Genomic DNA, 72,089 nt, shown 5'->3' with positions numbered 1-72,089 from the left:
AACAGGAACACTTCAATATACAAAATTATTTGTTTTTAAGCTCTTGAAATGGTCTAGAGAAAATTTGGAAATTTTTGTTTAAGTTTTGAGGGTCAAAAACGAGAAAACCTCATTTTTACCCAATAAATCCCACCATAAAACCCCGTTCCCATGGTCCGATCATGCTATGAATACTGTACATGAATTTGAACGGTTGGTGTTTTTGGCTTCTAGGGACATCAGAATAAAAAAGTAAATTGGTCTCGGGCCCAAGTCTTACCTTGAGACCTACGGTAATAGCTACTTCCCTATATGGGAAATTGGCTAAACGATTTGTTTGTATATTTGCACAATTGTTTAAGCAATATTACGAACATTTTTATAAAATTTTGATGTTAAAATATTATAAGATAAGGTCAAAATACATTTTGTAGCAAACATTTGTCATTTTTTAATTTTTTAACTTCGAAAACAATTACATGCAATTGAAAATACTAGATCCCTGGTACCCATATAACTGTAAACATTTTTTTGTAGGGCCTATCTAAAATGTTCACCTAAGTAAGTATTGACTTAAAATTGACGTAAACATAGAAAAGTTAGAAAGTTATATATGAAGCAGACACGTAGCAAACGTGATTGTGGATTTCAAATTGTAATTGCAGTTTCACTTAATGATTTAATTACCACTACAGAACTGGACTTAGTGTTTAGTATGACCGGCGAGCGGTGGTTAGAAAGTGGTAGAAGAAGGGGAACAAGGGAATGATCAGTGGAGGGGCAGTCACAGTAGGGGGGGGGGAGTGCAAACATACACAAAATCTTTTAACTGAAAATTATATTACTGGACTTTATAATATGACTGTGGATTTAGATTGTTCCATCCTTCTGTAAATTCCGAAGCCTCTAGTGCGAAGTTGTTGTCCTTTTATGTTTGAATGCGATACTACTTATATTTTTACTTTTGAACATTCTTTCAATCGAGACTGATAAAATGGGATGTATAAATACCCTCGCCGCATCAAACCTGCAGACTAAGATAATTTCCTTTTGCCTGATAGGATTTACACTAAAATGTCTCCTAAAAATATCTCATTTATTCCCAAATAGAATTAGTTTTATGACTTTAGGTTTGCTGCAACAGGGAGGGTAAAAAGGGGTTTATTTGTAAAATGTTAATAGTTTAAAGAAATAAATACATCTTCCAGATTTGATTAAAATATGTTCATAAAAAAGGAAACCACAACAGTTTACTTATTTTCTATCAAAATAACATAGGGATTTTTAATTTACCATTTTTTACCCCATAAAACCCCCCATAAACCCCCGTTTCCATAGTCCGATCATGCTGGTTCGCGAACTCGTTCAAATAAATGTAGGTTTACACGTTCATACCAAATTTCATTAGAATCGGATAATCTTTACTCGAGTTATCGTGCTAACGGACATATGTATATATATATGAACTTGAACGGATGGAACTCTAGGGACCTCAAAACGAAAAAGTAAATCGGCCCCGGGTCCAGGTCTAACCATGAGTACTACGGTAATAGCTTATTCCCTATATGGGAAATTCGCTAATATTCCCTATATGGGAAATTCGCTAAAAGGTAGCTGGTCCATTTTTAGCCATTTATATTATTTAGTAGATTCCTACAGTAGTCGAGTAACCCATTGTCGAGCGCGATATCAAATTGCGAGTTATATTCACACATATTCGTAAATAATGACACAACTCAAAAAATGAAATATCTTGTAAAAACCACATTGAAAAATGTATTTAAAATCAGAACAGACAGCATTATATTTTTAAAGAGGTAGTTTTATTTGGTTTAAATAGTTTTAAAGTATGTGAAGTAGCAAGACAGTAATAATATACGTCATAAAAGACCTCTTCAGCCTAAATAGTAAAGAACATACTGCACAATTTACTTTAACAAGAGGACGATTTAGTAACATCAGAGCTCTCTGAAGCGTTACTGAATACGATACATATATCAAAACTAAATTAACATCTCAAGATAGCTGCAAGTCTTCTTGTAGTATTTATCACGCCACTGATCTACTTATTTATTCAGTTGAAATTTTTATTTTTTTGTAATCATTAAACAGTCCAGTACACTTATCTCCATTATTTAGTAAGGAATAAAATTACAAAGCTGTATTATACAGTGTGCTTCATTAAAAAAACAGTGTAAAATTGGCAAAATTTTCTCCAGGAGGTTTACTTAGTCAATATTTGTAAAATTGTTAAAACCTCTTTCAGTCATAGCCGTTTCAAACGCATCGTTAAAAGCAATACATCAAATACAAAAACTGCTCTCCAACACCATATCGAAAAAGCCCTGACTTAGTAAGGTTTACCAAGTATAAAAATTAAATTTATTGATAAGGAGCTAACAGCCTTGACACAATCATTATTGGCCTAAAAATATACGGTTCATCCACAATTAAAGATATACGTGTAAAAGTAAGATAGCAAATGTAACTGGTTGGATCTGAGCTAAAAGTTAACGCAGACCGCTCCAAGTGATGTAACGGATGACTCACCGTCAGCAGCGGAGAGTCTGTCCGAGGTCCGTGGGGCGGAGGCTAGAACGTCAGGAACCCATGGTCTCTGGGAGCCCGCGGACACCCGACTGACGGTGACGGGGAGGGACGGAGAGAAGGGAGACGGGTGTCGGAGGGTCCGGTTGTACAGGAGGCCGCACTACTCGATGTGGCGCGGGAGGGGAACTGTTCAGCAGGAGTAGTTCGTAGGAACGGTTCAGTCGATTCATAAATCCGGCACGAAGGACCAAAAATTCACTTTTTGGTCCTTCGTGCCGGATTTATGAATCAACTTTTGAAAATATCAATTATAACATGATGATAATAGGTGATAAACATATAAAACGCTTTATAACCATTTATAAAATAAAATGGTTCATGCAATATACATAGAATTAAATACAGATTATTTTGATAAAAATTGAATTATTTACAAAATAAACTATGTTGCATTTTTTAAAGCTCTACGATGTCGTGAAATTTTTGCGATCGGTTTTGAAAATAATGTAATACGGTACAGTACGTTGTAACTGTTAAAATAAACCATTGCGTGATATTTATAAACATGAAGTTTTAAATGTATAAGAATAAACCGCAACTAAAATAATGTTTTATTAATAAATTCATAGTGAACCTAATTATTTATAATTTCACAAATATTCGTACACATGATAACCATAAAAATAACACGTCGCAATATACTAAATAAAAACCAATAACTTAACGAACAAGAAGCGTTCATTGAGTCGTATCTCTCTAAAGAGTCGTTCCCACAACCGTTCTCTAACAGGAGAAAGGAGAGTGTGGGAGTGGGAGGGGAACCAGTGTTGCCACTTACGGAAGCAGTGTTGCCAAGGTACGTCCTTCACACTGGTGACACACTGAGGGAATCAGATAAAAACAGCGGCCCCAGGATCGAGGCTTGGGGTTTACCACAGTAAAAATCAGCGGCTCCAGGATCGAGCCTTGGGGTTTACCACAGTAAAAATCAGCGGCCCCAGGATCGAGGCTTGGGGAATACCGCAGTAAAAAAAAAAACAATGGCTCCAGCATCGAACCTTGGGGTATGCCAAAGTAGAAAAATAGCGTTAAAATAGGGACTCACGATACTGCTTCACTCATATTATATTAAATCATCCTGGGGATCATCCACAATGGCATGTTAAATGCGGCAGAATAGAATAAAACCTTACATGTTATAGGAACAAATACCTCAAACATTCTAAATTAAACCTCCTTAAACATCTGCATTTATCAAAACTTACTGTTACTGTAATTTATAATTTTTTCTACATAGGAAGCATTATTGTCTCGTGTGTATGAGGCTAGGCTGCAGTATTTTAATTTATCTGTACTGTTGCTAATTTCCTTATGATAATAAAACAGTACAGTACCGGTAGCGGCCAAGTTTATATGTAAAAACACATTTTTTTTAAATCTAAACTATGTTTACGATATAATTGAATTTATGGAAAATAAAACTCTTTTTTAACTATTAAAATACTGTACATGTGTCCATATTTTTTACAGTTTTTATATTTGTAAACTGAAAATACTCTACCGGAGTACCATTTATAAAAAGCCATTATAGTACAGCCCGTACGACAAAGGTATTATATGACATTTTTTGCCTTTATAGTTGATAGTGTCAATTATACAGGGTGTTTTTTTAAAAACTTGCATCTTTATTTATGTAAAAACCGCAATAGATAGAAATATGCAGTTTGCGGGAATCATCTATTGACGTAGGGGGCCCAATTTTTTTTGAATTCAACGTTACATTCACATTCCCCCCCTTTCCCCCCTGCCCCCAACTTATTTTTTTTAAATAGCAAGGTAACCCTTGTGACATATCAAATGAAAGAGCATGAAAAAAGAAAATGTTTGATGAAAAAAAATTGAAAATCGGTTCATAAATTTGTAAAATATTCCCCCCCTCCCTCCCCGGAACTTAATTTTTTTTTCAATAGCAAGGTACCCCTTGTGACATATCAAATGAAAGAGCATGAAAAAAGAAAATGTTTGGTGAAATTTATTTTTCATTTGATATGTCATAAGGGGTACCTTGCTATTAAAAAAAAGTTATGGGTAGGGGAAAAGGGGCGGGGGAATTATCTCACAAATTCATGAGCCGATTTTCAATTTTTTTTTTCACCAAAAATTTTCTTTTCTCATGCTCTTTCATTTGATATGTCACAAGAGGTACCTTGCTATTAAAAAAATTAAGTTCCGGGGAGGGAGGGGGGGAATATCTCACAAATTTATGAACCGATTTTCAATTTTTTTTCATCAAAGATTTTCTTTTTTCATGCTCTTTCATTTGATATGTCACAAGGGGTACCTTGCTATTTAAAAAAAATTAAGTTCGGGGCAGGGGGGAAAGGGGGGGAATGTGAATGTAACGTTGAATTCAATAAAATTGGGCCCCCTACGTCAATAGATGATTCCCGCAAACTGCATATTTCTATCTATTGCGGTTTTTACATAAATAAAGATGCAAGTTTTAAAAAAAACACCCTGTATATTACTATACCAAACAATAAAAGAAACTTCGTCAAGCAAACGAATGTAACATAAAAAATAACGTCAACGATTTGTATAAAATATAGTATAAACGTAAAATTGCTTCCGCCGTCTGTTGAATTAGTAATGCAAATGGATTTGGAAACAGGTGTTAATATCTATTCAGACCTCGATTCGTCGTCTGTGAAGGAAACAGGAAATGTAAGGAATAACGTCGACCTTCTAAAAAGGTCGATTTTGATCAGGCCAGGGTTAAGGTCTAAGGTCTGAGGTCGACTTTACCTCTTGATCTTGAAGAGATAATCGCTTTTTCATCGTCCTACTGACTTGACGGAATTTTAAACTCAGGTGCAGTAACCTTACGAGTCGTTGAGAATAAATCATACACTTTGACTTCATACTGAAAGTTAATATCTAACAAAAAACCACTAAGTGGTAACACTTTCCCCGCCAAGTCAGCAATCCAAAAAAGTTAATAAATCATTACTTTAATAAATCATTACTTTTTCCGCCAAGAAAAACAATGTATGTAAGTTTGGCAACTTGGCGGCAGACTTTTGCTTGGTTTTTTTTATTTAAGTTACGTTCGTGGATAATTTCACCAATCAACTTATCTAATTAATTAGTCCAACTAAGTATAATAATTTCGAGGTAATCAGTAAATATAAAACCATCACTATTATGATTTTATGAAATGTGGCACAAATAAGGTCAAATTTTGTAAAATTAGCTCTCACCTAGCAATGTACTAATGGGAGAGATACTTGCTCAATGAAACTAGTTTTATGGTATTTTTTAAAGTGATCGAGCAAAAGTCTGCCACCAAGTTGCCAAACTTACATACATTACATTGTTTTTCTTGGCGGAAAAAGTAATGATTTATTAACTTTTTTGGATTGCTGACTTGGCGGGGAAAGTGTTACCACTTAGTGGTTTTTTGTTAGATTTTATTTATTTTTGTAGAAAATTAACAGTTAAAATAAAAATCCTCTTTTCTCTGATATATAGACCACGGCACAACTATATCTAATTTAATTTCAATAATATTGTTTGTGTAGAAGTAAATTCTACATTTTTGGTCTTATCTGCTTTAAACCGATTAAAACCTTTTTGACACACGTACCAAAATTACTATTTAACAAACCCACTGGGCTTAAACTCAGTTTCAAATTTCATCAATGGTCATCTTGAACAACATAAAATGCGTTGGTGTTACATAAGTGTTCTGATAATTAAACCCGTATATCTAAAGACTAGTGTAAATTGAGCCCTTATTAGAGATGTAAAAATGTAATCAAACTGATTAGGTTTGTTAGAAATAGCATAAGGCAAAACAAATATTGAAAAACTCATTTATCCTAAATTTACATATAACTTTTTAATTGCTTGTAGAGTGATTTTCCCGATTGTTTTATTTGTTTTAGTGTATCGAAACATCATATGTTTTGATAAGTAGTATTAAACTGTTAAAAATGACGAGCTGCTGTACCAGTCTACCATCGGTACACTGCATTTTTCAATGGAAAGTATCGGGGAATATCACTGCTCTAAGTAATTTTATATAGTAAGTAGTTCAAATCATTCGGTATACCTGAAAAAAATACTTTATAAAAGTTTTAAAATAATTTTTCAGCTGTTTCTATGAATTTCTCTAGCATTTAAATTAATTGAGATTTAGTCGCAGCTGGTCCTTCTTTTGTTTTGATTTTAATCCCATGTTATTTAAATGGGCCAAAATCGTACTTTGAGGGCTTGCCAAGGGTTTATGGGTCAACGCACCGACTTGAGACCCTCAAAAGGCACATCTACACGTTAAGGGCTTTCAAACAACATTAAAAACATTAAAATTGAGTCAGTGGTTTGGGCTGTAGGTCCGTCAACATTCAAGGAGAAGAAGGAGAACACGGAAAATTTTCGAATTTTCAAACTAGTTTTTCTTGGCTCAAACACAACCGTTTTTTAAATTCTTTTGTTTATTTTGTTGAGAATGAGTGCCCCTATCCAGTAGATGAATATTTATTTTAATAGCTTTTGTTTCTTCAGAGCTATAGACGAGTAAAAAAGCCACTTTGTCACGTCATGTATATATACGCTGCAGCAGCTGTGTACCGCTGGGGGACTTGGCGGGGCGGAACGCTGCCGCGTTCCTTAATTTATTTTCTGTTTTAGATTTGAAGCATTTAAGCCAATTTCACTATAGGGTAGGGGTATATTTTACCGTAGGTGGCACGGTAAGACCTAGACTCGATATCGATTTACTGTACTATTTTTTTATGTCCCCAGATGCCAAATATATACTATTCGTTTAAATGTATATATAGGTATACAAGATTTTTAGCAAGTTGTCGTGCTCTTTTTATTGTTTTTTTTTCCAACTGATTCATTCAAGTCTAATTTACAATGTTTTATATGGGTTCTACTGCAACCAACCATACTTTTTCAGGTAAAATATGTCATGTAAATAACAAAAAGCCATTGAAAATATTATTATGTTGGCTAAAAGATGAAAATATGCAATTATATTAGGCAATTCGATTCTGAGAAAAGTCCAGTATGTAGCTTTTAAATAGTTCGAAACTGGCCCAGCTGTCCCTTATCTTTGTTCTTTGGGCTTTAAATCTATCTTTAAATGATCCTGACTGTTGTTCACTCATATTTGGATTAAAATACACATGTAGATGGTTTCTCTATTTCAAATGATACTAGTAATAATAATAAGGTAAATAATTTTTGGAAAAATGTAAAATTGGCTGTTTTGGAAGGTGGAGGGAGATATAATCATCCGGATTGCGTATTTTTATCGCAATTCTCCTACATAATAAATCATCCCTTAAAATCATTGAAACTGACCTAATATCCTGTATGTATATTAACTATATTCTGTTAACTTTTCAAGGTTACTAATATTAGGTTGGTAATATTAATATATAAATGAAATATTTATACATTTAGCCATGATAACAGTTAAACAATGATTAAATAATGAATAAAAAGAATGTAAATAAATAATTGAACTATCGTATGATTTTAGAGTTTTGTCTTTTAACATGTAGATAAGTTTATAAGTGTCTTTTGATTTTTTATGGTACTGTACGACTTTTCATATTTGCATGGTTTTCTTTTCGAATTTGCATTGTGTCAACAATATTGTCCTGGCCCTTTTTATGGTTTATGCATGTGTGTGTCCGTAAACACGACGACTCGAGTAATTTGAAGCATTTCAGAGGTGGAACATTTAAATTAGTTTATCATTTCCATGGCTAAGTGTCTTGAGTATTTGTAACTCAACTAACAATCTGAAGAAGAAGAACAATGCCGGCGCTGAACGGACCATGAGAACAGTTAGGTTATTGGTTGGCAAAACTGGAAGCAACTATCTTTGATCATTGGGCTTTCAATGAGTAGTCTTGCCTAGAATTGGATCTTACTCAAAAACTACACATTATACAAAGCATAATACTCCATTCTACACTCATCCTTTACTCATATTTGGATTGAAGTACGTCTATTTGAGTAATATTCGTTGCTAATTTGGTAATTTCTTCAAAAGTTGCAAGCTCTCAAGCTCTGTCACAAGTTATCTTCCAAACGTCTCCGCACCACAACAAGACTAACAATGTTTTGTTATCGTGTGCAGTTTGTAGTAATATTCTCATGCATTCTTTCACTTTCCCTGTTCATGCTCTGGTTGAAGAAATAGTTTATGTTCTTCAGAGCGTTTGAACACATACACTCTCTCACGTTTAGCATCAGAAATTTCAGAGAGTTAATGCCAGAGAGATTTAATCTGTTCGTAAATCATACGGAATTATAAACTCATTTCGTAGGTTTGTAGTTAAAATGAAACTTGAGTACCTATTAGAAAAATGAAGAAGTGCTTGACCTTTTTTGTAACATATGTTCTCTTAGAGTCTTGGTGGATAAAAAAGTAACATTATGATTTTGAGATTCTGAAATTAAGTGGGTTTGCAACATAAAATTACTTTTTGGAACGAATCAACTAAGAGTAAATTTACATTTCAATTTTAGACTGAATAATCTTCTCAATATTAAGCTGCGTTTACGGGGCAGGTTACATGCCTCAGGTAACTTGAAATACATTAGAGGCAGGTAACCTGCCCTCTAACATGCCTGCTGTACTGGCTTCGTGTAAACGTGGCTTTATTGATATTAACTATCCAAAAATATTATAACCGCTCCATATAAATAATCGACAGACGTTTAATTTTGCGTAATCCCCTAAACTATTAAGAGGGGATATCCAAACATTTGCCTAACATAATTGTTTTAAATTTGGTATTATATCTATGTTATTTATTCCTTAATTTAATGAGCTAATCGGTAGAAGTGGACCATTGAGTAGTTAAACAGCTGTGACATTTCTTTTTCAACTGTCAAGGTCTTAAACTAATACAGGTATGACAAATACAGGGTGATTTGTACTCAGTGTGACAAAATTTTTTTGATGTAAGTACAAAGTAAATGAAGTGTGATGATGCATATCAAATGTTCCAACTCTCAAAATTAGCGTCCCAAAAAATTATTTTATGTTTTTCAAAAATAACCATGCTTTTAAACTTAATAAAGCGATTTCTCAATTACCTGTATATGGATTTGAGTAGATAATGTCATTTTCGTGTTCTACATTAAATTTTGAACAAGAATAATGGAAAATGACGGAGGATCAGTTGTATAAACTCCATTGTAAATAGATTCAAAGATAAAAATTAAGATGTTTGATAAAATTTAAAAAAAAATGGTCTATTGCATTTTTCACACCCTGTATACAAGAAAGTGTCGGAATATGTTAAAAACTGCGCCATTTTATAAGCTTTCCAACCATATGCTACACTATTGAGGTTTAGATATTTTTTTTGTTTTAGTGGTTTGAATACCAGAAAACAGGGAACTTTTTTAATGTTTTTACTGTTCAAGCTGAATCAAAAATACAACTTTTGCTTAATACATGCCGACTTTCTATGTTTTAAATGTTAAAGACACCATGCTTTGTAGTCTTCAAACCATTAAAGCGTACATAAGCAGACATAAACCTCAAAGGTGTAGCATATCGTTGGAAAGCTTATAAAATGGCGCAGTTTTTAAGATATTCCGACACTTTCTTGTATACAGGGTGTGAAAAATGCAATAGACCATTGTTTTTAAAACTTTTATCAAACATCTTAATTTTTATCTTTGAATCTATTTACAATGGAGTTTTTACAACTGATCCTCCGTCATTTTCTATTATTCTTGTTCAAAATTTAATGTAGAACACGAAAATTACATTATCTACTCAAATCCATATACAGGTAATTGAGAAATCGCTGTATTAAGTTTAAAAACATGGCTATTTTTGAAAAACATAAAATAATTTTTTGGGAAGGTAATTTTTAGACTTGGAACATTTGATATGCATCATCACACTTCATTTACTTTGTACTTACACCAAAAAAATTTTGTCACACTGAGTACAAATCACCCTGTATACACATAAATAACACATCAAGCCGAAGTGAAGGACACTATAAGTAATTTACATGGAAATCGACTTTTAACAGGACCTGTTTCGAATACAATGGCTGTTCCGTCCGTTATTTTGACTTTAATGGCACTCCCAATTAAAGGTGCCTTCGACGTATGGGAGCACAAAACGGCCATTAAAAATTATATGGATATTTTAAACATTAAGTGACTTAGGTATTTAACTAAATAACTTCCAGAATTAGTATTCACGAAAGTAAGTAGTGACTCTTGAGAATCATATTATTGAAAAATTCAAGAAATTACAGCTTAGGTTGAATGTGTGTATATAACTTAAATTTTTTTAATTTTTTTTTTTTTTCAAGAAAATAGTTTTAAAATGCTTACAAAAGTCAACTGCATAGATTTCTTTTTCACCATTTGACTGTGTAAACAATCAACTGGAGGACCAGCTGTTATTTACTTACAATTTAAAACTGTTACAAAGAAAGTTGGCCAAAATTACTGGACCTTTAAAAATGAACTCTATAAATACTCGTTATTATAACGCCGTGTGGGCTAAGCCATAAATGAAATCAATTTTTTGGCTGCTATTCCTTCATCCGCTGGTTCATAAGATTTAAAATTACACATACATCGTAAACATAGGTTAAGTAGGACGGGCGAAAAAGTGATGTCACAAAGAAACCCCTTATTGTATTAAGTATAGAAGATAAAGAAAAACTATATCAATTTTCAGAAGTGTTAGGATACGAGTTTTGAGACCATTATTCACATTCTTTTCGATGTGATATTTATATGAATCCGATTGTAGAATTTTGAATTGGCGAATTCCGTGCCGGGCGCGAGATGGAATCACGGTCAATGATGGTATCAGGGAAAAGTGAAACTGGGACGGTTGGGTGGGAATTAGGGACAACGGAATGGGACCGCGGACACCCAACCATTAATGGGCAGATGGGATTAATGACCAAAAAAGATTAAAAATACAAAACTCAACACGGTAGATGTATTCTGTATTTTCATAATTTAATTTTAAGTCGTCTACTCAATATTTCCTTAATTATTTAACTTTGTGCTAGCCTGTCGCAGTTTAATGTTAAAGAAATTTTCAAATCATTAAAAGTGTATCAAAAACTGTTAATGGCTGCATATTTTTGATGAATAGAGTAACTTAACCGGTAGTTAAGTAAATTTATTTTACTAAAACAGCCACCTGAGGAGATAATGTTTTTTGGGCACCTACAGGTAAACCGATGTAAAATAAACTATAGGCAACCAATGGAACTGTATTTTGCATTAAAATTATGAAAACACATTTACCTAAAGCAATTTCAATTACCGTATTGTATTTCCAACAACTATTGCGTATACATTCTGCAAAATATTTTGTGAATGTCGCTAGTGGATTGTATGGTTCTTTTTTGCTCAATGCAATTTTCTAATTAATTACAAACAAATGTGTTTTTGCTAGTAAAATACTCCATAATGTTATAAGTAACCATTTAAAAACGTTGGAACTTAAATATCAGGGTTTAAAAAACGTAATCGAATGGATAAATCGATTGGCATATTCCTGTTATTACTTAGATTTGTCAAAAGTTATTCGTTATCTTTTAACGCTATAACAAAGTGAATAGGTCAAATAAACTTGATTCCAAATTTAGATAAACTGTAATAAATAGCTTACCCCTTGAGTGGTCTTATTGCTCACCTTAGCTGTCTGGATGTAGACGTTTCGATCCTGGATATAGTCAGTGTATTTTTAATTGTTCAAAATTGGGTCCAAAGATCCTGATCATTAATCTTAAGATGTATGGTTCTGGCTAAGGAACAGCTGATCTTAATGCCAAGGCAGGAAGCATCTCATTCCATTTTACACCGATTCTTCATTTAATATTTTTTTAATACGTCGCATTTTGTCATCGTATTACATTGATAATTGATGAAAATATTTCAAACAGAATTTTACATTCCCATTGTCAATATTTTTCAAACAACCTAACTAACAAAATCCGAACCACAAAGCACAATACACAATTCAGTAAGTATTCATTAATGTTAACACCCTATACAAAGAGTTCCGGTGTACTCAGCACACTTAATAAATGACCAACTATATAATTTAAATAAGCGACAAACGAGTCGGAAAATAAAAAAGAAGAGGCCCTAGAACACCGCCCTGATGTACTCCAATGCCGTGGTAATCTGCGGAAGTGTAATGTTGGTAACGGTTTGTCCAAACTGGCGCTGGCCTCGGTACCGCTAAGTACTAATTTTAGGGTGGATATTGTCGAAAGATTTTGATAACGAGGTTAAATACATTACACTTCGAGTTTCAGAATGTTAAATAGATTCAGCATGTATTATACAAGGTGCTTTATACAGCCATGATTGTGACGGTGGATATTTTCTGGTTGTGCTTCGTAATAAATACTCACTATTAAAGTTAAAATGGGTTGTTGAGACTCGACGTTTCTTGAGTGCATTCTTCTAACTATTTACATATATTTTTTGGGGGGAAGAGGTTTTTCAAGTGTAAATTATCCAATTCTATGGTATCAGTAGTTATCAATTATATAATTAAAATTATCTTTAAATTGGTTTACAATACCTTTATATATAGTACAGTAATCCTTTCTTGCTGTATTGGCAAATAGTTTTGGTTTTTCATTTTTAAGAACCACTAGCTGTACCCACGGGCTTTGCCCCGCTTAACTTCATAAGTATTCGCATGGCTCAATCACGTCCTGGTTGAAGTTCGTTCGCTACGCTCACCCACCTTTTGGTTGCAAATTAGCTGTTGTCATACATTTAAAAAAGTCATCCCTTTTATTGTTTATAATACAGTACTTTTATAAAGGTTTTTAAGTTTTAATATTTAGCATTGGAGAATTTAAACGTTGTTAAGTGCACAGGTGTGCAGCGATTGGGGTTTAATACATTTGGACTTATTAAAAAGTAAAATAGTTTTCTGTGCTGCAATCTGTAGAAACACTGTGGCACTATTTCAAATCATGACTAATGCTAATACAGAATGTTGTAGTTATTCAAACGTACAAAACAGTTGGTGAAAGCATAGACTAACCAACACAATTAAGGGAGTATGTTTTATCTATGGTGAAAGTAAACATCTGCTTTTAAATTATATTTATTTGTTAACATTCTAGATCAAAAAGTCTGACATTGGCCCACTTAAAACCCTCTGGGGCAGAGCCCTTTTGACGGATCTGCACCAAACTTCACTCGAACCATCCTTTAAAGATGCTTAATAATGCCTGAAAGTTTCATTACAATCTGTCGAGCGGTTTCGGAGTCCATAACGTATATACACATATACATACATACATAGTTCCTCTTTTATAGATATAGATAAGGCCTCAGGTGTCAGGTAATCACTTCATTTTGTAGTTTAAAAACAGAGTTCAATAAATAAAACACATACGACACACGACAGCAAAGAACGGACACACGTTTACAAATAACACGAAACACACGAAGGACATTGAAAAAAATCGAACGTAAACGGGCTAGTTCGTATATTACTGAAGTCTAGAACATGTTTTTTTATATTACTCTTTGAAAACAAAATTATCTGTAAATAAATCCAGCCTTTTAACCAGAGTTAGCGTTACTGTACTTCATCTGGGTTGTGGAGTCATGTTGTTCAATCCGGTAGTGTCCGTAAAAGTCAATCGTTTCGTTTCCTATATGGATTAATGTCTAAGGTTGATTTTAGAGTAATAAATATGACCTTTACCAGCTTGAATTTACGGGAATTGCTTGTAGAAACTTGATTGTACCGTGTACTTGTTTAAGTAACGAAATGATTAGTTGTATACTACACTAATGATTTCTAATGCACATAATAACTCTTGAAGAACAAACTTCCAACTTAAATAAAGTTGGGAGATTTTAAGGTTAGATTTAGGAACGATATGTGTTTTAAGCTATTCATTTTGTAATATTATCATTACAGGATAAGAGAATTTGTTTACAGTTAAATTCACATTCTAGTTTAACCGATATGGATCATACACATAAACAAATGACGTTGCTGGCCTGAATCCTAGCTTTAAAAATGTTCACTAAAGCAATGTTTACTTTCAGGCCAGTAACATAATTTGTTAATGTTTATCATCCATACCGGGTCCATTCTAGTTGACTCAAAAACGTGCGTCATACGCAATTTAAATAGATTAAACAGTTTGATTTGATCGAGCTCTTTGGCCATAAGCTAACTCAACCACAAGGACATTTACTATCAAACTTATCAAACATATAAACTTATCAAACTATTACTATTTTAAACTTTGAAGTATAAACACCATTAAATGTTGTTACGATTTTTTACCAACCAACCAGTTGATGAAAAACGATTGTGAGAAGCTCTGTGTTTTGTCTAATTGCAAACTTATTTCACATGATGACCCATCGTGGTTTCTTCTAGGACCCCGCAGTCCCACTTTGGTCTAACTTTCGCCCCAATCTGCATTACTTTCTCTGCTCGTGGGTTCCAAATGTGGGTCATCTCTATAGTACGTCCGATATAAGTGTGCACGCCCTGAGGAATGGTGAGCATTGGCCACTTTAATGTGGATTACCTTACATCGAACAATCTACAAATCTTAGCTATGTTTAGTTAATAGGTAAAATAACCAGTCATGCTTGCTCCCTTAAATATTGATTATGCTTGTAGACAAACTAAGAACAATATCAGAGTATCTTTCCATCTGGGGGTTTTGTTTGCGTTTTGATGCTTCCTACATATTTTGTTATTTCACCAGCTTACAAACTAGTATAAGCGAATAAAAACGTAATATGTTTGTTAACACGTTCTCTGGTAGCAATACACTCACTGAAGAATGCCAGCTAAATTTAGATAAAAGTAACTAACCTACCTTAGCACACAGGTTGGTTACCAATTAAGCGTGCCAACAAATTTACTATCGAATGACAAGAGTTTGTTGCAGTATCTCAATTCAATGGTATGCGGTTTTTTGTGACTGAAAGTGATAGCTTGAACCTATTTTGAAAATATTTATAACACTGCAATTTTGGATCCGAAATGTTCCTGCAAAGGTACATTTGACAAGTAAATTCATTACGTCAGTTTATCCACGCTTTTCAAGACTCCCTTCTCCGTCACAAAATTCCATTCTATAATTTTTAGCAATTTTATTGACATTAACTCCGAGAGATGAAACATCTCTCACCAAAACATCAGCATTTTATCACCAAACATAAAATAGCTTTCAATTTCTCTGACACAATTCTCTCATGAGAATCTTTACATAATTAGAGAACACGGATGCAGTCAATCGCAGACACACACGCGACGACAAGGATTACTAAACACTAAAGGTTGTTTGTTTATGTACGGTAGATCAACAAGATTAAGAGATATTTTACGATGTGGAACAGACGTCAGGTTAATTAAGGCTCAGGAAAGTGCAATCAGCGTGGTCGTGAAGTTCCTGATAGTAGATTCGTGATGCTACGGCAAGCGGAGAACTTCACATGCTTCAGCGATTAGCAAAGCAAGGGACAAGGTAAATTGTAGAAGAATGTAGGGGAAGTAAGGGCATCTTGCACTAACTGGGTTGTTTGGACCTTTCACTAATTTAAGTGGTAAATTTCAAACAGTATAAACATTGTATTCTCAGTCTTGATCCGTTTTTGGAGGCCTTAGAGGTAAACCGAAAACCGACAAGATTATCAATAATATATAGGCAGATATTTTTCAGTAATCGTGCAAAGAACCATAATATCGATTTAATAAACTCCCTTTTCCTACAGTCGCCTGACAAAAAGGCCTTCCTTGCACTGATTATAACACAGAAAGTTGCTAATTGCTGCATCAACTTACTTTTACTGCACACCAGTATCACAACCAACCAAACAGCACAAAACAGCGTGCTTTTATTAGGCACGTACGTGTACGCTTGAAAATAAGTTGGCAACACTAGTTACACAAATGACTATATGAAATGATTATCCTTAAGGATGATCAGCTGAAGATCATCTAAGGAGTGAGTTTTGTTGTTTTATTTGTTTCTTGTTTACACAACTCTAAAACTATTTAACTAAACATAACAACTCATTGGAATACTATTGATTGTACTCTGAAGTTATAATAAAAGACTAGAGTAGGAGTTTAATTTCGCACTCAAATAAGAAGAAAATATGCAATCGCAACCTACGCTCTCAAGGTTTACCGAATGTTAAACACACAACCAAACATACTCCAGACCTTAATGTAATGCGAAATCTACGAGCTTACCCAAAGTCAATAGTGTATTTTTAGGGTACCATTTGTACCATTTGCTCGACAAATTACTTTGTCGTAAAACCACTTGAATGTGCTTTTTACTCTTTATCAAATAACTTGTCGAAATTTGTCGAGCAACTTGTGGTCTCGGACATTTTCTCTCTAGCCCCGTCACAGAATGTTCTAAATCGTCTTTACATTATCTAGTCCAACCCAACCTTTCTATCTTCGCCGCCATTTCTTCAGCTGCGGGCGAGAACGTGCCTTCGCCACGATTCGGTATTGAGTCTTCTGCCCAAAGTAGGTGATCCAACCTGTAATTTACGATAATACTTCACAAGCTTCCGGCAGCTGTCGTGAATTCGATATATCGATATATCGGTTACTATGGCTATTGAATATATCGGGGTATTATCAATTACGGCCTCGTGTTTAGGAGATACTTGGACTAATTTTAATCTTTGGACTTCGGATTGCATTATGGTGCGGTCTGTTTGCATTCAATGTTCAATGTTTTGAAATTATCATGACTAAGTGGCTGCGAGTTTGTTGTACCTATGTGTTAACGAATATCATGGCTTTGCTAAATACAGATCACGGATTAGGTGCATTTCTGTCTTGAAAGATCGAAACAAAGAGATATAGCTCAGCTATGTTGTCAAATTACAATAGTTTTAATTACCAATAAGAAAAGAAAAATCTAGTTTTGACAGAAGTCAAAGTCTCTTCCACAGAGTGCGATTAACTCGTCATAGATAGGGTTCTCGAGATCCTCTTCTTAAGGGACTTGGAGTTTTCATTCTTGATGGTCGAAGGAAGGAGATTAAAGAGCTTAGCCCCGGCGTATGATGGCTTCCTGGAGTATCTTGACCTAGAAACTACAACTTACACAACACACAACAACTGCACTTGACACCTCAAGATACTCCAGAAAGCCATCATACGCTGGGGCTAAGCTCTTTAATCTCCTTCCTTCGACCATCAAGAATGGAAACTCCAAGTCCTTTAAGAAGAGGATGCTACACTGGATGCTCGAGAACCCTATCTATACCGTCGACGAGTTTATTCGAGATTCGAACAGCGATCAAAGAGATGGCCAGTTTTGTGTTAGGAGGATCAAATTGCTTTGTACGCCAGACACCAAGACGAACTATTTTTTTAGAAAAGTCCAAACTATTAAACACATTTCCAAGTTTATGTTGGAAGTGTTGACCATTTCCACAGCTTTACACTCAACGGAGTCGGGACCCCAGATGACAAAGTGTAGGCGGTGATTCCGGTAGCAGAACCAGAACTGGGTGACTCTTGCATAACCGTGACTGGTACTGACCTAGAGCTGCGAGGCGAGACTAGAGCGAGGAGGGGGGGACTGCCGAAAACTGAGGAACCATCGGGTCGTTGAACTCTCGAGATATTCGGTCAGGAGGAAACTGACAGAGGACCAACGATTACTTTACTGTGCCAGCACCAGTTACATTAGACAAAGGGTGAGGAACTGCGGTTCGCAAGAGTAGTGGTACGATGCGGACCTTCCAAACGCACTGGTCTATGTTACTACCGGGTTGACATTTCTGGTGGTCAAAATCTGGTGTTATAAAATACAAGAAACCCTATACAGTGACTATTGTATAGGGTCTTTACGTTGAAATGGTGGTATTTGTGTGGCTTCAGTTAGGATTGGTTTTATGGCAATTGATATTCATGTCATTGATGGAAACTTGTCTTGCTGATTTCAATGGTTCTACTTACTTTACTTTCTTTATACTTTCTTACTAAATGGCGACCATACAGATACAAAGTAGGTATTTTAAGCCAAGTATGAATGGAGATGAGTGGCGCGATCTTGTAGTCTTGTTAGTGACTAAGGCCGACGCCGACATATTTCTTAGACACAGCATGCTGTTAATTGATAGCCCATACAGTTAATGGCAACTAAGGGACCTATAGTTTATTGTGGAATCCGAACAACATTTATGCCTTGGTATATACGAATTGATATAATTACCAGGACAGTACTGCGGATAATCACTCGTGCGGACTTTAATCCACAACAGGGAGTATCAGTATCGCATCCACAGTGCATGCCTATAAATATCCACAATTCGTGACCTCCTAGTAGTTGGATTACAGGACGAAGTGTTCAATAGAACTACATGGTTCAAAATAGTAAGTTTTAAGAAAGGTTTACGTCCAGAGTTTGCGACCAAGTCATGTTTATATTTCATTATTGAACAACGTGTTAAATATGATACAGTTTTTTGCACCAAACCAAAATAAACAGTGGCTCTTCTGAATTATAGCCACATGAATTAATGAAAGCCACCAATTATAGTTTGGAGAAGAAAGTAACAATTCCAACATTACTGTATTCTACGTTTAAGCTAGCGATCCCTTTTCATGCAAGCAAATCTAGCTTGCAATACCTAGAGATTCAAGAGGCTGATCTCAACTTCTACAGACATCTGAGGCATGAGATTCAGACTCTATGTAAGGTCAATGACCGGCAGAGAAACACTAAGGTCTACGTGTGCCTCGGCATGGTCTGAACTAGAGTAGATGGAGCTTGATGATCTCTCTCTCTCTCCCTCTCTCTCCCACTCATTCTTCGGCTCAATTATAGCTTTAAGTACAGAACGTATCCTCTCCATTCACAGTGACATTTTGTAGCTATCGTAATTTGATGATATACGGAACAATGAGAATTTGATAGAAGAAACATTATTAGGTCACAATAATTTATTGGCTGGAATTTTGCAACAATAAATTACCATGAGGTAAAAGATCGGATGCAAATAGGTTTACAATCATTCTACGATAGCTAATCTCAGAGTTTTCTAACAGAGATTTTGATCGAAGACGACTACTATGTCTAGTACTAGAGTTAGAGGTACCTATTGTATCGTAAAAATCTATATGATGATGATGAAAAGAGCAATGCAGGATATTTTCTCTTATCATCTACAATTCACACAACCGTTGGTGAATTGTTTTAAAAACGATTTCGATGACTTTAACACCTCTCCAGCTTCTTAAGATTGAGAAAAAGTTTAGGGGTTGTACTTCCTATGTAATGTAATTTGAAGCCAAAAAACGTGGTGCAATCTGTTTGAGATGGTCTACCACAAATGACAATCTTCTGTGTCAAGTGATAAATCAATCAGCTGTTTGCTATGATACTGCATTGATTTTAATTCATAGTACCTGGGGACCGAGCTTAGCTCGGGGAAAATCATTAGTTTACTCTGTTTACATCACATGGGAAGTCTATAGTCAATGGTTGTAATTAACTTCGTGTGACGTATATTTGGGTAAGGAAATTGTGAGATGAAGACGTCTATTGTTTCAGTCTTATGTCAACATAAATAATAACACTATACTACATTTCATCTTAATTATTACACGCCATGTGGTTCACGGAGAATTAGAAGCTCGATGGTTTAGCTATTGTGGATTTCAAAGGAGGTCCACGTGTATTTTCTGTAAGAGTAAAAAGATCGCATATTTCAATATTATTCTGGGGTCTAGCTCTTGGAGAGCTACCTCCTTCTCTCCCAGGTGGTGACTAGCACGTGTGTCCGTGTGTGGACCGTGGAGGATGTGTAGCTCTTGGTGAGCTACCTCCGTCCCTCCCAGGTGGTGACTAGAAAGTGTGTCCTTGTGGGAGGTGTCTAGCTATTGGAGAGCTACCTCCGTCTCTGCCAAGTGGTGACTAGCACGTTTGTTCGTATGGGGGTGTCTAGCTCTTGGAAAGCTACCTCCGTCTCTCCCAGATGGTGACTAGCACGTTTGCCTGTGTGGAAGGTGTATAATTCTTGGAAAGCTACCTCCGTCTCTTCCAGGTGGTGACTAGTACGTTTGCCTGTGTGGAAGGTGTCTAATTCTTGGAAAGCTACCTCCGTCTCTTCCAGGTGGTGACTAGCACGTGTGTCCGTGTGGGAGGTGGTCCTCTCGTGAGTTCAAGGTCTTCCCCTTTCTTCTTTCTTCTGGCTCCATTAGGAAGCATTCTCTTGTGACCTACTTTGGATCCCTTGGATTGACTTTCAGTGTCAGCAAAGAGACGAGGATCGAGAAAAGCAACAAAAGAGCAGAGATGAAATTAAGGCTGAGAATGATGTGGAATCAAAGCTCAGACTGAATGTGTAAAGTCATGATATCATGTAGCTATAAAGAAAGGAGATGAAAAGTACATGAGTGCTAAGAAAACAGTTAATTTCTAGACTGAGAATCCTTCACATCCTTCACGGTATTAAAATCGCCACCTTTGATTGAAGCATTATGATTTGAATTAGGATAACGTGAACTGTTGAAGTTCTTTCAGCACATTTACAAACAAAGCGTCTTATTCTTATACCTACGGATCAAGTAACTTTGAAAGCAAATCTTACCTCTGCCTCCAGTGCACCACAACAACACTGCGCGAAAGTCACTGAGCTACAAATAGAACAAAACAAACCATCTAAACAAATAGTATTCCACGCACGCTACTAGCATTGCCTTCGACGGAGAGGAAAGAATGCCTAAACGGCCTTGGTTAGGTGGGGAAAGTCACAGCGCAACAACGTGTAGCAGAGCCTGTCCCAAGTGTTCCACTGGGTCATTGGAACAGATAGATAGAGAGAGAGGGAAACCGGCCCTCTATCTCTCTTTGTCGCTCGCATTATTTTTACTATCAGAGGTGAACGGCCCGCCAACTAGGTTAGGGCGGTAAACACAACGCCGCCGCGGGAATTAGCAGTTTTCACTCTCTTAGGTTGGTAGTACTGCGGACGTGACTCAGTCAGCTGACTAGCAGACAGCTGAGGGAATGTCAGTTGTTACCATGCAGATTAAAGTGGGTTGGGGGTAAGACAGTAGGCCTATCTACTCTGGTAAACTCTCCGCCAATTGATTGTGAGTGTAATGACACTTTCCTGGATGAGTTCAAGCAAATTGCTCGATTACAGGAATCTAAAGTTACTTCTCTTTAATCCAGAATAGTGAAATTATCGTATCCTTAAAATTCATAAGCCCCTTACTATTAGGCGATCCCATCCTCTTAGATTTGTTATGTCCATCGTGATTGTCAGCTAGGTCAATATGGAAACGAAATTACCGACTACCAAATCGTTTCATTTCCATGACTTATTTTTTTAAAACAATTAGAATAGATCTCTCATCAAACAAATTTCATTGGTCATCAATAATTGATCATATTATAGGGTTATCAACCAATATGATATTGGCTGAAGAAGCTTCTTCGAAAGCGTTGTTCATAGAACCGCAAACTGAGTGAACTTTTAGTTCTGTTCTCTCATATTGATATTGTATAGTAATGCTCTTCAATATACAGCACACAAACTATTTATCACAGAAGTTTATATGAAGTTGAATTAGCTTTTTGATTTATTTGGTTCACCAGCTGTCGTTTGAAAGTGCAATCTAAATCCATCATAACTGTGCTTTGGTCAGAGTGGTGGGACCGCTTCGACTCTGGCCCAGTAGAATTACTGCCAAAAATTAGACCATAGATCAAGACGGCCCAGTTCCCCGCCTAGTCAGCTGTGACCACAAAACAGCTGATTGTGACCGAGTCCCCCGCTAGTTTTTCAACTGACCTAACCTCTTTCTGGCGGTTGTAGAGCGATCGAAACAAAGAAAACCATCAGCCTCCATGGGCGATGGGGAGGAAAATTAGAAACTACCAGAAAACTAATTGAAATATAAGAAGGTATTGTAAAGTATAAACCAGCAGGAGCAGGACATCATTCTCACCTGAAGGGAATGCTTGCTTATCCATTTAGAACGTTTGTCAGAAAATGAAAGGACAACAAACTTAAACATTTTCCCCTGAAAAGTCAAGATGTGAACAAATGTTTTAAAACGTCAAGAGTTTGATTTAAAACATAATTTGATAATTTATCTATACTAATATATAAATACCCCCCGCCGTAGCAAACCTGCAGATTAAGAAATTTTATCTATATATAAATAGGACAGTATGTATCTTGAAACCCCCTTTTCTCACCTAGCTCTTGTGCATTGTTACGAAACTCTATACGCATACTAGAAATATATTTTCCTGTAGATGTGCAGAATCCCTTTATAAATTAAAATAGGCTTAAAAATAAGGACAAAAAGAATGTTTTTATCATAATTTATTTTACAATCTGTTCATAAGAATAATATAAGAAAATTAAGTAAAATAGGAAAAAATGGCAGGAAGCAAGCACCTGTTCATCAATAAGTCTTGCAAACATTTTAATCAATCATTTAAAGAAATCTGTAGCTCATGTCCAACACATGAACAACACTGTTTAGTCTGATTATACAGTGACTATTGTCCAGCAGATTAACAGCCAGACTGTTTTTGGACGATATTCTAAATTTTCTCTGTACTTTTTGCTATGGTCTGTAATGTCTTCTTTCACTGATTAAATTTTAAAATCGTTCCTAATTGTAGTGTTAAATACGAATCAAACCAAGGTGCGCCAATAATTCTTCTCAACGTCTTAGCCTAAAATCGTTCAAGAATTTCAATGTTGGATTTGCTTGAGGTCCCCCAAAGTTGAATGCTGTATGTCCAAATTGGTTTGATCATAGCTTTAAATAGTAAAATTTCGTTAGTCAATGATAATTTCGAATTTGTACCTATTAGCCAATTGAGTTTACGAATTTTTAATTCCATTTGCTGTCACTTGCACCAGATATGAGATTCCCAATCTGTTTTTCGTCAAGAGTTAGACATAAATATTTTACGCTGTCTGCCTCCGTTAAAGCTACATTATTAATGGAAACTGGAGGATTGTACTCTGTTCTCAGAGTAAAGTAAAACAATATGTTTAGACTTTTTTCGTTGAATTTTATCCTCCACTTTTTAAGCCAATATTGGAGCTCATTCAAGGCAGCTTGCAGATTAATGGAAGCGACTTGAGGGTCTACATGACTTGACAACAGTGCAGTGTCGTCAGCGAATGTAGCAACTGGTTGTGACGTTAGGACCATAGGGATGTCTGCTGTGCATATCAAATATAGCAAGGGGCCAAGGATACTCCCTTGAGGTACTCCAGACTGTATCGGCCTCAGAGCAGATAACGAATTTTCGAAATTTATTTGAAAATATAGATTGGTCAGATATGTTTTAGACGGTTAATACAAAGAGTGAGGGAGAAACGTTTTGAGTTTAAACAGAAGTCCAACATGCCACACCTTTTTAAATAAAGTACATCCAAAAATGCAGCAGAACAGTACTGTTTTTTCTCAAATGTGTTTTTTTATAATATTCACTAATCTGTGAGTTTGTTCAATGGTGGAATGTTGTTTGCGGAAGCCGAACTGATGATCGGGTTTTTACTTTTAATTCATCTACAGTGGGATCACTAAAAATGAATTTAAAATAAAAAATTAACATGGGCCTTATATGGGTTGCCATGCTGGTGACGAAATAACACGAAATATAAACAGAAAATCAAAACAAATGTAAGAAATTCCAATGACATGTTTTATTTACAGTATGAGGTGAAATTAAATGAGTCTGTACATTACCTATTTCTGGTTGAGTTTTCAACCACTGGACGACCTCTAGTATATTTAATTAGGCAATGCGAGTAGTTTCATCTATGTAATATCATTTTTACATGCATGGAGACGTCAAGTTGTTTTCATACAATTGTATGCGTCACATATTCAATCAATACCTAAATAAAATAGGGGTTAAAAAATGGAATTTAAAAAATATAATACATAATCTGAGGTTCAATGAAATATAAAAATACAATACAGTGCCTGGAGTTAAAGGTGGCTGTGACAGGTCTTTAACAAGCAAGTATAATTATGAATTAACCAACGGGTTAGAACCTTTAGAAGTTCTCTTGGTCTCTTCCATTATGCTTCTGCTTAAACAGCTGTTATTTTTTCTGCTAGTACCACTACACTACTCCTATCTGCTAGCCTTAAAACAGCTGATTGGATCGGATCAATTTCAAGATCAAAAACAAAACAGAAAACATTGAATTAAAACAAACGAAAATGTAGTTTACAGGATAGTCGTTTTTATAAAATATTAGTTTTCCTTCAATAAGTAAGTAAGTAGACTTCTTAGAAAATCTTGTAAGTTAGTTATTTTTATTTAAGTCTCACTTACACCCTAAATCTTTATGGTACATTAAAATACAAAATTATTAGGCCTAACTTAGAAGATTTTCTGAAATTTTTGCCTCCACAGTCAACTGTCAAGAATTTATCTAAATACCTTTATAATCTAAATATGTTTAGGTTATTTGTTAAACAAATCAGGTAGGCTACTTTAAAATTGGTTCAAGTAAGTTAGACCTACAATGGAGCTAGTTTTCTAGGTAGGCTACTGTAAGTTAGGCCTAATTTGGCAACTTAATGGTCTAATAATACGAGAATCAATTTTCTAATGATTTACTCTTCATACTTACTAGGATAACTTATTTAGTATTTGCTTGGATGGATGGGCTGGCTATCAAACTAACCTATGTTCGCCAGGTTTATTTTCATTTCTAGGTCTATGTAAGTTACTTAAGTAATCAACTGGTAAGCTTAGGGTATTCAACTCATTTTCTAGAACCGATTAGGTCGAAACATGTCTTACATTAGTTTAATTTATAGGATAAGTTATAGGAAACCTATGCTCTGTGAAAAGACTCAGGACTTAGGCATTTTCAACTTTTTTAGGTTTTCGTAAAAGACACACAATGCTCCCACCTCAGGGTCCGTCTGGAGTTCATCATGGCCTAATGACAGCAGAAGCTTTAAGGAGACTATACAAAGAAGTTGAAGAAGTTCTCAACGAGTACAGTATAAACAGCAAAACGAGGTAGGTCAAGGTGTAAGACTTAATGAATATGTTGGCTAAACCTGCAGTAGGCCTACAGCTAGATTACTTGCCTAAAACATTGTAAATAGTGTAGGCCTACATAGTTATTTAGTTTTATCCTTGACACAGGCCCGGTCTGGCTCCATTGGAGGCCCTCGGCTAGATGTTGATTTGAGGCCCCCAGCCAGAAATAAAACAAGGACCATGGGGGTGCTCTCACGGCAACAATTAGTTAAAGGGGCCTAAGGTGGTTTTAAATGATTAAAAGTTTTTGATAATTTTGATTAAATTAATAATTGCTAAATTTCCATAAATTAAAATCTTTGTACTTATAAATTTAATTCCAAGGTATCAATCAATTTAAATTTGATATAAAATTTGCTCGTATTTCAATTCACCTCTACAGCTGCCATAAAATTTAAAGGCCTATTCTTAAAATTGTTTTAAGTCTTCAATTTAAAATAAGACCAAAACCTAGTTCTTGGAGCTTTTGCCATACGTGGTAAAAAAGCATATCACGTACCACTTTTGAATTTTGAATACATATATGAATAAAGCACATTTTACTGTTTATCACACACTTTACTCCATAGTTGTACTTCAGCAACAAAGACAAACAGAAATAATCAAAAGTATTTTAATTTAAACGTTGTAGGCTTACAAAAAACTTCTGATGATTTCCACCTGCCTGTTTGCGACTTCTCATTGTTAGCAGAATCGGAACTGAAACCCCAGCTAACCTGCTAACCTTAAATTCAAACAGTTTGACTTTAATTTGTTTTTATTTTGAAATATTTCCTATACATTTTTATTTTACTTGCGCCACTTGGGTGCACACGTTTCATTTTATAAACTGAACGATTCACGTGTTAGTAATCTTTCAAACAATACGTCATAACCCACTACGTAGGAATGACTGGAAACAGTCGTCGGTGATTAAACTAGTCGTAACACCATACTCGACCTTTTGGTGTTGAGATGAGGCTGACAGGTCGAATAAAATCAGTTGTAGATAAACTGACGGATAGGAATTGGGAACAGTTTTTAGGGATGATACATAAAATGTAATTGCATTTATTTTTGTTGTTTAGAAAAATATAAAATTGCCAAGACACTGTGTTTTATATACTGATGATTTAGATTTTAATGCCTGTAGTAAAATCTGTTTTAAAAACCAGGTAACAAATAAATAGGAATATTTGTTATACTGAGTTAAAGACATTAGGCCTACTGAATAATTTAAATCTTGCAGTCATGTAATAAACTAAAAATTTTTAATTAATTGTAAATGTTGTCATTCTATTACGTTTTATACCAAAGTAACAAAATATTAATGCAAATGACAACAAACAATAGGAATCAAGCGGGAAAACTCCAATGTTTAAAGTAAAATTATATTCGATAATTTTCTTTGCAATGACTGAAACCACTGCACCGATTGAACGCCACCAGTTGTTGTAGTGGAATTCTCTCGGTTTTTCATTCGACTGAGAAAAAAACCACTGGTTTTAAAAACAACCGATTGACAAATTGACTAGTCGATAGTTTTTTCCAGTCGGTTGTCCCATCACTATACTAGTACAAGCGCTAAGCTGTCTGCTTGAGTCCAGACACCAGACATATCGCAGACGCGCCGGCACGGCAATGTCTCGTCACTACCGCGGAGCGCTGGGCACTGAGCTGATTCGAACGGTGCGTTGCAGTGAGATCGGTGACTATCCTCTAGTGCCGAGTGACTATCACTGTACTTAGGGGCTACCCCTACTGTAATTCAATTTGAAAAAGAGTATTGTTTATTAAAAATTGTTTTTGCAAGACTACGTCGCTGTGAAACAGTTAAACAAAATATTTTTTTATTATAACTAAATTTGTTTGAATTGATTTTTTGGCTTTTGGAGGCCCCCTTGAGCCGGAGGCCCTCGGGGATCGCCGACCAGCCGCCCTGGCCAGACCGGGCCTGCTTGACACAGTCTATCCAGAAATTCTGGCCAACGATGTTGCAGCAGGTATTAAAGATGGTATTAGAGCTCAACAAAATTTTGACACACTGGATCCTAGCAAGTATTATCCATGATCACTTGGAAGTTAGCCTTTAAGTAAGTACAGTGATAACCAATAAGTAATATTACAAACATAGCTAAGCAAAGTGAGTTTCTTATTACAGTTCTGTCGCTTATAGGCTAGCCTATAGTGAAATTAAATGATAAAGTACTTTATTCAACAAAATTAAATATTATACACAGCACATAGCAGCTTAGAAAAAATAATTGAGGTATACTTCCGCAGAATACCTATTAGTGTTTATTATTGCTGCGTTAGTCTTCGATATGTTGATCTTACTATGCCCCTGCTCATCCCTGTTTTGTACTTCATGTCCTTTGGGTTTAACAAGGTTAAATGTGATCTCACCGAACTCTAAATTGTCTATTGATGCTGCAGACGACCATGGGTAGTCGAGGCGTTGCATCACTCGAGTCGTCACTCCCGTATCTCTTGGCTGTCAACCCTCGTTTTGTTAGTGTCTGCAGCTATATTTCTCCTAGCGCCTGTACTCAATCACAGACTTGAAGGGTAAGTAGTTTTTGACATTCAGAAAGATTGGTAGAAAGTAAAATAGTTTTAATCCTGGTTGTGATCTCTGACACTTTTTCAATTCCGTGTAGCCTACTTCTCTTAGTTAAAAAAAAAATTTAAAATGTTTTGACTCGTTTTTATTACTACACATTAATATTTTATAGTTATATTTTTTGCAGGGATCGATGTATTCAGCTGCAAGGACTTATCGTGTTGGTATTACTGATGGTCAACTTGATATTCAACCTGCTTGACTCAAAACTTCGACATGAGGAAATGTACAAGAAAGCAGTAAAAATCACAGCCATATTGAAGAGTAAGTTTAGTTTTATGCAAAAATATGTACAAGTCCTTACAATTCACTTTTCCTGCTGGAACGCCCTTTAAAGTGTGGTTGGCTGCCTTATTTTACCATCTATTTTTCTGTCCAAGTAGACCTTAGGCCTCTACGTACGGATATGTCAAGTAAACTAAAGGGTTAGTCCGAAGTTAACAAAATCTCTAGTTTGGTTTTGCAATCCGTTGTGGTATTGACTGAGCCACTGACATTAGCCTCAGAAACATCAAGGCAATTAAGTTAAAATGTTCATTGATAGCTACGAACTGTAGAAAATATTTTAAACTGTCGAATAGAATTGCTTGTAGTAGGCCTACCATACTGATGATGCTACATTGTATGGCAATGACATCGATTAGACACTCTCAGATTTATTGTCGATGTGAGTTGGGGTTGAATTGAATTTGTAGGAATGTTAATGTCTGCTGATGATTGTATTAATATTATTCTTTAGGTTTTTACCAATATTTAAATCATTCTCGTTGTCTGGTTCTGTTAGGAAAGCAAAATATTCTACAGTAAAATTCACTGTAAAATGAAAGTAACATACTAGTAACATTTAGTCAACATCCAACACACAATTGTTGCTGGACTTGAAACTTCAACCAACACAATTTTCTGTTTTTACAGTAGGAATGCCATTTTAGATTTTGATGACATGTGAAGTTTAGCGTTAACTTAACATGTTATTTCACTCACAGGATGCAGTGAGGTGTGCAACTGGAAGGCAGATAACTACCCTCACCTCTGCTCCCCCTACTCTCCATGTATCACACTGCAGTGGACCTACAGAGACGGTACGTACCGCAAACTCGGAACTATCTCAACATTGAAAAAACATTTGAAAGTTGGCCAATTCACAGTTAAATCAGAGAGGGTTGAAAAGATTAAAATTGAAAGTTGGTTTTGCCCTAGGTTACATATACAAATTTGGTCAAAACATTTCTTCAAGTAGGCTATATTTCATGTGTGTATTAAAGAGAGGTTAACAATAATAATTGTAAATGTTGAGGCACCACTTATAACACCAAAACTTGATTTTGGATGCATTTTACATTTTTTATTAATTTTCGAAGAGCATGCATGCACTATGCCCAATCAATTACCAGTACCGTATTCATTTGGGGGTTGTAAAAACAAAAAGTAACAATTCCACAAATAAATACCAGTAAGTCTTTCTCAAGGGATAACACTTTAAGTTTAGGGCTCTAAAAAGGTTTGGAGTTGTGGATAAAGTGAAGATATTGCATTGTGTGCAGTATTTTGATTGTACGATTTTTTTAAGTAGCCTAACATTAAAATGTTATGCTAAATTATTATTTCTAGTGAAATTTACTGAGAGATTTAACAATTCAGGCTTGAAATCGACCAAAAAATAGTTCAAAAATTTTAAAATTTTAACAGTTTATGGCCAATATATTTTTGAATGTATATTATATTTTAAAACTAGCTGAAAATCACAAATCGAGTTCACACACCACTATAACACACGGAGGAAATTTGAAACAAAGTTAGAGAAGTTATAGGCCTAAGGAAGTTCACAAGGCTATATCTACTCATCTTTAGGTTGGATTCGGTCACATAGTTAAAATTTAAATTCTTGCTACTGCTACTTCTTTATATTGGTGGGCATATATATGTTTAGGGAGATTAGTCAACCTACCCTGGGCCTTGTTAGTGGGAGGAGACACGGTGATGATACGACCTGGGCAACCTGCTCCTGGACACTGTGTACCACTAGATGTGAGTAACGTAACACAACCGAACTTAAGTTAATAATTATTTAAGTGTATGTAATGTTGGATGTAACCAGGATTCCCATTTAAAAAGCAGAATTCTAAAGATTGTCGTGGCAATACTCAGTTCAATCAGTCAATCAATTATTTAAGACAAGGACGCCACTATGTGCGTATTTTAACCCAAATATGAAGGATGAGTGGCACGATCTTGTTAATGACAGTCCGAAATGTTCCTTAGACACAGCTGTTAATTAATAGCCAGTTAAAATTACTGAGCCAGCCGTTAATTTGACTCTGACTTAAAATATATATTTTAGGAATTTTTTATATTTTGTTGTTAAGTTTTAAATAATTTTTTACCACATTCTTGCTGATAAATATTTACACAACGATTTTGTGTGTAATTTAACACATTCACTATTCACTACCAGGTGATACAAGGTTCCTCATACAAGGAGTTTGAGTGTGATGGCTGCAAGGCAACATGTTAACGTAGGCCTGCTGCATATAACTTACCTTTGTCTGCAATTTAGTTGAATGATGGTTACACAGTACACAGTTTTAGAAGCTCATTATTTGTCGGACATTTATCTTATTCAATTGTTGATCATGAGTCTTTGTGCGAAATTGACAAGCAAACATTATGAGTACCGGTAGGAATATATAACTTCTGTTTTGGTGGTCGTTTGTTACATTTAAGTTATTTTTTTACACAAAAGTTTACTAAATACAAAGAGTTTCAGGTAAGCTGTCATTCGCAGCCTAACGTCATAGTGTCCTGGATATGTCTAGAGATTTTCATTTGAAACCGTTTAGGAACCCAGGAAAACAAAATTAACCCTTTGATAAACTTAATATTAAAATTACCCTATACATGTTCAGGAAACCATTATGATTTGATTTGTTCTTCATTTAAGTTGAGTTTTAGGCGTTGGAAAAGAAAAAAGTTATGTTTTTAGATAGGGATGGACGGGTCCCGAAATTTCGGGAATTTTTCGGGAAAAAAATATTCCCGATTATCGGGACGGGATTACATTTGACTCGGGAATTTTTCGGGACGGGATTTGGTCCGATCGTCGGCGATTTTTCCGCTTCGCGAGTGCCGATAACGCCGTTATTGCGAGCGATAGGTCCGCGAACGCAGGAGACGAAGTCATTTCGACGATTATGCCGTGACCGCGGAGTCCTACCGACGACCGCGCCGTGACCGCGAGTCATACCGACGATCGCGCCGTGACCGTTGAGTCCTACCGACGATCGCGCCGTGACCGCGGAGTCCTACCGACGATCGCGCCGTGACCGCGAGTCATGATCGCGTCGTGACCGCGAGTCATACCGACGATAACCCCGTGACCGCGGAGTCATACCGACGATCGCGCCGTGACCGCAAGTCATACCGACGATCGCGCCGTGACCGCAAGTCATACCGACGATCGCGCCGTGACCGCGGAGTCCTACCGACGATCGCGCCGTGACCGCGGAGTCATACTGACGATCATGCCGTGATGGCGGAGTCATGCTGACGATCGAGCCGTGATCGCGAGTCATACCGACGATCATGCCGTGACCGCGAGTCATACCGACGATAACCCCGTGACCGCGGAGTCATACCGACGATCGCGCCGTGACCGCAAGTCATACCGACGATCGCGCCGTGACCGCGAGTCATACCGACGATCGCGCCGTGACCGTGGAATCATACCGACGATAACCCCGTGACCGCGAGTCATGACGACGATCGCGCCGTGACCGCGAGTCATGACGACGATAGCGCCGTGACCGCGAGTCATGACGACGATCGCGCCGTGACCGTGAGTCATGACGACGATCGCGCCGTGACCGCGAGTCATGCTGACGATCGCGCCGTGACCGCGAGTCATACCGACGATCGCGCCGTGACCGTGGAGTCATACCGACAATAACCCCGTGACCGTGGAGTCATACCGACGATCGCGCCGTGACCGCGAGTCATACCGACGATCGTGCCGTGACCGCGAGTCATGACGATGATCGCGCCGTGACCGTGGAGTCATACCGACGATAACCCCGTGACCGCGATGTCATACCGACGATCGCGCCGTGACCGCGAGTCATGACTACGATCGCGCCGTGACCGCGAGTCATACAGACGATCACCCCGTGACCCGCGAGTCACAAGTTTCTATAGGTACCTGTAAATTGTTACCCATTTTTTGGTTTTTATAGATCAGTGCCACAAATGGTAAAAATTGATTTCTTATGTCTTTTTTGGTAACTGCAATACAGTACTTTCTTTTTATGCCCAGAAAAAAATCCCGTCCCGTCCCGTCCCGAAAATCGGGAAGGAAATAAAAATCCCGTCCCGTCCCGTCCCGAACTAAAAATTCAATCCCGTCCATCCCTATTTTTAGACAATGATTGAGTTCAACCTTTAAAAATGTAGAAGATTAATTTATTCTTGCCACTAAAGTAAAAGTATTTACAGTAGTTGGTGATAGATCAGTTTTGCCTTGCAGTGTCTTGTTTCGGTTTGTGTTCATTTCTGTTACTGATCTGAGTCTATTCTCGCAGGACAAAGACTGTCCAGAGCTACGTAGAGGGGAAGTGTACAGTCCGCTGCCTAATGGTGGGGGACACGAGGCGTTCTCCACACCCATGGCTAGACTGCCACTGCCGTCACAGGCTTACGTCATGAAGGAGACACCGTACTTACGCAACTTGCGACAGGTTGGTATTTTGTATTCAACCCCTCCGTGATTGTTTGAGATTGGGATTGTTAAATAAAACTTGTGCAGTAATTTATTTTAAGACCGTAATGGATGGGTGATAGATGACTGGGTATAGGTCATCTTAAGGCACTGGTCTACTGTCCACTACCTTGTCCTGTAGGCCTACATAATGCTATGACCCATAGGTAGACCAAAACCCCCATATCAGTCATTCACTACAGTTTAACTGTGGTAATCGTAAACGTTGTTCTCAATGTTGTTGTGTCTGTAGTGTTCTTGATTATTGTGTGTTGTTTTGACTCTTACTTTCGCTCAAGAGTTATGTTGCTCACCGTCAGTTGGTCATGTTGGTTATGTTTTATGTTGCACCATGTAGACCTACATGTTGGTCTTGAGGTAAGATGATGTGGTCGTGGTGTAAGGGATGAATAAGAGATCTACAATAAGATATCAAACAGATTGTGCAATAGCAATATGTTCCCTTGTGAATTTCAATGTATCACAATTTAGTAAAATTTGAGTCCACTACAAACTTATGTTTTGTAATATTTTCTAAAAATCAAAACCGTTCAGATTTAATTTGTATATTGGTAGTTTGTATTTGTGGTCTAGAGTTTTGTGATTAAAAATTGTAAACTTGCTACATGTTTCCAAAAGATTTTTCTTTCTTAGGCACTAAACGAAGCAACCTTGCGACCTCCAACGTTTCACGATCGTAGACGTCATCTTCTAGTCAGCAACTGTGTGGAGCAGTTAGCACTGCTGGCTATGTGGGTTAGTACTTTGCTACCTGACTGACATAACTCTTCTGTTCCTCAGTGTGTCGCCAAGTCCTCTTCCTTCTCCATCCGCACACAGTTCCTCTTCCACTACCATCTGCCTTCTCCCTAATTTCTTCCTCTTCTGCACATTGCTGTGCCTCTTATCTACCTTCATCTAAGGCTTCTTTAATCCCATTCTTAAATTGGTCTTAATCTTGATTTTTCAACTCATCCTCTCAAGTTGTGTTCAACTACCACTCCTTTGATTTCCTCATTAATATTTTTAACAAGTTTTTTTGAAATGTCTTAGTATTAAACCTTACTTGGATGATAATAAAAGTGAAATGTTGTTTATTTAGTGCAAAGTTGGGTTCGTTGAGAAAGAATGTACTCCTTATAGTCATAGTCAAATATCTTTATTCATGTATATTTATAAATGGTACAATGGATAGTGTCATAAACATAACTAAAGTAACCTAAAACTTTTGACAAAACTGTGTCAAACAGAAGTTTTTGTTTAGCTCAATTTTTAATCAACTAGGGTTAAAAACCAATCATGCTATCACAACAACATTCCTTCATACTGAGGTGTGAGGTGATGTTTTGACAGTTGGTAGCCCTGCTGGTGAACACGTTGCGCTACGTGTATGTCTCGGACTGGCTCAGTAGCGGGTCTATGTACGAGATGCTGCTGCTTGGACCCTTGACTACAGTGTTGCCACTACTGCCACTCGTGCTGCCTTGCGCGTGGATCGCGCTCAACAGTTACGGCAACGCTAGACTGATTGCGTTGCAGCACATCCAAGAGTCTCCCAAGGTATTGTGAATATTTGGTTTCACTGTCTTGCTTGATTAATTCACTTTTAAGATTTTGGTTAAGGAGTTTGTTTGGAGAGTGACAGAGGTCAGCTATCTTACCTGAGCAAATTATATTTTGAATGATTAAGATCTGAAAGTACTCAATTTGGATTATAGAAGCAAGGTCCTTTCAATCAGGACTTACTTACTTGTTAGTTTTGTTCATGAAAATGCTCTAAGCCAGGATTTTGAATTTTAGATAAAGGAGGATAGCAGCTAGCTTAGGCCATACACTTGTGTGCACAGTGTATTTTCTACATGTTCTATGGCCTATTTATACTTTCAATGTAAGCTACCTGCTATCCTCCTTTTACTTGTGTATAAGGACGTTGCTTCTATAAACCTAATTGAGTAGAAATTGAGTCCGTATAGCTTAGACAAGTAAGTCGACAATATAACATAATAAAACATATAAAACATGTGCCAGAAATAAATAATTGCCCGTAGACTATTGACACTTTGTCTAGATCAATCAGTATAAGAGTATTTTTTTTTTCTAATCAGCGTCCAAATGCTTTGATTCATATACTTTGATTCTACTGTTCTAAGTATATCAAAATTATTTTAGTTTTGTTTTTCTCACTTATTCGTTCACTCCAGTACCTACCTCTACTGTAGGCCTACCTTAACTAGTATACCTTCAACATATATTGCAGGAGGAATGTGACCCGTTTGACGAGACAGACTTTGAAGATACCAAGACATCCTGGAGTTCTCCGTCCTGTCTACAGGTGAAACAGCTGTTCTGGGATGTGCTGTGTGGACGAGACCACAGTCTGGCCAGGAGTGCCAACCTACTACACGTGCTCGGCTCTGTCACGGTTGGTATACCTGTTAGTCATATAGAACATGGTTTAGCGACCTAAGACTTGATGATTTGATAGTTAATTATGAACCTACCTAAGCCATATGCATTTACCCTGGTCCTTTTACCATCTAATGTTGACCTTTTGTCACATAGCATCATTAACTGATAGCCCATTGTCAAATGCTATCTGGTTTGAGTAACAATCTCGCTTGGATCGAACAAACAATCTTCAGATGTGAAGACAAACTCTATAACCACTTAATTACTCAGCCAATTAGTTCTTCTTAGCGATTCTGAATGGAAAAAGTTTAAATAAGAAAGCTTTCCAGTTTTTGAAGCTGGAATGATCTTTGGAGCTCCAGTGACAGTGATACTGTATATTCAAACTATTGAGTATATTGTAAAGTTCTTGTTTTATTTGTGAGGATAGACTCATTCTCCATTCAACCTGCCACCCCCCAAAAAATTCTAAAATTATAAACACTGATTTAAATAAAATATTGTCCATATACATCCATATACATTGTATGATTCCAGGCTCTATGCTGTGTGGACAAAAAGGGAATTCTGTCATGGCCTAACCCTACAGCTGAAAAAGTGTTTTTCCTTCGAAGTGCCAAAGAACCCACGCCAAATGCTAGGTAAGATGAATATCATGTCAGCCTCTGTATTTATTGCATCCAAAATAAGTGTCCAAGTGGTTACTGTGTTGAAAGTGAATACTCACACATGGGTCGGCACGTATATATATTTATTGCATGTTAGGAGTGACTGTGGACTGTGTGATTTGTGTTACAGTGACAGTGGGGTGGAGGGAGGAGGGGTGGGTGGTGGAGGAGCAGACATGGAGAGTCATACCAATCTACTGCAACCAACCCCTACACACCACAAGCAACATAACAACGGTGAGTCAAAGAGTAAACTTGTATAAAGCAAGGGATAAACGATATCACTGTAGAAGGAGGGGTTGAATCTCATCTCGGCCAGGTCTTTAGTGACATTTATGGTGTACCTGAACTAATATTTTTTCTCAAAATATATCTTTGCGTTATTCTTCTATGCACCGAATTCCAATTCACTACAAAAAGCTGTCAAATATAAAATGTTTATGTGAAAAACAAAATTGCGGCTGTACTGGTGATTTTTGTGTTTTTTAAATTTTAACGAGATATTTTAATTTGTTGGTCCAGGAACTATACCTTAAAAGGTAAAGAATTCAGGGACACCCTGTATATTCACCTGTGTATAGGAAACCTTGGCGGGGGAGGCTTACCTGAAATGAATGCAATTTTACAGAATATATGGTTCTTTATGAATTTTACCTCAAATCAAACACTTTGATACCTTTTATACATTAAACATACTACCCTATACATTTTATCATCCTTAAGGTACAAATCATAAAATCCACCTTAAAATGACAATATATCTGATACACTCAACGCTACTATAGATAAAACATACTCCCTTAGTAGATTTGTCATCCTTATGGAACAGCTAAAAAAAATTGTATTGTTAGTTCTGTACGTCGTACTGTAGAAGTCGTGTTTGATTTAAAATTTGTTTCTTGTACAGTCATTTAAAACCTTGTTTAACCAAATAAAACAACCTAATCATAAACAATAACTGGTCTCCTTGTTATATTATAACCAAACAGTACCCACAAATCCTGAAAATAACCCTAAAACAATAGAAAAAAATGTTTGTCTACACTAGCGATCAGTGTCATCGTACATGAACTAGACACGAAAAACTAGCTTCAAAATTTACAATGGGATGAGAAGTCTACTTTGTTGCTTAGTCTATGACGCTACCAACATATTTTACAGACAGGCTTTATATTTTACAATAGCATGAGATGCTTACTTGTATTGGTATTACACATCTTATGTGTGTGTGACCCTCAGAGGCCCAGACAGTAGCCGAGGTTCTGGATCTCACTCATGACAATGCTTGTCCGTTCCGACTCCACTTTGACGACACGTCGTGGAACCGCCACCTCAAGTCACTGAAGCCACTCGGGTTGGCAATACTGCTCAACACGTGCAACATGGACACTCAGGACCACTACACGCAGTTCTGCTCTCACGTCACTTGTGAGGCGTTGTACAACGAGGATCTGGTGCCCGTCGCCAACCGCAGGTAAAGGCCTGTTATGTGGTCGGTTTGCTCTGGCTAGTCCCTTCGTCACATGTTAAGCAAATCTGCAAATGGTACAAGTTACCGTGTGGAAAAATATCTGCAGCCGCCTTGTCTGTGTCAATTCATTGAATTATGAGGCAAATTTGCAGAAACATTAGTTTGTTACTAAGCTGAATCTAGTTCTAATCCAAGTTAGCACTACTTTATCCATAGTTGAGCTTTCCCACATTATTTACACTGTACAACATTACATACTGGCATTAAGATGGCCGTATGTGAACCGAAGGCGATAGAAGAAATAAATTAACAGAAGACTTTTTAAGTGGAAAAAAACTTGGTCTAGAGACTTTAGAAAATCATTTCATCAATTTTTTTACAAATTATTTCTGAAATAAGAATTAATTTAGAAGGATAATTGGAGTAAAGCTTTTTCAGCAGATAAGATTCAAAAATATTCAATAATATGTAAGATGTAATGTAAAGTATTTGCTTTTTTGTTTCTCAGATTCAATACTGTAGTAATTTAACCCAACAAAAGAAACAGCTTAGGACAAATTTTATGCTAAAATATGTTTATTATAAAAAAACTATTTGATAAAAAAAATTATTGACACTAAAAATAAAGCCAGTTATTACTACATTTACTTGTGGTTTCAAGCTAGCATTCTATCTTTGCCTCTATGGCTTTCAATGTTCCGACGTTAGCGTTCTTTATTGTCTTGTCTAATTGTTTTTCTTTGCAACCAATCAGTGTAATAATCGTGTCATTCCTGTACTAAAACATCAATATACTAGAGTAGCTTTCTATGTGTCTTTTGTCATTGAATATCATACTATTGTTGTTGCTTAATGTGTTTTATTTTGTTTACTCAATCATCAGCCAATATTATTGTGGAATGAGAAAAATGAACAGGTTTGTATGTTTGAATATCTATATCTTAGGTTTTACTCTAATTAGGATTTAAAACTCAAATAGTCTGAAAATACAGTAGATTCTTGCTATGACACATTCTGATAAAGTCGTTAGTGCTAAGGAGGTAAATGTTGCCGATATTTTCTAGCTTTACAGAAAATTATTAAAATGTTACTGCAATAACAAAAGGTGAAAGTGAAATCATCATATAGTTGTGTATATTCAGTGGACTCCCTTTCAGTTGCATACTTAAAAACTAGACTCTTGTTCACAGCATCAGAAGTTGGTAAACAAATTGACATTTTTGCTATATTATTTGTGAAAAATTAAATAACTTAAGTATTAATTTACATGTTAAAGGAATATCTATCTTACGTTGAGAACAGTGGAAAAAGTGTAAGATATATCCAGGTGTATGAGTTATACCACCATAGACAAATATAATAAATATAGACTGTCAAAGTAAGGTTCCAGCGCCCACCGCTAGGAGTGCCGTGTATTTACGGCGCACACCAGTGCAGGTGAGGAGCGCAGGAGCCGTATGCGACCAGCAGACGCTGCAGCGGTGTGCGCCGTAACTACACAGCGAACCTAGCAGTGGACACCAGAACTTATGCTAACTGCAGCACAGCTGACGGTCTATATTTATTCTATTTGTCTATGGTTATACCTTTCTCAGATTTGTGCAGTGACCATATCTTCAATAGAAAACCAGCTGTTACAGGACCATATTTGAACAAAAACATATGTTGAAAACCACACAGCTTGGCTAGATCACAGTGCTTGTCTTAATGTTTTTGAGAAACTCAAACTGGCGTTTGAGAGTAAAAATGTCATTCAATTTCAAACATTTATGGACAACTTTAACTATAATGTTAACACCTTGAACGTTTAAGTCAGCATATTAATTAGGAGAGGAATTTTTGATAAACATTTTACACATGCGACCACTCAAAACACCCAAAATTGAAACCAAACAGATCCAAACGAGACGGAGTCTACTCTATTAATTTTGAATTCCACTCAAATGGTTTTACCTCGTATTACTTTTAACTAAGGTATTCACAAAGTGATAACTACACGTATGGTTTACTTATTCCTAATGTGTCATTATCTAGAATCTACTGTACTTACAGATTTCATGTAGCATGTTTTACCCTTCCACAACGTTGTGTTAGTTATTTTTCCACTTGTCTTACAGGAGCCCATGCTGCGCTAGGGAGATGTCAACTTTAATGTCCACCAACAAGTAACTATACCTCCGTCAGTTCAAATGTATACTTTACACTGTAAAGAAATAGTTGTGAAACTCTCAGTCGCAACCTGAATAAAGATATTCTTTTAGAATCAACTATCAAAACTATCCGTCTTCTTCACAAACAAATACACCTTTTGTCAACTGGATGGTGCTGATGTTCTTAGATGACAATTTTTATAGGCCCAAACTCGCTTTATAACATTTACTTTAACCGAATGTTACAAAGTACAGTTTTAGCGAAATTCCCAGTTGTAAATTGTAGCTAATATGCCCTAGTGTGAAAAAATCTTGATTCAGGTTCAAAACTAATGTATATAAATATAAAGCAAAAAAAAAAAACATTTAGTTCACAACTGTTGTAACATTTTTTTTGTCAAAAAGTTCAATTTAATTGACTCCTAATTGCCATTAAATATTTATTCCAACTGTTTATTACAATAGAACGCCTAGCTCAAACCCTTAGAAAATCTCTCAAGGAACAACAAACAAATCATAAACAATTATGCTTAGTACTGGGGGAGCGAGCCTTGCTCGGTTGTGGTTAATTGGGTTTAATTGTTATAACAATATCATAAACGGAAATATTTTATAATTTACAAATAACATTTTCATTACAAACCATAGACATTTGATCGCTGAAATAACAAACAACTCTGTAAATAATCAAACTAGCTGGACCCTCTGAGAGTTTCACAAATTTTCCTTTATTTTCCAGCACTTGGGTCGCTGTTCTGGGGCAATGGAGAATTCTTCTCTGCAATTTTCCGATTTTCCAATTTTTGGGCTGCTTACACAGTATAACCTCTAAAGCAAGTTGAAGGCTATGAAAAATCAATTTTTTGTGAGCACATTCTGGGGCTAAAAGGGATAGAAGTAATTCTTTAAAAATTCACATTTTTAGAGTTTTTCCTTTAAACTATTGATTTCTGAAATATTTCTTTTGTAGTAAATAATTTAAGGGGGAAAATTGAAATTTTTTAATTATTGACAAAATATTGCTTTTGAGGTTTACTGTTGTAGTTTCCCTTTCCTTTGTACATTTTGCTGTTTGCTAATACAACTGAATATTGCACTTGTAAATAAAACTAGTATTAGTAATTGGAAATTTGAAAACCAAGGAGGAATGGTTTTGTGTATTTTGTCTGTTAGTGGTAATAATGTGGTATCTGTGTTAAAATTTAGTGTAGATAAAAACTAGTAGTAAAAATATTATGATAAACGGGTGCATGGTCAGTTCAGTAAATTAGTTTGTAAATTTGTAACTAACACTAATAGTAGAACCGCTATAGTAAAATATAAATTATACTAACGATGTTACATTTGGAACCCTCTGTTAAATCCTTTAAAAATCCATGAAATCTCAGTAATTTGAATTTTTATCCAATTTAAATCTTTCCAAACCTTATTAACTTCATTAGATGAAAACTTCGATATGAAATTAAAATATGGCTGTGCAGTAAAATATTTTGCCTCATAGAGGCGAATTTAATCCTTTTACACTAAATGTAAACAGACTATATTTTTTATTAAAACGTTTAATCCTTTGTTGAAGAGTACTCATAAAGTATGTTACACTTTTTGTGTAAAAGTTTTGTTGTTTTTCTTATTAAGCTCATATAAATTCATAAATTATTTTATTTTTATCCATAGAAAATTAAAATTGCAAGTAGGTAACTGACCTAGTAAGGTACAAATAGATACCACTTTTTAAAATGTTTAACAAGTTATTTATTAAATATGTTATGGCGTAGAATTACATACATATTAAATAATAAAATTCATAATTTGAAATCACTATAAAAAATGTGCCACTGTGTAATACATTATTTATTCTTATACACCAAATTCTTAACCATTCCAAGCCGAAATGCAATACAGTTTATACTTCTATCCTGAGTCAGATGTATAAATAGTACATTGTTTTCATGTCTTTAATGGAACAGTCTTTCAAAAAGGTATGTTTTAGTGCATGATTGTATTTTGCTTATTATTTAATTAGCCCTGTGATATTTTGATGTCTATTTCATTTTATGGTTGAACTTCATGACAAAATATGTAATTTTACAAATCATTTTGCAGGTTATAAAAGTATTATAAACACAAAAATATTACCATAGCAAATATTGTTTTTGTTTCGTACAAAATATCAGTAATACTAATAAATATGACATCGTATCAATATCAAGTGATTAATTAATTCAATACAGAACATTTCATAATTTTCAGAAAATATAATCCACCAACCCCTGGTATCTTAAAAATCTAAAAATTGTTGAGACTTGTGTTACAAACCAAAAATATTGAAATAATTTTAATGTCCTTTTGGGTATGCATCAAAAAAACCTTTTGGGTATGCTTTTGGGTAGTTCTAACAAGATTTAGTTGAATTTTAAACAAACGTTACCGTCCCTGTTGCAGCAAACCAAAGAACTCGTTAAACATTATGCTCTTTAAATAGGGAATAAATCTGGCATTTTTAAGGAAACATTTGAGTGAAAATCCAATCAGGCAAATGAAAACTTGATTAGTATGCACTGCAGGTTTGCTACGGCAGAGTATTTTATGTTCAACATTTTCCTTGCTGTCCAACTTATAAACTACTAGAGTATCACTTTTGCCTTATATTAACAAATAACCATACAAGAGTACTGAGAACGACAAAATATTCTGCCCTACTCTACAAACACAATATACACTAGTAGTTTGTAAAAGAAGTAATTATTTTCTAGTTCTCCGTTAAGGAGGAAAGACTCGTCAGCAGTGCACTGGGATATGAGGCATATGAAAGTGCATCATTTCTTGAGGAGGTAGTGACGGTTTGCTGCGTTTGGTAGAGATTTGGGAACGATAACATTGACGGAAGCCAAGCAAGATATCTTCCGGCTTGATCACTCATAACAAGCTAAATTCAAGACGTTGCAGTTTTCCCATCTTAACTTTTCACGTTTTCAGTAAACTAGAAACAAGAGTTGAGACGAGCTTTTTCATTCATATAACTTTTCAGCAGTTTTGTAAGCTAAATTTGAGACGAACCAGCTTTTCACCCATATCACAGCTATTAAAAGCAGTGTTAGGCTATTGAGGTTTGAGATTAATTACTTTTCCCATTTTTCATAGACAATTTTCTTAGCTATGTTTGCCACATTTATTCACTTTTGTTGCAAAATTGTCAGCGATTTTTCACTGTTTTATATTGTTAGCTGTACATTTTGATTAGACTTGTAGAACTTCATTAATGGCATATTTGCTTGGGATATTGGTTTGCATGTTCTATTTATTTTTATTACTATTTGTTCATGCATCATATTCTGTGTTAAGTTTTAGATTTTTCATGATCATCAAAGCTAAAATTGTCTAATACCCAATAAGTTGTTTTAAGGTACTTTATAAATACATAATGTTTTATTCACAAACTTTTTGAATTTACTAAAGGCTCAAGAGAAGCAATTTAAAACATTTATTTGTGTTTTTAGCCTCAGAATTTCAAACATTGTTGAACGCTCATGTCTAGATTGTTTAGTATTTAAATGTAAAAATGCTAAAAAATAAAAAAAGGCCTATTAGCTTTTGTTTTTTCTAGGGATGGTCAAGTCTCGAAATTTCGGGAAATTTTCGGGAAATTTAAAATCTCGTTACACGAGACGAGATTTCTTTTTGGCCGAGATTTTTATCGAGACGAGAATAAAAAAAAAAAAAAAAAAAAATTAAAAACGCCTGCAGAAAGTCAATGCAATACGCAATACAGGAGCGTGTTGTAGTTGAGTTTCCTTTGCGAAGGCGTTCTTATTTAATTAATTCTTTAAATGTAAATATTACTTTAATTATTTTAATAATATTACTTTAATAACATTTGAGAAGTTTTGTTAAGTGTAAGCAGTGTGAGGAATGTTTTATTACTATAAAAAGTCAAAACAAGTAACTATTTTATAAAAATTAATATTGCTTTTATTTTATGATTTATTTTATTTTAGGATAAGTTGAACTCTATCCTAACTGATATCACTATGTTTCCTAATCGTAGGCATTTTTAATAAGTTAGGCGTGATTAATAAAAAAATGTTATGCTGATGTTTTTTTAATAAAAGATTGTAAATATTCTTGCCTATTATCATTATTTTTGTATTTAAACAGTCATCTAACAATGTTACAAAATCAGGTAAAAATTTTGAACGTTCATTTCCCGTTGTGTATGAGAAGGGAAATCCCGTCTCGATCTCGTCTCGAAATTTTATGAGAAATAAAAAATCTCGTCTCGTCTCGTCTCGAACTAAAAATCTATCCCTAGGGATCGTCCATCCCTAGTTTTTTCTTATTTTTTAGATAGTATTTTGTTTCCATAAATTCAAATCTGTAGAAGTTTTTTTCTTTTTTCTCATAATTCTAAATGTTAGGTCCACTAAAATTCACTGCATTTGGGCGTGTACGTGCCAGTTAAATACTATTTCCAATATTCATAAAAATAGCCTTGTTTTATTTTTTCAAAACATGAAAGCCTTCCCTAAGTTAGTAAAGCCAATAATTTGCAAGGACCAAATCAGCGAGTTTCTCAGATAATTTGGTGTGGTCTGATGTAAACGTTTAGAGTGGTTGTCTGTAGATGTCTCTGTGAGTTAGCCAAGCAGATTGGTTTCACCGATGGAGCTCCGAAGATATTTACCTTGGATCAACAACTGTCTACGTTTCGACATGTGGTGAGTTGAGAATATCAGAAACAACGCAGAGATGTTGGATAGGTTATGTTGTTGGAAATGGTTTGGGTATGAATGTTAAAGTGCTATGTTGGAGAATTGACTTGAAGTATAGTAGTAAAAATTGCTTCTCTGTGTCATTAAGAAGTTTTTTTTTTTTGTAATGAGGGTTGAGCTAGCTTATTGAAAAAATAGAGTCAAGTTACAGGTACATAAAACTGTTATTTAATCCTTTATGTTATTTAACATAAAACTGTTTGTATTTAAACTGTTTGTCCTTAGAGAGTAGATTGAAGAGAAAATTTTATAGAAAGCTGTTTAGGCTGGTAAATTATTAAAGAGGAATTCAAAGATTTTTTTTAGTTTACAGGACTCTGATTAAAATCTTATGAATTTGAGAGTTCAATCTTGCGAAAAGTCTAATACTTTTTTAAAATTAAGAACTAGATTTAGCTGTCGTTAATCATCTAGCTTTAAATAAATCCTCTTAGCTAAAAACAGATGGTACTAGACAGTAACAAAGCTACACAAAGAATCTCAATCTATTCTACATTCATATTTCACTTGTACTTGTTTCAAAATATGCCCACTTTCGACCCCATCTCAATTTGTCATGTAATGAAATTTAATTCTCAAAGCCTCTAAAACACGACCTCCTTGGTCTAAATGATGCCAAGCATTGGTCGCCTAAAATTTTGATCTGTAAATTGTGTAAAAATGTTTGTATTTAGTTAAAAACATAGGTATAAGTATGCAAATGTAAATTTTGGATTTCGTAAGGAAGGAAAAAAGGTTTATGTAAACAAAATAAGTGTATATCTGAACTTGACTTTTCTAGTACACACTTAATATTATTTTGTAGGGTGCTAATTATATTATATTAGCTAATATAATCCGACTTTTGTTGAACTTGGTATGGTTAGTGTATGTCATCCCTTTACATACTCTGAAATGCCTTTCTATTGTTACAGCAACCAGAAACAGTCCGACGAGACATCAAGTTTGCCCGAACGCTCGCTCTTGCGACCAAACTCAAGTTTCCGTTCCCGCACATGGTCGCTGTTGTTGTCAAGGTATTTGAATGGATATTTGGATAAATAATAAAACATCTGAACTATTTAAATTTATAGGATTGACATTGACATGTGTACACATTTTAATCATCGATAACAATGTAAAACTACCAAGGAAAAACAATTTCTAAAAATTACAAATCAGTACACACCTATGTGAATATTTTGGTCAACAAGTACCTGTATTTAATATAACTTGTGTTGTACTATCTAGTTGCTAGTATGATTGAATCATTGCTAATACCTTCAATAACATTAATATAACTGTCTTAATGACCATACATAATGGCCTAAATCAGGTTAAATTTACTAAGAACTAATAAATGTTATATTTTCTTAGGACAAGTCCAACCACAATAGTCTTCAGCTGTTTTCCCAAGGCACAGCTGACATTGTGTTAGATGCCTGTGTGGACTTCTACGACGGAAAAGAGCTTCACACGTTGTCATCAGCTGACAGGTTTGTTTTGTCGTAGAATTTAATGATGTAGGCCTACGTATTTTTAGCGGAAAATCCCTTAGACATTTCTTTAAAACCAGTGCAGAGGAGGTATACGGTGATTCTGTTTGAAAAAGGTTTCTCCTTAGTCTCACATCAGTTAACTTCAACTTTGTACCACCTCTTCAAGATGAGAGGTCTGTGTCATGGGTATAGTTTTTTTTTATCTTTTTAGTTTTTAGTTCATTGCATTTAATTTATTTCTACTCACAAGTAGAAGAAAATGTTTCATACCGGTACTCATAGTTGAACCAGAGAGTGCATTTTGTTTTGAAGGCTTTATGCACTTAATTTTCTTTTAAATCTAGAAATAATATTACTATGCTGCAATAGAAGTAAGCTTGTAGTTTAACATTTTAATTTTACAGACTCATTTACAGACCATTGCTCTGTTTACAGGGATAACTATTGTATTCTGAAGTGTGTTTTATTATATTTTAGGAAGAAAGTTCAGGACTTTTACCAGCGTACAAGTCTGACTGCGTATTGCACTGCGTTTGCCTACAGACCTTTACCAGAGGTATGATTGATTTCTTACTTGTGTGTTCTCCCTTATCCTCCATTTGCTATGTAGTTATTTCTGTTTCAGGATTAAGTTTCCTTCTTTTATGGTGCTTCACAATTTATTTTGTAGTCTTTTGACTCCTTTTCTCAACAATTATCAGTGTCAATGTGTGTTTGAAGTGTTGCTAGACATATTTCTATTTACTTTCCAAAACTAACCCCCTAGCCCCTCCTTACTTTTTACGTGATCTAAGTATTCTAATCTTGCCATTGTAATTTTTTCCTATGTTTGTCTGTCACATACAGATGTGAAAGTTGTCTTATCCTTGTTTGTGATTTGAATTTTTAATTTAGTCATCTGACAGTAAATTCATTGATAAATCTTATGTTACCTTTTTAATATTTAGTTGGAATTTTACCAGTTAAATGTAATTAATTTTTTTTTTTTTTTTTACCGTAGGTCTCATGGTAAGACCTAAGCCCGGGACCGATTTACTTTTTCATTTTGATGTCCCCAGAGGCCAAAAACACCATTCGTTCAAATTTTTATATATATATATATATATATATATATATATATATATATATATATATATATATTAAAATTAAAACATATATAACAAAGTACCCTTTTAGTAATTATTTTATTTTTCATGACGACATGTTTCGGAACTAAGTCCATTGTCAAGTCATTTTTACCATAACCTACCATAATTAAGAGGTTATGGTAAAAATGACTTGACAATGGACTTAGTTCCGAAACATGTCGTCATGAAAAATAAAATAATTACTAAAAGGGTACTTTGTTATATATGTTTTAATTTTATTATATTAGTAGCCCTAAAAATGCAAGAAAATAATATATATATATATATATATATATATATATATATATATATATATATGTGTGTCCATCCGCACGATAACTTGAGTAATATTTGTCCGATTTTGATAAAATTTGGTTTGAAGGTGTAAGGCGGGATAAACTTGAATGAGTTCGCGAACCAGCATGGTCGGACTATGAGAACGGGGGTTTATGGGGGGTTTTATGGGGTAAAAATAGGTTTTTCCCATTTTTGACCCTAAAAACACAAAATTTCACAATTTCTTTTTAAACCATTTTGTTGAGCTTAAAAAAACAAATAATTTAGTATATTGAAGCGTTATTATGCGCCTAATTGTTACGGAGAAAATTAAAAAAAATTGTAATTTTAAAATTCCCATGTTATTCTTATGGAGAATAAGTCAACTGTTGTAGTTTGCTTGTTTATGAACATATTTTGATTGATTTTGGAAAATACTTTTATTTCTTACTAAACTATTATCATTTTATAAAAAAAATCTTTTTTACCCTCCCTGTTGCAGCAAACCTAAGTACTCGTTAAACTAATTCTATTTAAATAGGAAATAAATGTGCTATTTTTATGAAGGCATTTTAGTGTAAATCCAATCAGGTTAATGGAAATTCGCTTAGTCTGCAGGTTTGCTGCGGCGGGGGTATTTTTTAAATAAAAGAGGTTGGCGGCCTCTTTTAACCTTGCATTTGCCCGTCCACATAGACTAAGCGCCCGTGCGTGGATCGTTTACAGCAAAGCAAGGAGTGAGCTGGTACAGTACAAAGGTGAACTGTACTGATAAAATGTTATCGGCAGTGACCAGGATCCGAACCCACGACATCGCTGCCTTGGGCCCGAAGTCCGCGACGCTACCGACTGAGCCACCGACTCACTAATTGTGTTATTGAGCGAATTTTTCAGAAATTTTTAATCTCAATCGGAAAAAAAGTGTTTACTACATTTTGGGATCTGGAATCTAATTCTTTTCTCAGGAAAAAGTACCTAAAACATTACAAAGTTAAAACATTAAACAAACCAAAATAAAGCTAGAAAATAAAACAAGAAAAAACACAGAGAAAACTGTATAGTGTAGTCAAAATTAGAAACAAAAAATTTTTGAAAGAAAACAACATTTAATACAAACTAGAGGACCCATGCTGATCCGAAGCGTTGAAATAAATATCATATCCGATAAATTATCAAATTTATAAATTTTGATTGAGTAATACAGTATCTTGAACTTAACTGATTCAAACAATCAATAGCTCAAATTAAAGCCTATAATTTACTGATTATTTTGAGTAAAAAAAAAATGCAAACAATACTGGAGCTATAGATGTTTAATAATAGAAAAACGTTATGAAAAATAATTTCATGTTAACAATAAAAGGTTTAAATTACCTGTATCCGTCAAGTGATCCTGGTTTGTAGTTGATTGACTACAGCCGTTTCATGTTGTAAAAACACATCTTCAGGTCAAACGTATATACATTGATTTAATCCATGGAATGGTCGTCAAGGTTTAAAGTTCACAAAAATAACACATACACGTATACGAAAACATTATACATAAATTGGCCAACACAAAAATACGAAAAACGCGTGATAGGCATCGGACACGTACGGCGCCGCTAGAAGGTAGGTCATGACTGTCGTGTGCCGGAAGTGATAGCCCCCCACTATCAGCTGTTATCTATTGTGGTCTAAGATGCGTATGGCGGCATTGTAAACAATGTTCGACTCGAATGAGAGTTTTTCATTTAAGATGTTATCAGGCTGTTTTTTTGAAGCACGATAAATTTCAAATTCTTCTAATGTGTCCATGTATTTTCCTTTGTTACATAAATAGATTAGTATATAGTATGTGATTTTTTAAGCCTGATATTTTGAACTCTTTGTACTAGATCAACTGTATTTTTGATGCTGTGATTATTTTCAAGGACTATTTCATTTCTAATGATTTTTTCTAATTTCTTAGCGATGTTGTAGGCGGGGGTCACATACTATTGCATCGTTTGACATAGTGAATTTATACACTAATGTACCTGTTGATGAAACAATAAATATTCTAAGAAATAATTTAGAGAAGCATTCTAAATTACAGAAAGAAGCCAAAAATGAATTAATGAATCTAGTCAGCTGTGTATTAAAACAAAACTATTTTATGTTCGAGAATAGTTATTACATTCAAAATAAAGGTTTGGCAATGGGCTCCCCCCTTTCCAGCATCATGTCTGAGATATTTTTGAACCATTTCGAAAATCAGCACCTATGGTCAGATAATAACCGGCATAAAAACAAGTTGTCATTTTACTGCCGATATGTCGATGACACTTTGATCTTGTTTGATGGCAACGAGAGACAGTTAAAACTATTTGGAACATTCTTAAACAATATCCATCCCAACATAAGCTTCACTCTAGAAACCGAAAACAACAACTCAATAAATTTCTTGGACGTCACTATTACAAAGAACGAAAATAGTTTGCAATTTAAGATATACCGGAAACCGACCACGACTGATCAGACAATACACGCATCTTCACACCATCCATACAGCCACAAGATTGCCGCTTATAATAGTTTTGTCCACCGCCTATTGTCCATTCCCCTCAACAATACTGATTACAAGAATGAGGTTTGCATATTAAAGTACATTGCTGTATCCAACGGTTACAAACCTTCCTTAATTGACAAACTCATTAAAAAACACTCCAACACAACCAGACCGAGTTTGGATGGGGAAAATAATAAAAAATACGTCAGTGCCGAGTATGGCGTTGTTCTTAATAACACCTTAAGAAGCGAGATGACAAAAAGTAACATCGTTGTAGCATTCAAGACGTCAAATAGACTTGACTCGATGCTAAAATCAAGATACCAACGAGAAGGGGCAGACAACAAGTTCAATAAAACCGGAGTCTACAAATTGTCTTGCAACGACTGCCCGAGCTTCTACATAGGCCAGACGTCACGATCATTTACCACCCGATTCAAAGAACACCTGCCTAAAATTTCCTCTAAGTCGGCATTTTCCAACCATTTGATTAACTCCAACCACAACTATACAGATATAAACAATAATCTCAACGTTCTCCATTTATGTAACAAAGGAAAATACATGGACACATTAGAAGAATTTGAAATTTATCGTGCTTCAAAAAAACAGCCTGATAACATCTTAAATGAAAAACTCTCATTCGAGTCGAACATTGTTTACAATGCCGCCATACGCATCTTAGACCACAATAGATAACAGCTGATAGTGGGGGGCTATCACTTCCGGCACACGACAGTCATGACCTACCTTCTAGCGGCGCCGTACGTGTCCGATGCCTATCACGCGTTTTTCGTATTTTTGTGTTGGCCAATTTATGTATAATGTTTTCGTATACGTGTATGTGTTATTTTTGTGAACTTTAAACCTTGACGACCATTCCATGGATTAAATCAATGTATATACGTTTGACCTGAAGATGTGTTTTTACAACATGAAACGGCTGTAGTCAATCAACTACAAACCAGGATCACTTGACGGATACAGGTAATTTAAACCTTTTATTGTTAAAATCAGTGATCCAGAGGCTATACCATAAAAATGAAATTTCATGTTGGTTTGTCACCTTGCGTTTGCTTGAAACTCGTCCAATTTGAATAACTAATACCTTAAATAAAAGCTAAATATTTCACTGAATTTATGTGTTTTGGTTGAGTGTATAGTAGATAAGTATATACCGATGCTTGATGTGAAATCTCTGCGTGCATACCTTTAATTTGAGACCTCAATCATGAAAATCGGTCAGGTAGAAGAGCCAAACAAACTCGGAGAAGAAAAACCAAATTTTTTTAATACAGAAGATAGAGGTTAGGTTAACACAATGGAAACTTCTTCACAAAATGGCGACTCAAGATAGACTGAAGTCACATGTCAGTGCTACAAATGGTGAAACAATGGGAACGGGAAACTGTAATGGCGTTCCTTAGATAACATAATCCCACCATCACAATGAGAAGGTGAACCTGAAGTGAGATGTAACTGTGTGGTGTAGGTTGCGTCTGTGAGTGAGCAGTTGACCAGGGTATATCTGGAGTTGCCAGCTGATGCTCAACACCTGTATATGCCTCACAGATCTCCCTCTCCCTCGGCCGCCCTGGGCCAGGGACTGCTGGACCACTCGCTGTCTGCTGGTAAGACATTGTTGAACAGATAATTAAATTATAATATACTGTATCTGCTATGCCTATTGATTGAAGTATACATCCCATTCCCGTTGAATTTGTATTCAGTCTTATGATAAGAATGGACGTAGTTGAGTTGATCCACTGAGTGAACTAATATCAATTACCGATATTGTCGAACAACGTAAACTTTTGTCTAAGACGAATTCAAAAGATAACTTTTTGTAAACTATGGTATACCATATATCATAAAATAGCAGTGTTTTGTAATTTTAGGCGGAAATGTACCAAAAAGTAAATGAAGGGTACTTTGGTATTATACCAACCACAACTAAATTGGGTTAGGTTACCACACCTAGGTTAGGTTACGATAAGATAACCGGAAGATAACCTAATCTAACCTATTCTAACCTAACCTAAGGGTAACCAATTTAGGTGTGGTCGATATAGTATCAAAGTACCAAAAGAAAAAAAAAATCAATCTTTATACACAATAGTGGTTCATTAAACAATTTGTATTTGAATAAACCATTTTCTACAGCTAGTTTATATAGATTAGATGGTGCACATACTTCAGTATCCAATAGTCAATTCTCTGAACAGCATAAACTGTTTTAATTATTTTAATATATCAGCAGAAACGCCTGTCCAAAGGATTTTCAGCGGTTGGTTGACCTGTGCATTGTATAGGTTGTATGTTTTGATAGAGGCAGATTCTATCTGTGCACCTGTTTGTTTCTACTGCACTGACTGGATGGAAATCGTGCTCTGTAGATCTTTGGGCTATGTCTAATGTTTCAAGGTATGGGTTTTCAAATTAAGTATTAATTGGTCTGCAAGGCAACTAAAAAAGCAACGTTTTCATTTACATTTTTGATGTACCAATAAAATGATTGGATTTATTCAACCATAAAATAAAATGTAATAGAATTTTTTTATATGTGCCGTAAGATTGAGTTTTTTTCATAATCAATGAGTAGGTCTGAGTGCTTAATCCATCTACAATACAATATAATCTACAATTGGTTTCAAGACACACAATACTCTGTTCAGCTTTGTCATTTATTTGCAAAGCATGAGTGAAGTAGGTAGTAAACAACAATGCAATGGCTATACTTTACCAACACCTGATGTACGTATGTTTCTGTAGATTCGCTCCTGGCGAGTGACTCGTACGAAGAACATATCACAGACATAAACAATTGCTTCAAGATCCAATGTAACCAGATATTCATCGGGATGGTGACCATGCAGTACCAGGCCTTATCCGAGATGGTAAGTGTAAACTTTGTCTTTGGGCTTTGGATAACAAACATAACGTATTATGCTAATTAGAGGTTGGACAATATAAATAAGTCCAAACAGTTGTCCCAATTGTATCAAGTTGTCGATAAAATAGAAAAAAGTTAAATCAAACTATCAAACTCAACCATCAACTACAGTGTTAGCAAAACGGGAGTGCCGATGGAGACCAGGTCAAGTCCCTTCTAACGCATGCACCCCCACAGGTCTCCATCAGCACTCCCGTTTTGCTAACACTCCAACTCATATGTCCAACTCTGGTTTTAAATATTGAATTTTAGTTATTCAACCCATTGATGACGGAACTTTTAAAAATGCCTCAATTAATTTTATGTTTTAGGTTATCATGTGGCAATGTCAACACGTTTTGCCTGTTTTTTTTATCTAAAGTAAAAGCAAAAAAAGAAAAATCTTTGTTGAATTTTGTTTCTATAACGGTTGGCGGATGTGTAACTATTTTATGCAACAGAAGCAAACAACAAATTCACTTTCAAATGCTCTTCCCGTTGCAAAGCAAGGGTACAGCAGCTTGTTGACCATAATAATCATCTTTCTCGTCATCACTCTTATCCTACATAAATGTTTATCACAGATAGGTTTTTGAATTTTCCTATTAATCTTAGACAACAGTCTTTCATTCACAGCCTCAAATCAAATTAGAGTATCTACAATATTTTTATTGATGGTAAATCCCACTCCTGCTTGATGTATACCATCATCTCTACCCCTGTATAACGTGAAATTTCCACAGAAAATGGTTCCATTGGCCATCTAATTTCCTGCAGGGCTACCACATCCATTGTAAACTTTTTCAGTTCCCTGCTAACGATGTCCAAAGCACCTGGCACCCCCAGAGAGTGAACATTCCAGCTTCAAATCTCAAGTCCTTACGACACAGCTTAGGTGTTGTCCATTGTGATCAATCTTGTCTGAGGTATTCCGTAGGCGATACATAACCAGGGTTGTTTTACAAGGGAGGGTGGTTAGCCCATCGCCTCAACCCCCAATATGAATGGAGGACCTACTTCTGGTCAGCGGGTCCATCGGACCTAGCCGGAAGATCTGACAAGCAGATCCACCGACCTTCCCCCTATCCGCCACCCAGGGGACGCTCCGTATACGCTGAAGTAGGAAAGCGCACGGATACTTTATTACCAGATACATAAAATACTAACACTAGGTACAAAAGTTACTTAATACTAAGACTAAGATACATGGAATACTTAACACTAAAAAGTTGATTGAAGGCTTCTGTTGTCTAATCCTCTTCAGGACTTGTCTTCAATCAGCTAACATTGTAACATTGCAGAACTCTTCAGTTTTTTTCCTCTTGAAGTTTCTCCTCAGAAATGCAATATCCTCTTCCATGATTGCACTAATCTCCTACATTCCATCATGTTTCTCAAACATTTTGCCATGGCATATCTTTGGCGCTTTACTATAAACAATCCTTTTTCCAACTATGTGGATCCTTTTTTGTTTTACTGAAGCAATACAACATCAGGTCTCCGTGTTCTATAACCTCCCATTTTCCCCAGGAGCTGCTACCTGGTTACTTACTATATTGATCCTCTGCCAGTTCTTCTCTGGAATGGAACAAAAAACTTAACTTTCTTCAACTGTATTCTTCCTCAAAATAGTTTTTACAGGAGGAAAGATTTCATCTTGCATTAATTTACTGTGTTAGTGAACAAATTAAATAAATAGTTTCTATGGAAACATACATTTACTGTCAGTATGCCATTGTCCAAGCTATTTAGACCTGTTATAATGGATGGATTGAGACTTTACATATTATATATAAATAATACCCCCGCCGCAGCAAACCTGCAGACTAAGCGAATTTCCATTTGCCTGATTGGATTTACACTAAAATGTCTCCTTAAAAATATCAAATTTATTCCCTATTTAAATAGAATCAGTTTAACACATACTTAGGTTTGCTGCAACAGGGAGGGTAAAAGTGTTTTTTTATGTAAAATGTTAATAGTTAGTAAGAAATTAAAACATTTTCCAAATTTGGGCGAAATATGTTAATAAACAAGCAAACTAGAACAGTTTACTTATTCTCCATAAGAATAATATGGGAATTTTAAATTAACAATTTCTCCGTAACTATTAGGCGCATTATAACGCTTCAATATACTAAATTATTTGTTTTTTTAAGCTCTACAAAATAGTTTGGAAAGAAATTACAAAATTTTATGTTTTTTGGGTCAAAAATTGGAAAAACCCATTTTTACCCCATAAAAGCCCCCATAAACCCCCGTTCCCATGGTCCGATCATGCTGGTTCGCGAACTCGTTCGAATAAACGTAGGTTTACACGTTTGTACCAAATTTCATCAAAATCGGATCATTTTTGCTCGAGTTATCGCGCTAACGGACACATATATATATATGAATTTGAACGGATGGTGTTTTTGGCCTCTAGGGACCTCAAAACGAAAAAAAAAATCGGTCCCGTGTCCAGGTCTTACCATGAGTACTACGGTAATAGCTTATTCCCTATATGGGAAATTCGCTAAAGTTAGTTTTGTCTGTACATTGCTCAGAATTATATATATTTTTACATTCTATACATTAAAGAAGCTGGAACAATTCTTATCTAAATTTCTGTCTTTGTGTCTGTCACGGCAGAGAAGGCATTTTACGCGGCTTTCTCCTGAAAAACGAGATAATCGATTGGGATTTGTAATATTACATGTCATTCATTCATCATTAACATTAATTTCTCTTTTATTTTGTATATTTTCTCTCATAATGTCTGTTAATGCCCCTGATAATGTGTTATCAGTTATTTAATATGTTCCTCCTTGTTAATATGTTATTTTATCCAATTTTGTTCAATGTTATATAATATCCCATCACCCCACAGAAACATCATCCTATTTTATGTTACAATATAATATTTATGCAAATTCTCTCCATACCTATCCTGTACTCATCAAAAACCAACAATAATCATTTATTTAGAATAATATATAATTGTAAGAAAATTGCAATATAGTAATAACATCTTAAATATAGTATTATTTTTCAAAATTATCCAAAGAAAATCATAATTACTTTGGTTAGTGTCATTCATGTAAATTAACCAGCTGTACATCACTTCAACAATGGACATGGACTTCCTGAGCTTCTACCATTGCCTCTCCCCAGATCCTGCCAACTCTTCACAGTGTGAACATCATTCTATTGGAAATTGTGTTTAATTTAAACTAAAATTCATAATCCCAAAGTAAAACCTAAAATTTAAATTTCTCATCATCCAAAAGTATTGGACAAGTGCATTGAAGAGTACCAATTTATAAGAAGACAGACACTCCAAATTTGGTAACCATCATCCATCTTATTTAACTAAGGACAAATTTAATCTTCATTGGACATTTAAATCAGCATAGCCTACTAGGCCCAATTAACCTAACTCATCAAGATATATACATATTTCAAATTGAACTTTTATTCAAAATTTAATCTTCAAATTCTATTTTATTTCATTAAATTCAGTGAAACCATTTGGAACCTTTCTTTGGACATTTAACATTATTATATTAATAGCATCACGAACCTAGTATTTCAGAATAATAACTAAATCAAATTATCTACATTTTAAAGAAGCCTAATATATCATTCGAACCGGCACGACCACCCCTCCCTGAATTAAGAGCTCATAGCCTATTTAAATATTAATTAGTACTTTAGAAGAAACCAACCCAATAAGCCTAGAATCTTATCATCCACTTTGGAACCCCCACCATTTTGAAAATTTACCATTGTTAACTTATCCTGTAGCTAATTCAACCAATAACTTATCTTGTATTTCATTAATAAATTTTATATTGTAACTTACCAAATCTATTTATTCTTAGAATAATTCATAATTATAAGATTAAGACAAAGACTTACCTCATTAGACAGAAATAAAACATAAATTAGGAATTATCTTTATTAGGAAAGAAATGACTTTGGGTTCAATGTGGGCTAACTTATTAGCCAAAGGAATTTTGTAGGCCTAAGTTAATGAAAAGTCTATAGAAAGCTTTATGGTGCGTAGCAGATTTAAGTTATTTACCAGTATTAAAAACATTTTTGACAATGCCTACATTTTAAAAACTAAATTAACCCTGGAGCTGACTGTTAGATTTCCTAAAAATACCAGAGTATTTTGCTGCATTTTTCATAGTTATAAAAAAATAAAAATATTGAACATATAGTAGTTTTATTAATTTTGCCATGGTAATACTGAAAGTTATCAAAGGATTTTCCACGCTCAGGTTCAACTTATTGATCAGCTGGAACGTGCCTGTATCAGGTTTGTTCACTTCAGCAAGGAGAACGAACTTCGTTCCAGAGTGTTCTCTGAGAAGATGGGCCTAGAGAGCGGATGGAACTGTCACATATCACTGTTAAGCGAGAGATCGAGGTAAGTCGGGACAAACTTAGACAACATAACCTCGGCTAATCTGGTTAACAAGGTTTGATATGACAGGAATCTGAAGAGGAATGACTTTACTGTCCTGTTTTTTGGTGTCCAATTTTTGTTGGAATTTTTTTACTGTTTTGAAAACGCTCCAAGTATTAATTAACGCTTTTCACCATTTTAATCTATTTCCTCTTTGTAAACTAGAATGAAACCTAAAAAATGTGACATATTTTTGAAATCCCATCAGGTAATGATCATCTTCGTCCTCCAATATTTTGATAAAAATACCTCTACCTTTGAAAAAATCTGGAATCATGTTTGACATCAAGCTACCATTACCCTACAAAAGTCTAAAATCAAGAAGTTTCACATTGAATGAAGATTTTTAACTTTAAACCGACTTTCACCAGGTTTAAAAAGTGAATTTAATTTTGTACTATAGCTGTAGGATAAATAATTAACTAACATAGAAATGTGGAACTCAATATCTTATATGCTTACTAGGCATAAGCCTAGGCCTACTTAGTAGCAGAGTATTTAAGTACAAAAATAAGGTTTCTCGCTGAGTGATACTAGACGTTTAAAAAATGTTTCGTTAATAAATAATGTCAACTAATAAATCTAGTTAAAAACTTTGTGAATAATAACATTTTTTTATCGTTTTCCTTCCTATTTTCTATTACTTTCTGTGGTCAACTAACTTTTATCTTAAGAAAATCATTCCTAAAACCAGGGTTGCTTTATTTACCCTAATAAAATAATGAATTACGATCACAATTTCATCATAACATACAAGGTAATTCTATATGCATAAATGTTTGATGTGATGAACTTTGTTTTTCCATAATAACTTAACTTGTCTGATAAGTGTGACTTTCTATGCTTCATTGTTTTTATGATGTTTTGCACTAAATCTTTTTGGAACATTTATTTTTACTTGTTAATTACTTAATTTGTTACTTTTTTGTCCACTAAAACTCCATTTTCACTGCCACTCAAAAAATCTATTGAAACTGCCTTCAGCATGGGGTTAGTTGTTTCATATTGTTGTTATTTTGTCCAAAATGAAAATTTAATGTTAAATGTCCTCGTTTTTCTGTTACATTTTGTTCACACTTTGGTTCCTAACAAATTCTTCTAACACTGGCTTAGTTTAGTTTTAGTATTAGTGTTTGGATGCTGCTGTTTCTTGAGGGTAAACATTATTTCAGTCTTTAATTTGTTTCCCTGGCACATTAAATACCATGTGCTAGGTCATCAGATCTTTAGATTTTTGGTGATTCATTATAAAAAAAAAAATTAAAATATGGTAACAATTTAAAGTTATAGTAAAGCTAAACTTGATTTTCCTACCTTTTTTAGTAATTAAATTCTAAACCTTATTATTGTGGACAATTTATCACCATAAGATCACCCTCCTTATTTACGCCACTGGGTCCTTATTTTGACGTCACAATGGTTCTATATTCAGTACGCCGCCAAGCTATCTTCACTCAGAGCGCACTCGTGGCTTTCTTACTTTGGGCAGTGGATTTTGAAATTTAGCGTATTAAACTAAAATATTTTGTGTTGGGAAGTTGGTGTTAAGATAAACCTTTTGATTACAAAAAAACTGCAAGCCGGATGACAATTTATCATCAAATTTGTCATGTGTACTGTCAAGGACACAACGGCTGTTACATACAAAATGTAGAAACATTCTATCACCAATATGTTAACCCTAGTCCACTGCCGCGCAAAGCAAAAACGAGTGTTACTTTCTAGATATCCCTTGTAACATTTAGGTTAATACTTGCAAAAATTTTAATTTTTCCAATTAACCAAAAGGTAAAAAACTACATAAAAAAAAGAAACAGCAGCATCACACAGGGCAGTGTTCTTTGTCCCTTGGTGTTCACTAACTGCTAGCCTGCTTGGTTGTGTGTCAGTGATACAATAAAGATGGCTGCCCCTCCCCCCTCCTCCACAGACGGCGACAGTCGAGACGATCTTCACCCTTTGCTTGCTAACCACGGGTAAGTAAGTGTCTGGGGAGTTGTAAGTGATTAGACGTTGGGATTAGTTGTTTAGGTCATAGAAGTTGTGAAGTGTTTGCTATGGATAGTTGGTCATAGTTAGTATTGTTTATTGGAATTGACTTTTGTTGAGTATTCGGTTTATACTATTTATAATAACTATCAGGGTAATTTTTTGTTCTTTTATTTTACTTAAGCCACAGGAATTTTTCTTTATGCAAAGTATACTTATATAAAGTGGTAACAAATTCTATTTTGTAAAAAAAATATTGACACAAGAGGTGGTTTCTTACTGTGTGTTTTTTCGGATAAAAAAAAAACACTAAATCTGCTGTACTAAAAAAATAACTACACAGAAAATATTACTTGTAGGTTATGAATCTAGCTAGCATACTATTCATGTCCTTAAAATCCCCTCTGTAGACGTCTACTGTAAGACTTACTCAAGTTGATTTCAGAAATTAATTTATTGGTTTTTATAGCAATTAAAAGTAAATCAGCAATTTATATATTTACACTATATATTAATTTTATTTCAATTCTGATATACTGTAGTCGCCCACTTTTAATCCCAACAAAGCTGGTAAAATTAAATCAAAGAGAAGTTAATAGCTATTTACCTTACAAGTGTAGTAAGAGCGTTTTTACATCACGCAGGTGAATGTTGTGCAACAAGCGGAAGCGAGTTGCATAATTTACCTAAGTGATGTAAACACGCTCTTGCGTAACGTGTAACGTACAAGATTTTACCTGACCCGACAATTTACAGGAGGTTACGAATAATATTTTTCATTATCCATTATTTTTTTCATTCACTCATCTTCTAACAGTAACGTTCATTTACAAACAAAAGCTAGGTTAGGAAAATTCTTCAAAACATAACAATAAAATTCAAGCGCACACACAGCTGATTTCTAGTGTTGAACGTCGTTGGCTCCATACAGGTATATTTTTTTAGTAAGGCACTCAATGTTATTTTAATCGGGTTTCATTACCTCACTAAGTGAGTTTTGTTCAACTTTACATCATTCGAGAAGTAATGAAGTTGTATACATCACGCTTGGGATAGGGAACACATGGCGGGTTAGGTAAAATATGTTTAAAGATCAATATGATCCTATTCTGCGCACTGTACTTACTCTGTTGTGAAGCATGGGGAAAGTAACTACTGTAGTTAAAAAAATTATAATTTATTATTAAAATTATTGATTTCCGAAGAATGGTGCATGTCTTAGATGTTATTTTGTTTGCATATTTCCTATTTTTGTTACAGTTTGGTCGTATGTATGTTACCTATTTCACTGCAAATATTTTCCTACAAAAAAAATTATTGATGTCTGGTAAAAAGTTATTTCATTTGTCTATTTTATCTTCTGTTTGTTACCTCTTGCTGTTTAGACCATCATGACAAATAAAGGTCCTATCAACAGATATAATTAGAAACTCCACCTCATTTATTATAATCACTCTCCGACATTTGCATAGTCAAATTTCATTATCTTTTGTCATCACCTATTCTATTTTCCCCCTTTATTCAAATAAAATGCCACACTTATTTTTTCCCCTTTTAATATTAGAACACTCATTAAACTCTTAAGCTTAAAAAAATTAATAATTTAGTATATTTAATTGTTTTGTACGGTTATTGGTAACGGAGATCATTCAAAAGACCTTTAGCTCGTTTAAGGGCTTTAGAGACTTAACCGTTGTAATATTTCTATTTGTATTATATAACTTCAATTTTGACAAAGTTACACTATACCTACTAATGCACCCCTATGTTTACTATTCACACCACAGACTCTATTGCCCTTCATGACTAGTAAGTCATAGCGCATTTACTAACCAATCTCACCCACACCTCCGCCATGTGGTTTGTTCTAGTGGTACACTCAGTAGCTCCAGAGCCATGAGTATGTCTGCACCGTCGGCCATCAACATGGAGCATCGCTCTTCTGACGTTAATCAGCTGTGAGTTGTTTATCTTTGTGATAATGTTTATCAAATAGATGCTAATCTCAGTTGTTTCTGGGAATAAGTTTAAGGATGAACCAGAATTTTCAAAGCGTAGTACAGGCAAAACCTCCGCTTGGCGAGAATTGTTTTTTCATATTTTAAGCAACCAATGAAGGGTTAAAAACTTCATTTTTTTAACTTCTGGGAGATAAGTTGTTGTAGTAAGTCAAGCTTTACTAAGGGAAGGTAAGTTAGCTTGGAGTGAGATAACACAGGAATGTTTACATTTTCATTCTTCTTTTGTCTTTACTATTCTGTCTCATACTATTTGATTGTTGCATTTACTCTGTGAATGTCCTATGTTTCTATCACTCACAATAAAGTAACAAAAGCCTGTTTAAATGTTTATAAAATAATTTAAGAAACGTGCATTACAGCCATCATAATGCATTGTACTTATTGACTTGATGTTTCATAATGATCCTGTCAAGTCATTAGTTAACAAAATAGGTTCTTTTCTTTTTGGCATGTGAAATTTCCATGGAACTTGGATATTTTTATTTTTGAACAATCATCATTAATCTGCGAGCTTCCGGTCCTTCATGGTGTTAGATCGGTTCTCTTTTCACATCTTGCAAGTTGAAAAATTGCAAGAATAGGAGAAGATGCTGCTGTGATCAAGAGAGATGATCACAATTTTGCCACAATGACAGGAATCAAATGCAATGATGCCGTGATGACAGGAATCCATCACAATGTTGCCGTGATGACAGGAATCAATCACAATGTTGCCGTGATGACAGGAATCAATCACAATGTTGCCATGATGACAGGAATCAATCACAATGTTGCCGTGATGACAGGAATCCATAACAATGTTGCCATGATGACAGGAATCCATAACAATGTTGCCATGATAACAGGAATCCAATACAATGTTGCCATGATGACAGGAATCTATCACAATGTTGCAATGATAACTGAAATCCATTACAATGTTGCCATGATGACAGGAATCCATCACAATGTTGCCATGATGACAGGAATCTATCACAATGTTGCAATGATAACTGGAATCCATTACAATGTTGCCATGATGACAGGAATCCATCACAATGTTGCCATGATGATAGGAATCCATTACAATGTTGCCATGATGACAGGAATCCATCACAATGTTGCCCTGATGACAGGAATCCATCACAATGTTGCCAATATAACAGGAGTCCATCACAATGTTGCCATGATGACAGGAATCCATCACAATGTTGCCGTGATGACAGGAATCCATCACAATGTTGCCCTGATAACAGGAATCTATCACAATGTTGCCATGATGACAGGAATCCATCACAATGTTGCCATGATGACAGGAATCTATCACAATGTTGCCGTGATGACAGGAATCCATCACAATGTTGCCCTGATAACAGGAATCTATCACAATGTTGCCATGATGACAGGAATCCATCACAATGTTGCCATGATGACAGGAATCCATCACAATGTTGCCGTGATGACAGGAATCCATCACAATGTTGCCCTGATAACAGGAATCTATCACAATGTTGCCATGATGACAGGAATCTACCACAATGTTGCCATGATAACAGGAATCTATTACAATGTTGCCGTGATGACAGGAATCCATCACAATGTTGCCATGATGACAGGAATCCATCACAATGTTGCCATGATGACAGGAATCCATCACAATGTTGCCGTGATGACAGGAATCCATCACAATGTTGCCCTGATAACAGGAATCTATCACAATGTTGCCATGATGACAGGAATCTACCACAATGTTGCCATGATAACAGGAATCTATCACAATGTTGCCATGATGACAGGAATCCATCACAATGTTGCCATGATGACAGGAATCCATCACAATGTTGCCATGATGACAGGAATTCTGCACAATGTTGCCGTGATGTCAGGAATCCATCACAATGTTGCCATGATGACAGGAATCCATCACAATGTTGCCATGAAATTATTTAAACTCAAAGACTGGTCTGTGAAATAAAAGGATAATTTGTTGTAGACCTGTATGCATTCATAAGGCCCATTGTGAAACAAAGCTAATCTGTGGCTTGGAATTTCCAAAAATTGTGTTTGTCTAGCTTCATAATTATGAGTTTTTTACAGTTTTCAAATAAATAAATAAATGCTGTTCTTAATTGTGTTGTGTATAATTGTACAGTGATGACTGATGACTTGTACATTTACAGTGTGACAATGGAGGATGATTGTCCAGACCTGAGCCACGGAGATGCGTGGCAGTCACTCAGTTGTCTGACAGACAGCACAGAACAAAGCGCTCCTGTCAACTTTGACATGTCTAACAGGGTGAGCATTAAGTCTGCTTTACATCAACAGAAAGCCTAATAAACAACAATAATAACACTAATCTGTAATAAGAAGAAACTATTCCTATAGCTTACTATAACTTGCTTTTACGTTCCTACGCAAGAGCAAGTTTTAAAATCAACTTTGTTTTATTGTTGATCCACTAACAAATAATATAGCAGTTAAATATTTTTCACACAATTTTAAATTTGTTATGGTTTAATATAATCCATATTGAAAGACACTAAAAAAATGGCTGGTTAAAATAATGGTATGTGAGTCCTTTTGTAATTTTTTTTAAGTTTACTGTCTCTATCACAATTTTAAAACAATGGCTTCAAAAACCGAGATGTTTAATTGGCAAGTTTTGATTTGTCTGGGCCAATCGTTGGTGTAACTTAATCTTCTGATCTAGTGGTAAATAGTCAGAAGAATAACTCTAGCTAATACAAGTCAAAGTACTTCAAGCATCTGTAGATCTGCTGCTATCCAATTCCATAATCATACAGAAAATTGCATTAATTAATCCACTATTTTACACACAATCTCTTCCTTCCTACAGGCCAAACTACCCCGTGGCATAGACAAGATCAGGCCTCACCTGGAGTTGGTGGACAATGTGCCTCTGTTGGTATCACTGTTTACTGACTGCACAGTGTCGACAACCCGAGAGATGATCCACATAATGCAGGATTACGGAGAGACTGTGTGTGTGATGGGTTCGTCAGCTAATGCAGACAACGTGGGCATCTTCCTGCAAGCCAACGCTAGGTATACTAGGCAGATGTCGCAAGTTGTAACTTTACTATGAAAAATTGGAATTGGTTTTTTTTTAATCTACCCGTGTTTGAAAACAGATGTTTACTGTGTGGTTAAAGATTCAATGCATTAAAATGTGTGATTTCAAGCCTTGAAATTGACTGCTTTTGAATTTCTTTAGCTTTAAACTCAAACTTTAGAATCACTTCATTGGAACTAAGTCTTACAGAGTCCATTGCATTTTGTAAATAATTAAATTTCCATTCAAACGGCATTTTTTTGGCTACTATATGGCTGTGGTAACTCTGTATAGAGCGCATTATGTTCTATCTTTTGTCATTTTGAAGACTAGTGTTATTTGATTTTGCCAAAGTTTTAAGCACTAAAAGCATGTTTAAAAAATATTTAATTTCCTTAACAAAATTTGGAGGTCAATTTGAACTCATAAATAAGAAAAGCGTTTTTGTTCAGTGATCTTCCATGAAGTTTAGAAAGGTAACAATGCTGGAAACAACAACTTGTCAATATAATGCTGGTGTAAAACAAGTCATTAATTTCAAGGTATTTGTCTGTCACAGCTATTTTTTCAATGTGCAAGGCCGTATAGTGTTTAGAAGCAAAGCAAATCACATCAGATTAGATAATTATGTTTAGAACTATTCCTGAATTTGTTACATTCAACACTCCATCCACAGCCTGGCAGTGGAGCCCCTGTTCCCCCAGGTGTGTCAGAAAGTGAGTGTGTTTCAAGAGACGACGTCACAGCAAGGACAATCTCCGGTTTATTTGTCCAACACCCTCAACTCGCTACCATGCTGCATGCAGGACGCCAGCTCCATCTTTCTGCTGATAATGGAGGTAAGATATATTATTCGTGTTCACTGCACATGAATATTAAGTAATCATGTCACTGAAGTCCTAAGGTCCATATCATTACTTTTCCTACTTCCTAAACACAAATCCTACTTCAAAACTAGTCCTACTTCAAAGCTTGAAAAAATGTATAACCAACTAAAAGACTATTCAACTTGGGAATAAAATCATTGAACATCAAACTGTTGAATAGATAAAATCAGTAACAAAATCATTTTCAAAAGTGCATGTCTTAGGATTTGTTTTGGACCGATGTTATCTTGGGCACTAGTAAATTTTTTTGGTATTTGTCTTTAGCACTTTCCCTAAATGTGTTTGCAATCATCTTCAACCGACACGTCTTGAGAGATCGGATAGAGCATTCTCCCTGCTGACTATGATTACAATGCAATTGACAGTTGCCGTGTTACAGATGTTATCCTCTAACTTGTCCAGGCTAGACACTTCATGCAGTGTGCCTGGAGCAGTATACAGTACTGGGTGTGCTGTCTACTCACACTAACTACAGTCCAACTGCTTGCTGCCATGTTTCTGCTACCTCCAATATTCACATTGGGTGAGAAACAAACTTAGTTATTTTCACTCTGAAATAATTTTATATAATAAACCTTGGTGGTCTAAGTGGATACTTCAGTAGAACTAGAGGTCGTACAGTGGTCGAAAACTCGACCAAAAACATGTAATGTTCAGACTTCTTTATTTTCACCCTACGCTGTTAAATAAAACATGTTATTGGAATTTCTTCAATTTATTTTGATTTTCTGTTTATTGTGTTGTTATTTCGGCACCAGCATAGCAACCCATGATTTTTTTTTATTTCAAATTAAATTTGTGTGCTTATTTTTTAGCCTTTAATTTATCAAGGGATTCTGCCCATCTACAGGAAAATATCTTTCCAACAGTATGTGTAGATTTCCCCTGCAATGCACAGGAGCTGAGAAAAAAGATTTTAAAGAAACATGATTGCCTATTAATATATAGACAAGTTGCCCAATGTATTAGTGTACTTTAAGTAATCAAGTGTTTGATTCTCAGTTATTATTCCTGAGTTCGGAACCAATCTCATGATTGGTGTTTTGAAAATCAAATGATAATTACAGAATCAGGATTAAATAAGAACAAGATATAGTTATCTTTTGTAGTGGGTTTAGGAGAGAGATGGAGTTGTTTAGCTTACTTGAGTAAATAACAGTTCAGGAACTTGTTAAATAAAAATACACAAAAACGTGTCACAACTCAACAGATACTTAACTCCTAGAACTTATTCAGGAAGGAGAATGACGAGATGTAAATTGTACAACCTCAAAGGTTGTAAGCTGTCGTAACCTAAACGTTACGCTAGAAAAGTGGACAATAATTATGAGAGAACCACTTACGATCGTTGGTGAACATAGAAGACGGAGCCGTGACGAATCATCCCACTTCAGGGCTCAGTGCACAGTGCAGCCACCCCGCAAAACATAATAACTCTTCTGTTACTAATAATTATGACTGTTCATATGAAACTATAATGACTTCTACTACATAAGCCAAAGTGTTTCTAACTTGGTCCCATTATTGGCATAGAGATAATGTCTAATCACTGCAATACATGTTTTGTGTAGTGGATTTTAAAGGGATATTTGAGATACAAGGTATTTTTGTTGAGTTGTTTGTGTGTGTGCAGGCCAGGTGTTGTGGCTGTCCGTGGTGATCACTCCGCTGTTGTCACTGTCACTGGTCGCTGCCAAGACTGATCCTCAGGTGATGCACCGAGCCACAGGCAAGAACCACACCACTCTCAATACTGAGGTAAACATACTGTGCTATCAAATATGAATGTTTAATTCAAGTATATATATTGAAGTACAATTAGTGTCTAAATGTTGTGCTTTGTGCTTGCCTAGAGACACTCTAAGAGTCTTCTGGTTGTTAGGAAAAAACCATGGTTTATGTGCCTAATTGTTACAGGACGTACAGTATACTGCTGATTATCTAAGACCTGGTTATCTGAGCCCTTGAGTTATCAAAGGTTAATTTATGACTACATTTTTTTTCAATAATTCATTACATTATTTTCCTGTAAAAAAAGTTAAGGTAGTAATTTCTGATTTGTTAACCCTTTCAGTGCTATGCAACGATATATTGTCGATATGTCGATGTGTTACGATATATACTTGGTTGGCCACCAAACTGTTGGCAAGCTGGACGAGCCCTCTGCAGAACTTAAACAGAAGAACCTACAAGTGTCGGTCTAGGTCATTACAATGTTTTGGTGCAGACAGACATAATTGTTTCAAGTTATAGCTCAGGTCAAGCTAAACCATGTAATTTTATGCTTTCGAACCTAGAGAAATCCACCTTATTATCTTGTTTAATATATGGAACAATCCCTTGTACAGATGGCAGTGTTTGTGCTGTGGTGTTATGGAGTCAAGTTTGTCATCACCATGGTGCTGGCCCCAGTCATGTTTGCTGGGACATTGTCTCTATACTGTTTCCAGCTGCAGCCTGAAGCTACTACGAGCCAGGTTGGTAACAGGTTTTATTTTGATGTTTATCTATGCATTTAATACAATGAAGGTCAATACACACTGTCCTTCCATCCTCAGACGTTTACAGGCTGTCAATACACACGGAATCTAACTATTTTGATTTTATTTTCGCACCTAGATAAAATGCTTATGCATTTCTTTAGACAATTGTAATACTTGGATATTATTACAAATTTCAATCAACAAGTACATATCAACATATTTACTTATTATAATTTAAAAGGTTAAATAAACTGCTTGCTTTTCATTCACAGGCTGGTTGCCACTTCAACCAGGCTTTTTCCTATGCAACAATGGTCAGTCTGTTTTATTTTCGGTTTATCACTTTGTCTGATTGTCCGCAGTGTGGTACTTTACCCCCAACAGTCATACAGCAGTGCAGCCAATGTAACAACACAGTGGCCTGGGGTGGCTGGTCAGAGTATCCCTTGCACCTACAATCTGCTAGGTTGGCAATATGTGGTCTAGTGGTGCTGCATTTTTGTGAGTATTAGAAGTTTTAAAAAATTATTATTAGCTTTTGGGTTTTTAAAGATTTTAAAGATAAGAAAATTCCTGCAAAGTTCTACTTGAAAATACAGTACATCAATTTGAACCACAATTGGTACTGTGAACTCATAAGTTTTCAATTTAATTGTTGTCCTCCCTTATACTGTAACTTGATTGGAAGAAAAGTCTGTAGTGTCGTAGATTACTTATCATGAAGACCATGCAATGACAAAATACAATTCTTATCGGAAGTAAGTAGGCCTAGTAGCAAAATTCTGTTTGAAATCGATGATGTATTCCATATTAAACTTAGAAATTAGTTCTTCTATATGGTGTGTACTGTGGTTGACTTAACTGTTTACATTTATCAATGTTCTACCTTAACAAAGAATATTGTAAATTGTGTTCAGCTCAAATAATGTGTTGCCCATTATCTTAGAAATCTGCTGCACCAAAAATTTAACCATTGCTAAATGGCTCTCAGATTATCATATTTCTGTTTCAGTGGTCATTTCCATCAGTTTCGTCTACAGGGAACGGCTGATTTGGAGGCGAGCTCCATGGAAAAATGTTGTTTGGGTTTTCACATTCTTCCTAGTGTAAGTTAAATTGATGTTAATTGAGTCTACCAGAATGTTTCGAAGTGAAAATCTTTAACTGTTTGTAAGTTATACTTACACTTTTTTTATAGCAAAGAAGTCTTCCCATCTATATAGACCAGCTGTTGCCAATATTGTTTTACTGTGATAGTTGATGTGTCATAAAAGATGCTATGCTATAGTTTACAATAATTTTTTCCTATTAGTTTGGCTTGATAAAAAATGTTGGTCTATTCCACAGAAATGAGTAATTTACACACACTCTGTCAGTGGCCCAATTCAACTTTGTTAATAAAACTGGTAACATTGGAATGGAATATCTAGTCCTATCTAAAGTCAGAAGTTTTATTTTATCAATCAATTTATTCTTTGAAAAACAAAATTTGACATCTAATGTTGAACCTAATTTTTTATCGACAGGCTGGGTCTTCAGAGCGGGTTTACATTGTTGTCCCTGCAGTGGCACGGCTACCAATACGACACGGCTGAAACTGGCTGGCCTGAAATGCCTGTTGTGTTGGTAACACTCACTTCTCTTCCTCTCGTCTTCCTCGTCAACGAGTCTGTCAAGTGGCAAGAGATCAAGTAAGTGTCATAACACTAATATATCCTTAAGATCACTCTTTGAGGGTTAATTACACAGTCATGGCATGAACTATAGTGTCTTCCATAAGAAAAATCAAAGTTGGCGGCCATATTGGAAAAATGGTGGCTAAAATTATTTTTTCAACTTGACAAAATAAAAAAAATATAAAATCCAAGGCAGTTACGGTTTAACATATTTTATATCTCTTATAACTTTTGAATAAAACAGCTGGCACACTTATATCAATCACCCTGTATGTGTGTGTGTGTGTGTGAGGGATGTTGTGGGTTCTGGTGTCGCCACTAAAATATAATCTGAAGTGTTCACCCTTGTATGTATCGGCTCACCCCTTGCTTTGCTTTACACGGTCCACGGAATGCCTGAGGTCTGTGTGGACAGGAAAATACAAGGGCGATAAAAAACAGAAATTGAGAAAACTATGGTTGTAATTAAGTTTTGGCGGTTTTACCTTTCAGACTTACGATGTTGTAATAAAACTTGTATGGTGCTTATCATTATTGCTGATTTGGTCAAGAATTTAAAATAGGCTAATTCATTGATGTTTTCAGGGCTAACGAAAGGTATCAGAAAAGAGCGCGGTTGGATTTTGGGACCAAGCTGGGTATGAACTCTCCATTTTGAAACATCAATTTTTGGAGCCGCAGCCCACAAGTCCAACATCACTGTCTCCTTTGTCTTCACAAAAGATAAGAATTTTATTTTATAAAGACGTAGAAAGTATCTTCTGAAACCAGTACAGCAGATTTAAAATAGTCTGATGTATATTTTTGCTAATATTTTTCATATAATCGTATTTGTGTAAACTTTTACTTATAAGACTGCCATATTGAATCGTCAGTTTAATTTTGAAAAAATAATGTCTCTGGCGACTCAGTGGGATTACATAAATTAACGCTAATCAAATGCATATCCATTGTCTTTTGGAAGATAATGAAATTTTTAACATTTGAGCATTTTTGTTAATTTAGTTTTAAACTTTTAATTGTTGATGTAGAATTTGTTTAGAAAGTTCTTAGAACTTAAAGTTATTTTGTTGAACTTAGTTGTGATTTTATGCTTTTATACCAAGTACTGTACTTAAAACTGTCTATGCTTAGATGTCACTGATTTAACAGTTTCTAAGTAGTATTTATTCATTTGTCAAATAATAATTTTGCAATTTATCTTTACAAAGAGGATAAATACAAATAAAAAACCAATCCCCTAACTATTTAGTCATTTTCACTGTGTTCAGTATTTTTTAAATTGAAATATAAATGTGTCATTACTTGTAAATAAATGGTGTACAATTTAATTGAAACATATTTAGAACTGCAATTGTTTTCTCATTAAAGAGACATGGTTGAAGATACTGCTTACAAAATCGTGGGTTACGCCCAGGAAATTGAAAAAAAATTTATATTTTAAGTCATGTTTAAGTTTAACTCGATTCCTAAATAGTTTGCCGTTATCTTTTTCTTAAATTAAAATAGAGCCATGGTCAAACTAAATATAAGCTGTATTTTTTATCCAAAATAAAAATCTGTGAATTAATTAACAAAGCATTATTATATGGTAAGGACTATGTTAATGTTGAAAATTTTGATCAAAACAAAGGTTAAATGCGACTTAATATCGTTATATAGTTCATTATCGTTCATATATTTTGGGTCTGTTTTGGACTCAATTATTGCTTTGGACTATAAATTGCTGGCTGATGATATTGTAAGTCAATCAGCTGATAAGATAAAAGAATACAAGTCCTTACATTTTACTCACTAAGAAACATACCTCTTGCACTCTTTTCTTTGTTCACTCTTTAAATTGTCAAACTTGTTTAACTTTACCTACAGTTATGATATTATCTGTACATATTATATTGTATGATATTATCCGTGATGAGATTTCGGAATGTTTACTGTCTAATCATATAACGTTGTCTTGTAAGTTAAAACTGTAAGATATCAAAAGTACTGCCTCAATAAGAACTCTTACATTGTCACAGAAATCGTACGTAGAATACGTGTTATTAGCGGTATGTGTTTAAATACTCACTAATGTGTTTGGAATGTCGAATGTTTACCAGAGTTACAAGTTTGTGTTTTTCGCTTTAAAATAATTTTACAAAATCATTTTTCTGTAAAGTTTCTAGAACTTGATTGATTTTAGTATGAAATATCGCAGGTTAATTTGATTTAGGTACTGTTTACTGTCAACTTCAATTGCTCTACACCCAATTATGGAGACATCTGGGTGGTTAGAATGCGGGACTTCGGTCCCTGAGGTCCCGGGTTCAAATCCTGCCAAATCACCAAGATGGATTTAATCTAAGTGATAATGCCGCAACCCCTAGGTCTAGCCTGAAGTAATGTGAAAAGCAATCCTGGGCTCGTGCCTAGCGTCTAAGGGAAAAAAAATTATGGAGTCATCGTAAAAACGGACACAGGACTAACTAATTAACATGTTCACTGGGGTCGCGCGTTGACCGGCTGTGGCCGGTGGCGAAAACAGCTAATGTGCTGCGTGGATGAGTGTGCGAAAACGTTAAAATTTAGTTTCATCCAAATGAGAGGAATGTAGCAAGTACCCAGCATGAATCCAGTCGTTGCGGATGTAGTAAATGATCCCAACAGATAGCAGCACTAAACAAAACTGTTAGCCGGTCCTTAGTATTGCGTAATGGAGGGAAAAACCAGGG

The 72,089-nt window shown here is 35.2% G+C and overlaps 1 protein-coding gene across 7 annotated transcripts; it reads left to right on the top strand.

Annotated features, from left to right (window-relative positions):
- The first annotated feature begins 24,757 nt into the window (after positions 1 to 24,757).
- Positions 24,758 to 71,381, top strand: LOC128999852 (transmembrane protein 94). 7 transcript variants are annotated; one of them, XM_054426563.1, is made up of 34 exons: positions 24,779 to 24,864; positions 25,481 to 25,622; positions 28,062 to 28,193; positions 28,376 to 28,512; positions 29,235 to 29,330; positions 30,179 to 30,276; positions 32,823 to 32,978; positions 33,653 to 33,754; positions 34,352 to 34,558; positions 35,256 to 35,420; positions 35,945 to 36,048; positions 36,206 to 36,312; positions 37,315 to 37,549; positions 38,430 to 38,462; positions 41,664 to 41,675; positions 44,318 to 44,411; positions 45,380 to 45,481; positions 45,822 to 45,940; positions 46,421 to 46,499; positions 51,369 to 51,507; positions 52,649 to 52,773; positions 57,077 to 57,225; positions 59,154 to 59,240; positions 61,125 to 61,211; positions 63,434 to 63,551; positions 64,114 to 64,322; positions 65,006 to 65,168; positions 65,619 to 65,739; positions 66,850 to 66,974; positions 67,565 to 67,693; positions 68,062 to 68,200; positions 68,712 to 68,805; positions 69,226 to 69,390; positions 69,961 to 71,381. In XM_054426563.1, the coding sequence occupies exons 2-34, from the start codon at positions 25,501 to 25,503 to the stop codon at positions 70,031 to 70,033; spliced, it is 4,023 nt and encodes a 1,340-aa protein (XP_054282538.1). In that variant the 5' UTR covers positions 24,779 to 24,864; positions 25,481 to 25,500; the 3' UTR covers positions 70,034 to 71,381. The 7 variants fall into 7 exon arrangements, with proteins under 7 accessions (XP_054282536.1, XP_054282538.1, XP_054282535.1 ...); XM_054426561.1 differs by lacking the exons at positions 38,430 to 38,462; positions 41,664 to 41,675 and adding an exon at positions 42,450 to 42,527 and having other exon boundaries at positions 24,758 to 24,860; XM_054426560.1 differs by lacking the exons at positions 38,430 to 38,462; positions 41,664 to 41,675 and adding an exon at positions 42,450 to 42,527.
- The last annotated feature ends 708 nt before the right edge of the window (positions 71,382 to 72,089 follow it).

This window comes from Macrosteles quadrilineatus, unplaced genomic scaffold (assembly GCF_028750875.1).
Source record: "Macrosteles quadrilineatus isolate MER2022 unplaced genomic scaffold, UCM_ALF_1.0 Scaffold_8__2_contigs__length_117827958, whole genome shotgun sequence".
Lineage (NCBI taxonomy): Eukaryota > Metazoa > Arthropoda > Insecta > Hemiptera > Cicadellidae > Macrosteles > Macrosteles quadrilineatus.
This window is presented reverse-complemented; position numbering and strand designations above follow the sequence as displayed.

Excerpts from the sequence above, each read along its gene's own strand:
- LOC128999852 (XM_054426561.1), top strand. The coding sequence starts at position 25,501 with ATGCTCCCACCTCAGGGTCCGTCTGGAGTTCATCATGGCCTAATGACA. Across the intron at positions 28,513-29,234 it reads AATCACAGCCATATTGAAGA|GATGCAGTGAGGTGTGCAAC; the intron begins GTAAGTTTAGTT and ends TTTCACTCACAG. Across the intron at positions 45,482-45,821 it reads TGGTCGCTGTTGTTGTCAAG|GACAAGTCCAACCACAATAG; the intron begins GTATTTGAATGG and ends ATATTTTCTTAG.